At 44.5% G+C, this 72,089-nt stretch overlaps 2 protein-coding genes and 1 long non-coding RNA gene across 26 annotated transcripts; 1 reads left to right on the forward strand and 2 right to left on the reverse strand.

Annotated features, from left to right (window-relative positions):
- Positions 1-24,024: 24,024 nt before the first annotated feature.
- LOC125519377 lies at positions 24,025-30,160 on the reverse strand. 24 transcript variants are annotated; one of them, XR_007288249.1, is made up of 6 exons: positions 26,996-30,157; positions 26,282-26,626; positions 25,889-26,210; positions 25,735-25,794; positions 25,350-25,491; positions 24,025-25,266 (listed from the first exon to the last, which is right to left on the reverse strand). It is a non-coding gene; the product is annotated as an uncharacterized LOC125519377 (long non-coding RNA). The 24 variants fall into 24 exon arrangements; XR_007288250.1 differs by having other exon boundaries at positions 24,025-25,491; positions 25,889-25,938; positions 26,017-26,210; positions 26,996-30,155; XR_007288252.1 differs by having other exon boundaries at positions 24,025-26,210; positions 26,996-28,088; positions 28,224-28,300; positions 28,773-30,159.
- A 1,772-nt stretch (positions 30,161-31,932) lies between these two features.
- LOC125519461 lies at positions 31,933-34,140 on the forward strand. The gene is made up of 2 exons (XM_048684263.1): positions 31,933-32,207; positions 33,519-34,140. The coding sequence occupies exon 2, from the start codon at positions 33,548-33,550 to the stop codon at positions 33,839-33,841; it is 294 nt and encodes a 97-aa protein (XP_048540220.1). The 5' UTR covers positions 31,933-32,207; positions 33,519-33,547; the 3' UTR covers positions 33,842-34,140.
- Positions 34,141-34,372: 232 nt separating this feature from the next.
- Positions 34,373-38,508, reverse strand: LOC125519452 (bifunctional aspartate aminotransferase and glutamate/aspartate-prephenate aminotransferase). Its single transcript, XM_048684260.1, has 10 exons — positions 38,344-38,508; positions 38,036-38,243; positions 37,463-37,556; positions 37,265-37,368; positions 36,222-36,470; positions 36,004-36,117; positions 35,638-35,721; positions 35,016-35,186; positions 34,828-34,941; positions 34,373-34,736 (listed from the first exon to the last, which is right to left on the reverse strand). The coding sequence occupies exons 1-10, from the start codon at positions 38,445-38,447 to the stop codon at positions 34,593-34,595; spliced, it is 1,386 nt and encodes a 461-aa protein (XP_048540217.1). The 5' UTR covers positions 38,448-38,508; the 3' UTR covers positions 34,373-34,592.
- Between the last annotated feature and the right edge of the window lie 33,581 nt (positions 38,509-72,089).

The following is a 72,089-nucleotide window of genomic DNA, read 5'->3' on the forward strand; positions in this document are numbered from 1 at the left end:
GCAAGTTGCTGCTCAAGTGAAGAAGCCCAAGTCTGGTCCTAAGCCTGAGACTAAGTGCTTCTACTGCAAAGGGACTGGTCACTGGAAGCGGAACTACCCCAAGTGATTGGCGGATAAGAAGGATGGCAAAGTGAACATAAGTATATTTGATATACATGTTATTGATGTGTACTTTACTAGTGTTTATAGCAACTCCTCAGTATTTGATACTAGTTCAGTTGCTAAGATTAGTAACTTGAATCGATAGTTGCAGAATGAACAAAGACTAGTTAAGGGCGAGGTGACGATGTGTGTTGGAAGTAGTTCCAAGATTGATATGATCATCATCGCACACTCCCTATACTTTCGGGATTAGTGTTGAACCTAAATAAGTGTTATTTGGTGTTTGCGTTGAGCATGAATATGATATGATCATGTTTATTGCAATATGGTTATTCATTTAAGTTGGAGAACAATTGTTTTTCTGTTTACATGAATAAAACCTTATATGGTTACACACCCAATGAAAATGGTTCATTGGATCTCGATCGTAGTGATACACATATTCATAATATTGAAGCCAAAAGATGCAAAGTTAATAATAATAGTGCAACTTATTTGTGGCACTGCCGTTTAGGTCATATTGGTGTAAAGCGCATGAAGAAACTCCATGCTGATGGAATTTTGGAATCACTTGATTATGAATCACTTGATGCTTGCGAACCATGCCTCATGGGCAAGATGACTAAGACTCCGTTCTCCGGAACAATGGAGCGAGCAACTGACTTATTGGAAATAATACATACTAATGTATGCGATCCGATGAGTGTTGGAGCTTGCGGCGGGTATCATTATTTTCTGACCTTCACAGATGATTTGAGCAGATATGGGTATATCTACTTGATGAAACATAAGTCTGAAACATTTGAAAAGTTCATGTAATTTCAGAGTGAAGTGGAAAATCATCGTAACAAGAAAATAAAGTTTCTACGATCTGATCGTGGAGAAGAGTATTTGAGTTACGAGTTTGGTCCTCAGTTAAAACAATGTGAAATAGTTTCACTACTCACGCCACCTGGAACACCACAGCATAATGGTGTGTCCGAACATCGTAACCGTACTTTATTGGATATAGTGCAATCTATGATGTTTCTTACCGATTTACCACTATCGTTTTTGGGGTTATGCATTAGAGACAGCTGCATTCACGAAAAAAAGGGCACCATCTAAATCCGTTGAGACGACACTGTATGAACTGTGGTTTGGCAAGAAACCAAAGTTGTCGTTTCTTAAAGTTTGGGGTTGCGATGCTTATATGAAAAAGTTTCATCCTGATAAGCTCAAACCCAAATCGGAGAAGTGCGTCTTCATAGGATACCCAAAAATAAAATGTTGGTTACACCTTCTATCACAGATCCGAAGGCAAAATATTCGTTGCTGAGAATGGATCCTTTCCAGAGAAGGAGTTTCTCTCTAAAGAAGTGAGTGGGAGGAAAGTAGAACTTGATGAGGTAACTGTACCTGCTCCCTTATTGGAAAGTAGTTCATCACAGAAATCTGTTCCTGTGACTACTAGACCGATTAGTGAGGAAGCTAATGATGATGATCATGTAACTTCAGATCAAGTTACTACCGAACCTCGTAGGTAAACCAGAGTGAGATCCGCACCAGAGTGGTACGGTAATCCAGTTCTGGAGGTCATGTACCTTGACATGACGAGCCTACGAACTATGAGGAAGCGATGATGAGCCCAGATTCCGCGAAATGGCTTGAGGCCATGAAATCTGAGATGACATCCATGTATGAGAACAAAGTATGGGCTTTGATTGACTTGCCCAATGATCGGCGAGCCATTGAGATTAAATGGATCTTCAAGAGGAAGACGGACGCTGATAGTAGTGTTACTATCTACAAAGCTAGAATTGTCGCAAAAAGGTTTTTGACAAGTTCAAGGTGTTGACTACGATGAGAGTTTCTCACTCGTATCTATGCTTAAGTCTATCCGAATCATGTTAACAATTGCCACATTTTATGAAATCCAGTAAATGGATAAACAAAACTGCATTCATTAATGGATTTATTAAAGAAGAGTTGTATATGATACAACCAGAAGGTTTTGTCAATCCTAAAGGTACTAACAAAATGTGCAAGCTCCAGCGATCCATCTATGGACTGGTGCAAGCATCTCGGAGTTGGAATATGCGCTTTGATGAGATGATCAAAGCATATAGTTTTATACAGACTTGCGGTGAAGCCTGTATTTACAAGAAAGTGAGTGGGAGCACTACAGCATTTCTGATAAGTATATGTGAATGACATATTGTTGATCGAAAATAATGTAGACTTATTCTGCAAAGCATAAAGGAGTGTTTTGAAAGAAGTTTTTCAAAGAAAGACCTCGGTGAAGCTGCTTACATATTAAGCATCAAGATCTATAGAGATAGATCAAGACGCTTGATAAGTTATTTCAATGAGTACATACCTTGACAATATTTTGAAGTAGTTCAAAATGGAACAGTCAAAGAAATAGTTCTTGGCTGTGTTACAAGGTGTGAAATTGAGTAAGACTCAAAGCCCGACCACGGCAGAAGATAGAAAGAGAATGAAAGTCATTCCCTATGGCTTAGCCATAGGTTCTATAAAGTATGCCATGCTGTGTACCAGATCTATTGTATACCCTACACTGTGTTAAGCAAGGGAGTACAATAGTGATCTAAGAGTAGATCACTGGACAGCGGTCAAAATTATCCTTAGTGGAATAAGGATATGTTTCTCGATTATGGGGGTGACAAAAGGTTCATCGTAAAGGGTTACGTCGATGCAAACTTTGACATTGATCCAGATGATTCTAAGTCTCAATCTGGATGCATATTGAAAGTGGGAGCAATTAGCTAGAGTAGCTTCGTGCAGAGCATTTTGACATAGAAATTTGCAAAATACATACGGATCTGAATATGGCAGACCCGCTGACTAAACTTCTCTCACAGGCAAAACATGATCACACCTTAGTACTCTTTGGGTGTTAATCACATAGCAATGTGAACTGATTATTGACTCTAGTAAACCCTTTGAGTGTTGGTCACATAATGATGTGAACTATTGGTGTTAAATCACATGGCGATGTGAACTAGATTATTAACTCTAGTGCAAGTGGGAGACTAAAGGAAATATGAACTAGAGGCAATAATAAAGTTATTATTTTATTTCCTTATATCATGATAAATGTTTATTATTCATTCTAGAATTGTATTATCCGGAAACATAATACTTGTGTGAATACATAGACAAACTAAAACTTCACTAGTGTGCCTCTACTTGACTAGCTCGTTAATCAAAGATGGTTATGTTTCCTAACCATAGACATGTGTTGTCATTTGATTAACGGGATCACATCATTAGGAGAATGATGTGATTGACATGACCCATTCCATTAGCTTAGCACCCGGTCGTTTAGTATGTTGCTATTGCTTTCTTCATGACTTATACATGTTCCTATGACTATGAGATTATGCAACTCCCGTTTGCCGGAGGAACACTTTGTGTGCTACCAAACGTCACAACGTAACTGGGTGATTATAAAGGAGCTCTACAGGTGTCTCCAAAGTTACATGTTGGGTTGGCGTATTTCGAGATTAGGATTTGTCACTCCGATTGTCGGAGAGGTATCTCTGGGCCCTCTCGGTAATGCACATCACATAAGCCTTGCAAGCATTGCAACTAATGAGTTAGTTGCGAGATGATGTATTACGAAACGAGTAAAGAGACTTGCCGGTAACGAGATTGAACTAGGTATTGAGATACCAACGATCGAATCTTGGGCAAGTAACATACCGATGACAAAGGGAACAACGTATGTTGTTATGCGGTCTGACCGATAAAGATCTTCGAAGAATATGTGGGAGCCAATATGAGCATCCAGGTTCCGCTATTGGTTATTGACCGGAGACGTGTCTCGGTCATGTCTACATTGTTATCGAACCCATAGGGTCCGCACGCTTAAGGTTTCGATGACAGTTATATTATGAGTTTATGAGTTTTGATGTACCGAAGTTAGTTCGGAGTCCCGAATGTGATCACGGACATGACGAGGAGTCTCGAAATGGTCAAGACATAAAGATTGATATATTGGACGGCTATATTCGGACACCGGAAGTGTTCCGGATGATTTCGGAGAAAACCGGAGTGCCGGAGGGTTACCGGAACCCCCCCGGGAGAAGTAATGGGCCTTATGGGCCCTGGTGGAGAGAGAGAGGGGCAGCCGGGGTGGGCCGCGCGCCCCCTCCCCCTCTGGTCCGAATTGGACTAGGAGAGGGGGGCGGCGCCCCCCTTTCCTTCTCCCTCTCCCCCTCCCTTTCCCCTCCTAGTAGGAGTAGGAAAGAGGGGAGTCCTACTCCTACTAGGAGGAGTACCCCTCCTCCTTGGCGCGCCCTAGGGCCGGCCGGCCTCCTCCCCTTGCTCCTTTATATACGGAGGCAGGGGGCACCCCTAGACACACAAGTTGATCTTCGTGATCGTTCTCTTAGCCGTGTGCGGTGCCCCCCTCCACCATAATCCTCGATAATATTGTAGCGGTGCTTAGGCGAAGCCCTACGACGGTAGAACATCAAGATCGTCACCACGCCGTCATGCTGACGGAACTCTTCCCCGACACTTTGCTGGATCCGAGTCCGGGGATCGTCATCGAGATGAACGTGTGCTAGAACTCGGAGGTGCCGTAGTTTCGGTGCTTGATCGGTCGGGCCGTGAAGACGTACGACTACATCAACCGCGTTGTCATAACGCTTCCGCTGTCGGTCTACGAGGGTACGTAGACAACACTCTCCCCTCTCGTTGCTATGCATCACCATGATCTTGTGTGTGCGTAGGAATTTTTTTGAAATTACTACGTTCCCCAACACTGGCGTCGTTTTGACGTCCCCCACAGGAGACACAGTTCAATATGTACTCCAGATAATGTACACAGACTCCAACAACGCAGCCGAATATTAGGCCCTTTTACATGGTCTCCGGATGGCAGTATCCATGGGCAGTCAATGCCTAGAGGTGCGCGGGGACTCGAACCTCGCAATACCCCAAATAAATGGAGACTTTGATGCCAAGGATCCAAAAATGGCAGCTTATCGCAACGCCGTCCTAAAAATGTCAGCTCGGTTCGAAGGGCTCGAATTTCACCATATAGCCCGGGAAAATAATCAGGTGACAGATGTCCTGGCACGCATCGGCGCAAAACGCGATGTAGTCCCCCCCAACATCTTCTTGGAAAGGTTGTTCAAGCCGTCCGTAGTATGGGAAGGGGAACCTGGCAATAGCAGCCCGGACCCAACCGCACTGCCCGACACCGAACACTCTGACTCAATTGGAGGCTCTGCCAATGAAATAACACCTTCAGCCCACGCAATAATGGCCGTCATCGCCCCGTGGACAGAACCATTCCTCGCCTACCTTACCAGGCAGGAACTCCCTGAGGACCAAAATGAGGCACGCTGCATAGTGCGGCGATCTAAAGCCTATAAAGTCCATGAGGGAGAGATTTATAAGAAAAGCACTACCGGAGTCCTTCAAAGGTGCATCTCCGAAGAGGAAGGGCGGAACCTCCTGGCTGAAATTCATGCCGGACTCGGCGGACATCACGCTACAGCTCGGTCCCTTGTAAGCAAGGCCTTCCGTACAGGCTTTTATTGGCTGACGGCCCGGGCAGACGCCCAGGACTTAGTCCAACGATGCGTCGGTTGCCAGCTTTTTGCAAACTAAAGCCATATGCCACCCACCGCCCTCCAAACTATCCCCATCACTTGGCCCTTCGCAGTCTGGGGGCTTGACATGGTTGGACCCCTTAAAGGCGGAACCCACAAGAAAAAATACTTACTAGTCATGGTGGATAAGTTCACCAAATGGATAGAAGCCAAGCCTGTTAAGACGGCCGAATCCGGACCGGTGATAGACTTTATATCCGGGGTTGTACACCGTTACGGTGTCCCCCATAGCATCATCACTGATAACGGCACGAACTTTACGGCCGATGAGGTAAAACTCTGGTGCAAAAACATGGGCATAAAGCTCGATTACGCTTCCGTCTATCACCCACAAACCAACGGCCAGGTCGAACGTGCAAATGGTCTTATCATGAGCAGCATCAAACCCGGATTAGTGCAGTCCCTTAAGGAATCTAATACGCACTGGGTAGAGTAGCTCGACTCCGTACTCTGGGGGCTGCAGACCACACCGAATCGCACCACCGGATACACACCATTCTTCATGGTGTACGGCACAGAGGCAGTTTTGCCCTGCAACATAATTCATGACTCACCTCGAGTGCGCATGTACGAAGAAAAAGAAGCCGAGCTCGATCGGCAGGACAGTTTGGACGCCTTGGAGGAAGAGCGTGACGTGGCAAAAGCCCGTTCCGCATTTTATCAACAGCAGGCTCGAAGATACCAAAGCAGAGAAGTACGGGCCAAAAATTACAACGTTGGCGAATTAGTTCTACGCCTGCCGGAGAAGAAAAAGGACAAACTCAAGCCCAAGTGGGAAGGTCCCTTCATAATCTACCAAGTACTAACTGGTGGAGCGTACCGCCTGCGAGATGCATCGGATAACCGACTCGAGCCGAACCCATGGAACGCATCCCGTCTACGAAGATTCTATGCCTAGCGCCGGACTCTGTGTTCGTCTCCTTCCTCTGTCCATTTTTTATATACTTTCTGTCTTACATCTCTCTCCTTCTCCTCTCTCTCTCTCTCTCTTACAGCCTTTAAAGGCTCATAAAGTGACGCGCTATCCGCGCTCATTAAACCTGGGGGCTTCTTTAAACAGAAGCTTATTTATACGGGCTTCATGCCCAACACATGTGTCACACTTCCGCATGTACCTTTTATTCGCCATTATATGCATCGATATGATTTAAGTTTTGGCCCAGCTGGGTTGCCTGGCTCCTGTGCTTACCCCTACGTTCCCGATTGTTCGGCTAGGTGGTAAAGGGAGCACCTCTGCGATTGTTACTGCCGGGTCAGCCGGATGTGTACCTCAGACTGGGTGAAGCCGAAAGCTAGCGTTCTTAAGGGAATATTCGGTCGGCGAACTAAAGATGATCTTTTCTTTCACTTATCTATATATACGCCCCCAGATGTTTTTCCTGCGTCTCTTTTCGCAGAATGGACATGCACTTTAGGGCATGCCTCCCAGGGAAAGGAACCCCTAACAGAACTATTCTCCCTGGAAGATGTTTCTTACTAACCATGTAATATAACATAACTAGTTGGGCACTTGTCTGTTCAAGCACTAATGACCCCTACGCCTGGTCTCCATGCATACCCCGGTTCTTATATAACCGCGAGGGTATTCAGACACACTCCGGACCGTCAGGTCCCGAGGTTGAAGCGAAAAGGTCGGCCATGACAAACGATCTACAATCCGTCTAGAAGGCATTACACATGTCAATTAAAATTACATAGTCAATCTGACTGATTGTATTCCTCTTCGATTCCATCTAACAGGCTGTCTAGTTTACAGTCCTGTTGGGAATACTTTGCGGCCAACTCTACTTGGCCGTATACTAAGCTCACAGGGATCTCCTTCCCATCGGGCCCTATGGGTCCGACCTCGGCCATGTGGTTTGGGTTAGCCTTCGTGTACCGCGTCTTCACCATGGCCCAGGCCTCCCTGGCGCCTTGACGGCAGGCCGATATCTTCCACAATCGGAAGCACCGCCGCGCTCCCTTCAGCTTCTCTACAAGCTCTCCAAGGCCTTCGGGCATGGAGACGGACGGCCACAAGGCCTGGGCGATGCCTTGCATCACCTATCGAACTCGCTCGTGCAGTTGTGAGAGCTTGGGAAGAAGGTCACCCGTAGAACCGGGCATTTCCTCTGCAGGACGACATGTCAGCATACCTACAGACATTACTCTGTTAGTCGACTTCCTCGCCGAACTCTTTTTTCAAAGTTCGTTTAAGCACTTACTATATATGCCGCGTCGAAGCCGCTGATTCTCCTTCACGGAGTCCAACAGCTGGGCACGAACGTCCTTCAGTTCAACGCCTAGCTTGGTGTTGGCATCTTGGAGATCGTGTTTCTCCCGCCTCACCTTTATCAGCACGCTCTCACCAGCCTTTAGCTGGCGTCGGAGTTGTTGCACTTCCGGATTTAATCCGGCGCCATCTGCAATTTCATTTGTCAGATTTGCACCCACGCCGCACTTCGCAAAATACTTATCTTTCGAAGCGTATATTACCAGAGGGGGTCTCCTTGGGCTCCCCTGCCGCGGCTAGTGCGGCCTCAAGTTGGGCTTTGCACTCTTCCAGCTCCTGGGACAGTAGGGTATTCTTTTCTGTAAGAACCTGCATAACAGATGATCCTTAAATCAGTTATTCTAACTGTTTCAAGTCTCGGGGGCTACTGGTATACATATATAATTACCAAAATTTTCTTACCCGTATGTCTTTCACATACTGCTCCGTGGCTCTGGCTAGACCATTTTGAGCGGCACGGAGGTACGCGTCTCCTGAATTGAAGGCATCCAATGCCTCTTGGGAGAAACAAGCGTCGCGAAGAACTGTCCGGCGACGCCTGTGGTTCGTGGCACTCTCCACCTCGGAATTGGTGGCAGACAGCCTGTCTGCATCCTCCGTCGAAGGAGCATCCGGTGCGTGCCTCGTGTTCGCCTCCGCTTCAAGACCAGGCTTTGGAGCCTGGCTGGTGGAGGCGCGATTGGCAGCCTCTCCGGATATAGTCCGGTGAGGTCTCTTCGTTCTGAAGAGAGCACGTGTGTTAATATGCCTCGAAGGAGTAACACCTGGGAATAAGGTGGCGCGCTATACCTTTGCGCCGGTGCCTCAGTCCGGACCGCACTTCTTTTCAGCTCGCGGGGCCTTGCCGCCCCTCGTTGGCTAGTCGCCGCAGGCTCGGCCTCCCATCTCAAGGACCTCCCCTGCAAAACACGGTTGTCATACGGTAATCGAAAACACGCGAGGACAGATCCCTTTTCAAAGTGCTGAGACTCCGGTCTCAGTTACATGTGAGGCTAGGAGTAGCCCTGGATAATCGGCCGTAATGGCCACCAAGGCGTTGTCCCTGCTCAATTGATGAAACACTCCATCAATCAGCTCCACAGATAAGTCCGGATCCTCTTGAGAGGCCGGGTCGAGGGACCGTCCCGGATCCTCGGGTTGTGGAGGAGGGCTGTTTATTTCTTTAACAGCCTGGCGCAGTTCCTGCGTTGAAGTCGTTAGACTAAAAATTTAACAATGGGAATATAAAACGGATGGACAAGTAAAAGTGTCCACTTACCCAACTTGGGGGATTGTACATAGAAAATCCACCCTGTGGGTTGACGCGGAGAAATTCCTCCTCTTCTCCCTTGTACAAAGCGGACAATGTCTTTATTAGAGCGGCAGCCGAATCCGGCCCCTTACGGCCGTAGCGGGTGGCGTCGTCCTCCCCGTTGAAGTCCCACATGGGGCGGCCTCTATACTGAAGCGGTTGCACCCCTCGCATGATGCATGTGGCCATGACCCCGATCATGGTCAGTCCGGAATGAGCTAACAATCTTATCCGGCCCATCAGGTAAATGACGTCCCTGTCACTTTCCCTCTAAGGGCTCCGTGGACGCCAGCTTAGGCGCTTCTTTAGGGGAGCACTGTCGAACTCAGGGAGGCCGATCCGGACAGGATCCGGCAGCGGGACGTCCTCTATATAAAACCATTCCGAAGGCCAGTATTCGGACGCCTTCTTTGGGGTTCCGGATAGATATCCGGTCCCGGCGATGCGCCACACTTCGGCTCCGCCAACTTGATATATTGACCCCTCCTTAGAGCGGGGCACAAGGCAGAATAGCCTTTTCCACAGCGCGAAATGAGCCTCGCAGCCCAAAAACAGCTCGCAAAGGGCTATGAAGCCCGCGATATGCAATATGGAGGCAGGCATGAGGTTGTGCAGCTGGAGGCCATAGAACTCCAGAAGCCCCCGGAGAAATGGGTGAATTGGAAATCCGAGCCCTCTTATTAAGTAAGGGCAAGGCATACCCACTCTCCTTTAGAGGGATTTGGGGCACTCTCCGCTTGCTCTCCGCCATTATAAGTGGCAAGTCCGGCTCGAACCAGGACCATATAGGCCGGGGGGAGGAATCCCTTGGTCTGGAGCTTCACTGGCTCGCTGTGCGGGATGGAGCACCTCTTCCAATCTCCAGGCTGAGGGCTGGAAGGGCGAGAGGAGGAGCTGCGGTGGCCGGCCATGATAGAATGGACCTCTGTCGGATACGCTCTGATGAATACTCACGGAAGGGAGAAGGTGTGGTTTGGATCTAAATCCTTGTCCCCTTAAATAGGCGGCTCATTCACGCAACTAGGGGTGTACATATAAAAAACACCCTGACTTTTCGTATTCGTTTGACATGTGGAAAACGGCCATTATTGGGCGTAGAAGCCAAGGAGCACTACATTTACAAGAAACCGAACACTATTTAACAGGTACACAGAATTTGGAGAAGAACCCGCCTTGCAATGCCGAAGACAATTTGCGACCGGACTCGTCGTCGTTGAAGCCTGGTTTGGGGGCTACTGAGGGAGTCCTGGATTAGGGGGTGTCCGGATAGCCGGACTATACCTTCGGCCGGACTCCTGGACTATGAAGATACAAGATTGAAGACTTCGTCCCGTGTCCGGAAGGGACTTTCCTTGGCGTGGAAGGCAAGCTTGGCGATACGGATATGTAGATCTCCTACCATTGTAACCGACTCTGTGTAACCCTATCCCTCTCCGGTGTCTATATAAACCAGAGAGTTTTAGTCCGTAGAACAAACAACAATCATACCATAGGCTAGCTTCTAGGATTTAGCCTCTCTGATCTCGTGGTAGATCTACTCTTGTACTACCCATATCATCAATATTAATCAAGCAGGACGTAGGGTTTTACCTCCATCAAGAGGGCCCGAACCTGGGTAAAACATCGTGTCCCCTGCCTCCTGTTACCATCCGACCTAGACGCACAGTTCGGGACCCCCTACCCGAGATCCGCCGGTTTTGACACGGACAGGGGGCACCACACACGGCTAAAGATCAATGATCAACTTGTGTGTCTATGGGGTGCCCCCTCCCCCGTATATAAAGGAGTGGAGGAGAGGGAGGGGGCCAGCCTCTCTAGGCGCGCCCCAAGGGAGCCCTACTCCCACCGGGAGTATGATTCCCCCCTTTCCCTTTGTTGGTTCTAGGAGAGAAGGAAGGAGGAGGAAGAAGGAAGGAAGGGGGGCCTTCCCAATTCGGATTGGGCTTGGGGGGTGCGCCCCCTCCTTTGCTTCTTTTCCCTCTCTTTCACTAAGGCCCAATAAGGCCCATATACCTCCCGGGGGGTTCCGGTAACCTCCTGGTGCTCCGGTATACTCCCGATTTCATCCGGAACCATTCCGATGTCCAAACATAGGCTTCCAATATATCGATCTTTATGTCTCGACCATTTCGAGACTCCTCATCATGTCCGTGATCAAATCTGGGATTCCAAACTACCTTCGGTACATAAAAACACATAAACTCATAATATCGGTCGTCATCGAACGTTAAGCGTGCGGACCCTACGGGTTCGAGAACTATGTAGACATGACCGAGACTCACTTCCGGTCAATAACCAATAGCGGAACCTGGATGCTCAAATTGGTTCCTACATATTCAACGAAGATCTTTATCGGTCAAACCGCATAACAACATACGTTGTTTCCTTTGTCATCGGTATGGTACTTGCCCGAGATTCGATCGTCGGTATCTCAATACCTAGTTCAATCTCATTACCGGCAAGTCTCTTTACTCGTTCCGTAATGCAACATACCGCAACTAACTCATTAGTCACATTGCTTGCAAGGCTTATAGTGATGTGCATTACCGAGAGGGCCCAGAGATACCTCTCCGACAATCGGAGTGACAAATCCTAATCTCGATTTATGCCAACTCAACAGACGCCATCGGAGACACCTGTAGAGCACCTTTATAATCACTCAGTTACGTTGTGACGTTTGGTAGCACACAAAGTGTTCCTCCGGTATTCGGGAGTTGCATGATCTCATAGTCATAGGAACATGTATAAGTTATGGAGAAAGCAATAGCAGCAAACTAAACGACCGGCAGGGGCGAGCCGCTGCGCCAGCGCCGAGCCCGGTCGATAGTCTGGCATGTATTTGCCGGCGAACATCCAAGGGAGAGATTTGAGTGGCTAGAGGAGGAGGCGGTACCTGCATGCAGCGTGGATGGGTTGTCGGGGATGTGCAGTCCGCTTTCCGGCCAATCCCGGAAACGCCAAATCATTCGGTGGCGGGAGCAGCCGTAGATCCACTGCTTTTTCGCCGGCTACGAGATGAGGAGGCTCAAATTGAAGTGGTAGAGGACAGCGGCGGAGCCTACCGAGCTTCCGCGGCGGCAGGCGGGTGTCGGCGGGGGGTGGGAGGGGTGACGCTGGCGCAGATGTGGCACGGGAGGGAGGGGAAAGGCAGTGGAGGAGAGGCACGGCTTTTACTCAGTCGCCGCACGGTAAAGTAAATATAAGGAGATTTTTGGTAAGTACTCTCTTATGACGGATAAAGGATCGGCTAGTTACGGGTTAGAGGAGTAAAACCGCATTTTTATTCCCCTAACCGATTATAAGGGATCGGTAGCACAACTAAATCCTTTTTTTAGAACAAGCACAACTGAACTACCTGCAGCAGAGCCAGAGGCCCATCCACAGAAGCAGGCGATCAACTCATTAGACAGCTCTGCTAAGAAGGCCGATAAGTAGAAGAGAACAAGAGAGAAAAAATGCCCGTACCGTTCATCCCTCTGAATCGAAAGAATTGATCAACAGCTCAACATGTTGATTACGAAATTATTGGCGCCAACGACTGACCAGCTGAGGCGGCTGCCGAACACACGATGATGTTCAGCTGTCTTGGTGCTGGCCAAAACAGGGGCAAGTGCTCTGCTGGCCAACACCAGTACATGCCACACCACTTGTAGTGTGCATGATCAGGCAAAGTTGGCAGCCACGCATGCCTGCATTTGACACCGTATGTCCAGCTAACTGGCCACTTGGCCAGCGTTGCTTGCTGCCGAGTCGTTGCCTTGATATGAGTTAGTCCAGCACAACTTGACATTGGGCAGTGACGGCAGGAGAGGAGATACAGGAAATATGTGGCATATGTGAGCTGTGCATGATCCCGGCAACCTCCGCAGACATCTTCTTCTGGACGGTAAGCATGGAGTTTGTGTTAGTAGTTAATTTAAACTTGAAAAATGTCTTATATTATGGAACGGAGGGAGTAGACCGGATAGTGGTTCACGACAGTAGTTATGTGGCGTGTTGTAACGATTTACGTTTCATTTTCGCCATTGAACTGGACTATGGTCTCTATTCAAAAAAAGAGAGAAAAATCTTGGCGTCTCTGCATGATGTCCTATGTACTTAAAAGAGTTGAACTATAATTTTCTATGCAGCTATATCAACTCATCATGTCACCGTGCATGAAAAATACCTATAATTACATGCATTTCTTTCAACATACAACTATGCCAACCGCACCAATGCCACCATGTATGAAAAAGACACACTTTAACATGCACTGCGCATGTTACTCATAATCAATAAGTATTCTACAACAATTAAATTGTAAAATAAAATAAATTATATGTGTTTTAGTTTCAGTTCTCATTGTTAATCCAAACACCAATGTTTCATACAACTAATCTCATTGAAATAAATGCAACCAATTTTCATAGCAATGCGCAAGGTATCATCGCTGGTTATATATAATATGTGAATACGAAAAAAACAGTTTATAGTGTCATGTCATCTAGGGGTTCAATTGATGACCTTAAGGTTACCCTTCAAACATTTTCATTTTTAACAGATAAGCTCATTTTTTTAAAAATTAGTTCATTTGATTGAAGTAAAGATGGTTAGAGGGTGCCTAAAGATCACCAATTTGCAGGCCAATTAGAATACCACATGATGTGACAATGCTTGATTATGCACACGAAAATCATAGTGTTATTTTCAAGATATTAGAGTACAGTAATGGGTCTATAAATTTTTGCTAAGATGGGAAAACAAGGTCGTGCGATATATATGATAGGTAGTTTTTATTTGTTTTCTCCTTTTTATCACTGATATACAAAGGATGGGCTGAAATATTAGGATGACCCGGCACCTTGCCAGATCTGCCCTTTTTGGAGTAAATGTATTTTTTGACAAATGGAACATGGTCCTATAAATCAAACAACCCATATAGATTTTTTTCCTATGGAATAGAATTATCTAAAAGTCTGGTTTCCCGTGGAACCGTCTGGATTTGGTCGGCTTTCGTGGTATTCAGAGTTCCTACAGGCCCTTATCGGCGTTTTCTTCTCCAGGGTGGTGATTTGCTTCGCATATTGGTCGCTGGCGTCTCCTCGTCTGCATCGATGACTTTTTTGCTGCTTCTACAAGCTCTTGGGTTCTAAAAAGTTTGCTCGGCCAAAGTGGCACCCAGAGGCTGTTGGGGAACGTAGCAGAATTTTTAAAATTTTCTACGCATCACCAAGATCAATCTATAGAGTCATCTAGCAACGAGGGAAAGGGGAGTGCATCTACATACCCTTGTAGATCGCGAGCGGAAGCGTTCAAGAGAACGGGGTTGATAGAGTCGTACTCGTCGTGATCCAAATCACCGATGACCAAGTGCCGAACGAACGGCACCTCCGCGTTCAACACATGTACGGTTGGGAAGACGTCTCCTCCTTCTTGATCCAGCAAGGGAAGGAGAGGTTGATGGAGATCCAGCAGCACGACGGCGTGGTGATGGAAGCAGTGGTGATCTTGCCAGGGCTTCGCCAAGCTCCAACGAGAGAGAGAGAGGTGTTACGAGGGGAGAGAGAGGCGCCAAGGACTTGGGGTGCGGCTGCCCTCCCTCCCCCCCCACTATATATAGGGCCCCTAGGGGGGCGCCGGCCCTAGGAGATGGGACTCCAAGGGGGGGCGGCGGCCAAGGGGGACTTGCCCCCCAAGCCAAGTGGGGCGCCCCCACCCCTAGGGTTTCCAACCCTAGGCGCAGGGGGAGGCCCATGGGGGGCGCACCAGCCCACCAGGGGCTGGTTCCCCTCCCACTTCAGCCCATGGGGCCCTCCGGGATAGGTGGCCCCACCCGGTGGACCCCCGGGACCCTTCCGGTGGTCCCGGTACAATACCGATTACCCCCGAAACTTTCCCGATGGCCGAAACTGGACTTCCTATATATAAATCTTCACCTCCGGACCATTCCGGAACTCCTAATGACGTCCGGGGTCTCACCCGGGACTCCGAACAACTTTCGGGTTACCGCATACTAATATCTCTACAACCCTAGCGTCACCGAACCTTAAGTGTGTAGACCCTACGGGTTCGGGAGACACGCACACATGACCGAGACGATTCTCCGATCAATAACCAACAGCGGGATCTGGATACCCATGTTGGCTCCCACATGTTCCACGATGATCTCATCGGATGAACCACGATGTCGAGGATTCAATCAATCTCGTATTCAATTCCCTTTGTCAATCGGTACGTTACTTGCCCGAGATTCGATCGTCGGTATCCCAATACCTCGTTCAATCTCGTTACCGGCAAGTCACTTTACTCGTACCGTAATGCATGATCTCGTGACCAAACACTTGGTCACATTGAGCTCATTGTGATGATGCATTACCGAGTGGGCCCAGAGATACCTCTCCGTCATACGGAGTGACAAATCCCAGTCTCGATCCGTGTCAACCCAACAGATACTTTCGGGGATACCTATAGTATACCTTTATAGTCACCCAGTTATGTTGTGACGTTTGGTACACCCAAATCACTCCTACGGCATCCGGGAGTTACACGATCTCATGGTCTAAGGAAATGATACTTGACATTGGAAAAGCTCTAGCAAACGAACTACACGATCTTGTGCTATGCTTAGGATTGAGTCTTGTCCATCACATCATTCTCCTAATGATGTGATCCCGTTATCAATGACATCCAATGTCCATAGTCAGGAAACCATGACTATCTGTTGATCAACGAGCTAGTTAACTAGAGGCTCACTAGGGACATGTTATGGTCTATATATTCACACATGTATTATGATTTCTGGATAACACAATTATAGCATGAATAACAGACAATTATCATGAACAAGGAAATATAATAATAATAATTTTATTATTGCCTCTAGGGCATATTTCCAACAGTCTCCCACTTGCACTAGAGTCAATAATCTAGTTACATTGTGATGAATCGAACACCCATAGAGTTCTGGTGTTGATCATGTTTTGCTCGCGGAAGAGGTTTAGTCAACGGATCTGCGACATTCAGATCCATATGTACTTTGCAAATATCTATGTGTCCATCTTGAACATTTTCATGAATGGAGTTGAAGCGACGCTTGATGTGCCTGGTCTTCTTATGAAACCTGGGCTCCTTGGCAAGGGCAATATTTCCAGTGTTGTCACAGAAGAGAGTGATCGGCCCCGACGCATTGGGTATGACTCCTAGGTCGGTGATGAACTCCTTCATCCAGATTGCTTCATGCGCTGCCTCCGAGGCTGCCATGTACTCCGCTTCACATGTAGATCCCGCCACGACGCTTTGCTTGCAAATGCACCAGCTTACTGCCCCACCATTCAAAATATACACGTATCTGGTTTGTGACTTAGAGTCATCCAGATCTGTGTCGAAGCTAGCGTCGACGTAACCCTTTACGACGAGCTCCTCGTCACCTCCATATACGAGAAACATATCCTTAGTCCTTTTCAGGTACTTCAGGATGTTCTTGACCGTTGTCCAGTGTTCCATGCCGGGATTACTTTGGTACCTTCCTACCAAACTTACGGCAAGGTTTACATCAGGTCTGGTACATAGCATGGCATACATGATAGACCCTATGGCTGAGGCATAGGGGACGACACTCATCTTTTCTCTATCTTCTGTCGTGGTCGGACATTGAGCTGAGCTCAATTTCACACCTTGCAACACAGGCAAGAACCCCTTCTTGGACTGATCCATATTGAACTTCTTCAATATCTTATCAAGGTATGTGCTTTGTGAAAGACCTATGAGGCGTCTCGATCTATCTCTATAGATCTTGATGCCTAATATGTAAGCAGCTTCTCCAAGGTCCTTCATTGAAAAACACTTATTCAAGTAGGCCTTAATACTGTCCAAAAGTTCTATATCATTTCCCATCAAAAGTATGTCATCCACATATAATATGAGAAATGCTACAGAGCTCCCACTCACTTTCTTGTAAACGCGGGCTTCTCCATAAGTCTGCATAAACCCAAACGCTTTGATCATTTCATCAAAGCGAATGTTCCAACTCCTAGATGCTTGCACCAGCCCATAGATGGAGCGCTGGAGCTTGCATACCTTGTTAGCATTCTTAGGATCGACAAAACCTTCCGGCTGCATCATATACAATTCTTCCTTAAGAAAGCCGTTAAGGAATGTCGTTTTGACGTCCATTTTCCATATCTCATAATCATAGTATGCGGCAATTGCTAACATGATTCGGACGGACTTCAGCTTCTCTACGGGTGAGAAGGTCTCATCGTAGTCAACCCCTTGAACTTGTCGATAACCCTTAGCGACAAGTCGAGCCTTATAGATGGTAACATTACCATCCGCGTCCGTCTTCTTCTTAAAGATCCATTTATTCTCTATCGCTCGCCGATTATCGGGCAAGTCTGTCAAAGTCCATACTTTGTTTTCATATATGGATCCTATCTTGGATTGCATGGCTTCAAGCCATCTGTTGGAATCTGGGCCCGCCATTGCTTCTTCATAGTTCGAAGGTTCACCGTTGTCTAACAACATGATTTCCAGGACAGGGTTGCCGTACCATTCTGGTGTGGAACGTGTCCTTGTGGACCTTCGAAGTTCAGTAGCAACTTGATCCGAAGTACCTTGATCATCATCATTAACTTCCTCTCTAGTCGGTGCAGGCACCACAGGAACATCTTCCTGAGCTGCGCTACTTTCCGGTTCAATAGGCAGTACTTCATCGAGTTCTACTTTCCTCCCACTTACTTCTCTTGAGAGAAACTCTTTCTCCAGAAAGGACCCATTCTTGGCAAGAAAGATCTTGCCTTCGGATCTGAGGTAGAAGGTATACCCAATGGTTTCCTTAGTGTATCCTATAAAGACGCATTTTTCCGACTTGGGTTCGAGCTTTTTAGGTTGAAGTTTCTTGACATAAGCATCGCATCCCCAAACTTTTAGAAACGACAGCTTAGGTTTCTTCCCAAACCATAATTCATACGGTGTCGTCTCAACGGATTTAGACGATGCCCTATTTAAAGTGAATGTAGCTGTCTCTAGAGCGTATCCCCAAGATGATAGCGGTAAATCAGTGAGTGACATCATAGATCGCACCATATCCAATAGAGTGCGATTACGACGTTCGGACACACCGTTACGCTGAGGCGTTCCAAGCGGCGTGAGTTGTGAAACGATTCCACATTTCCTTACGTGCGTACCAAATTCGTGACTTAAATATTCTCCCCCACGATCTGATCGTAAGAATTTTATCTTTCGGTCACGTTGATTCTCTACCTCATTCTGAAATTCCTTGAACTTTTCAAAGGTCTCAGACTTGTGTTTCATCAAATAGACATACCCATATCTACTTAAGTCATCAGTGAGAGTGAGAACATAACGATAGCCACCGCGAGCCTCAACGCTCATTGGACCGCACACATCAGTATGTATAATTTCCAATAAGTTGGTTGCTCACTCCATTGTTTCGGAGAACGGAGTCTTGGTCATTTTACCCATGAGGCATGGTTCACATGTGTCAAATGATTCGAAATCAATAGACTCCAAAAGTCCATCTGTATGGAGCTTCTTCATGTGTTTGACACCGATGTGACCAAGGCGGCAGTGCCACAGATATGTGGGACTATCATTATCAATCTTACATCTTTTGGTATTCACACTATGAATATGTGTAACATCACGTTCGAGATTCATTAAGAATAAACCATTGACCAGCGGGGCATGACCATAAAACATATCTCTCATATAAATAGAACAACCATTATTCTCGGATTTAAATGAGTAGCCATCTCGTATTAAACGGGATTCATATATAATGTTCATGCTCAAAGCTGGCACTAAATAACAATTATTGAGGTTTAAAACTAATCCCATAGGTAAATGTAGAGGTAGCGTGCCGACGGCGATCACATCGACCTTGGAACCATTCCCAACGCGCATCGTCACCTCGTCCTTCGCCAGTCTCCGCTTATTCCGCAGCTCCTGTTTTGAGTTACAAATGTGAGCAACCGCACCGGTATCAAATACCCAGGAGCTACTACGAGTACTGGTAAGGTACACATCAATTACATGTATATCACATATACCTTTAGTGTTGCCGGCCTTCTTGTCCGCTAAGTATTTGGGGTAGTTCCGCTTCCAGTGTCCCTTTCCCTTGCAATAAAAGCACTCAGTCTCAAGTTTGGGTCCATTCTTTGGCTTCTTGCCGGCAACTGATTTACCGGGCGCGGCAACTCCCCTGCCGTCCTTCTTGAAGTTCTTCTTACCCTTGCCTTTCTTGAAACTAGTGGTTTTATTGACCATCAACACTTGATGTTCCTTTTTGATTTCCGCCTCCGCTGATTTCAGCATTGAAAATACTTCAGGAATAGTTTTCACCATCCCCTGCATATTGTAGTTCATCACAAAGCTCTTGTAGCTAGGTGGGAGCGACTGAAGGATTCTGTCAATGACTGCCTCGTCCGGGAGGTTAATGTCCAGCTGGGACAAGCGGTTGTGCAACCCAGACATTTTGAGTATGTGCTCACTGACAGAACTATTTTCCTCCATCTTACAACTGTAGAACTTCTCGGAGACTTCATATCTCTCGACCCGGGCATGAGCTTGGAAAACCATTTTCAGCTCTTCGAACATCTCATATGCTCCGTGTTGCTCAAAACGCTTTTGGAGCTCCGGTTCTAAGTTGTAAAGCATGCCGCACTGAACGAGGGAGTAATCATCAGCACGTGACTGCCAAGCGTTCATAACGTCTTGGTTCTCTGGGATGGGTGCTTGACCTAGCGGTGCTTCTAGGACATATGCTTTCTTGGCAGCTATGAAGATGATCCTCAGGTTCCAGACCCAGTCCGTATAGTTGCTGCCATCATCTTTCAGCTTGGTTTTCTCTAGGAACGCGTTGAAGTTGAGGTTGACAAGAGCGTTGGCCATTTGATCTACAAGACATTTTGCAAAGGTTTTTAGACTAAGTTTATGATAATTAAGTTCATCTAATCAAATTATTTAATGAACTCCCACTCAGACAGACATCCCTCTAGTCATCTAAGTGATACATGATCCGAGTCAACTAGGCCGTGTCCGATCATCACGTGAGACGGACTAGTCATCATCGGTGAATATCTTCATGTTGATCGTATCTTCTATACGACTCATGTTCGACTTTTAGGTCTTCCGTGTTCCGAGGCCATGTCTGTACATGCTAGGCTCGTCAAGTCAACCTAAGTGTATTGCGTGTGTAAATCTGGCTTACACCCGTTGTATTCGAACGTTAGAATCTATCACACCCGATCATCACGTGGTGCTTCGAAACAACGAACCTTCGCAATGGTGCACAGTTAGGGGGAACACTTTCTTGAAATTATGTGAGGGGTCATCTTATTTAAGCTACCGTCGTTCTAAGCAAATAAGATGTAAATCATGATAAACAATACATGCAATCAAATAGTGACATGATATGGCCAATATCATTTGCTCCTTTTGATCTCCATCTTCGGGGCGCCATGATCATCATCGTCACCGGCATGACACCATGATCTCCATCATCATGATCTTCATCATCGTGTCTTCATGAAGTTGTCTCGTCATCTATTACTTCTACTACTATGGCTAACGGTTTAGCAATAAAGTAAAATAATTACATGACGTTTATGTTGACACGTAGGTCATAAATAAATTAAGACAACTCCTATGGCTCCTGCCGGTTGTCATACTCATCGACATGCAAGTCGTGATTCCTATTACAAGAACATGATCAATCTCATACATCACATATATCATTCATCACATCCTTTTGGTCATATCACATCACATGGCACATGCTGCAAAAACAAGTTAGACGTCCTCTAATTGTTGTTGCAAGTTTTTTACGTGGCTGCTATAGGTTTCTAGCAAGAACGTTTCTTACCTACGCCAAAACCACAACGTGATATGCCAATTTCTATATACCCTTCATAAGGACCCTTTTCATCGAATCCGATCCGACTAAAGTGGGAGAGACAGACACCTGCTAGCCACCTTATGCAACTAGTGCATGTCAGTCGGTGGAACCAGTCTCACGTAAACGTATGTGTAAGGTCGGTCCGGGCCGCTTCATCCCACGATGCCGCCGAATCAAGATAAGACTAGTAACGGCAAGTAAATTGACAAAATCAACGCCCACAACAACTTGTGTTCTACTCGTGCATAGAAACTACGCATAGACCTAGCTCATGATGCCACTGTTGGGGAACGTAGCAGAATTTTTAAAATTTTCTACGCATCACCAAGATCAATCTATGGAGTCATCTAGCAACGAGGGAAAGGGGAGTGCATCTACATACCCTTGTAGATCGCGAGCGGAAGCGTTCAACAGAACGGGGTTGATGGAGTCATACTCATCGTGATCCAAATCACCGATGACCAAGTGCCGAACGGACGGCACCTCCGCGTTCAATACACGTACGGTTGGGAAGACGTCTCCTCCTTCTTGATCCAGCAAGGGAAGGAGAGGTTGATGGAGATCCAGCAGCACGACGGCGTGGTGGTGAAAGCAGCGGTGATCTCGGCAGGGCTTCGCCAAGCTCCAACGAGAGAGAGAGAGAGAGAGAGAGAGAGAGAGAGAGAGGTGTTACGAGGGGAGAGGGAGGCTCCAAGGACATGGGGTGCGGCTGCCCTCCCTCCCTCCCACTATATATAGGGCCCCTGGGGGGGCGCCGGCCCTAGGAGATGGGATCTCCAAGGGGGGGCGGCGGCCAAGGGGGACTTGCCCCCCAAGCCAAGTGGGGCGCCCCCCACCCCTAGGGTTTCCAACCCTAGGCGCAGGAGGAGGCCCATGGGGGGCGCACCAGCCCACCAGGGGCTGGTTTCCCTCCCACTTCAGCCCATGGGGCCCTCCGGGATAGGTGGCCCCACCCGGTGGACCCCCGGGACCCTTTCGGTGGTCCCGGTACAATATCGATTACCCCCAAAACTTTCCCGATGGCCGAAACTGGACTTCCTATATATAAATCTTCACCTCCGGACCATTCCGGAACTCCTCGTGACGTCCGGGATCTCATCCGAGACTCCGAACAACTTTCGGGTTACCGCATACTAATATCTCTACAACCCTAGCGTCACCGAACCTTAAGTGTGTAGATTCTACGGGTTCGGGAGACACGCAGACATGACCGAGACGATTCTCCGGTCAATAACCAATAGCGGGATCTAGATACCCATGTTGGCTCCCACATGTTCCACGATAATCTCATCGGATGAACCACGATGTCGAGGATTCAATCAATCCCGTATTCAATTCCCTTTGTCAATCGGTACGTTACTTGCCCGAGATTCGATCGTCGGTATCCCAATACCTCGTTCAATCTCGTTACCAGCAAGTCACTTTACTCGTACCGTAATGCATGATCCCGTGACCAAACACTTGGTCACATTGAGCTCATTGTGATGATGCATTACCGAGTGGGCCCAGAGATACCTCTCCGTCATACGGAGTGACAAATCCCAGTCTCGATCCGTGTCAACCCAACAGATACTTTCGGGGATACCTGTAGTATACCTTTATAGTCACCCAGTTACGTTGTGATGTTTGGTACACCCAAAGCACTCCTACGGCATCCGGAAGTTACACGATCTCATGGTCTAAGGAAATGATACTTGACATTGGAAAAGCTCTAGCAAACGAACTACACGATCTTGTGCTATGCTTAGGATTGGGTCTTGTCCATCACATCATTCTCCTAATGATGTGATCCCGTTATCAATGTCATCCAATGTCCATAGTCAGGAAACCATGATTATCTGTTGATCAACGAGCTAGTTAACTAGAGGCTCACTAGAGACATGTTATGGTCTATGTATTCACACATGTATTATGATTTCCGGATAACACAATTATAGCATGAATAACAGACAATTATCATGAATAAGGAAATATAATAATAATCATTTTATTATTGCCTCTAGGGCATATTTCCAACAGAGGCGGCATCAAGATATGCTCAGAGCGCGCCGTCGATGGATGTAGGAGCAAGATGACTTCGGCACCTCCAAAATTTTGAGTGTTATTTTATCTTTCTATTTTAATGTGTTTGTAAGTGCATGTAATACTTAATATATGACCTTCGCAACAACAAAATATTTAAGAGTATTTCAAAAATCTTTTGAGTTAAAGAGGCTCTTATAGCCTTACTAGGAACCCGGCATTGTTCTGGGAATAGGTAATCCTGCCCGAATCCCATCGTCTACTTCAAATTGGCACAGTAATGTCAGTACACTACAAAAACTCCATGATCAACAAGTTAGCGGAGATGACAAGCTAGAAGGAAAAGTCAAGAGTCCGCCATTGACCATTAAAAGTCTGTCTCTTCGACAACTAAAATTGCCATAAAAACGTTTAATTTGCTACGGTCCAAATCAAAACATTCAGGATTTACCATTTTCGTAAACTCATGAAGGAAATATAATCTAAGAGATCATAAATTTCCACCAAAACCTGTTATGACTGTTTTGGGCCTACACTAACTCTTTCTTTTCTGCTAAAAGTTTATTTTATTTTTATTGAAATATTTATTTTTTGTAGTTTATATATAACTAGTACAATGCCCGTGCGTCGCCACGGGCCTTTTAATTCTTTATTCTGATTGCACATATATATATGTATTATTGTATATAACTCAACGAATTTTAGGCCCCTTCAAACAACACCACGTCGGCAATTTTGTCAAAGGATTCCTTTTGAATGTTGACATAATACATCTCCATCTCTCTCATACTCTGCAAAAATAAGCATATATGAAAATTCATCTTATATATTATCATATCCAACAAGTATTACAGAAGAACCATTATTTGTACAAATCTCTTCCAATTGTGTAAGACTTCAATGAGTTTTCAGGCCGCTCATCATAAAGCTTTGTGAGTTGACACTTTCAAAGCATCATCTGAAGTCATAGTTCTTATCTCCAATCTACAAAAGGGAATATATAAACACATATTTAAAAAAATCAGATAAGCCCATATACAATATATATTCATTTGTCAGCTGCTCGCTTTGAGCAAGTGATATTTCTCTCACAGCAAACAAATATTTTCCCCTAAAAACACAAACGACAACATATTTTCTTCTCATCTTATAATAAACAAAACAGTTCACTCTCTCACTCTCACCGCACGACACATGCACATCTCATTCCCCCGGACTGCTCTCCACGTCACGGCGTCGACGCCGCCATCTCTCCCCACCATGGCTTTTTGCTGCCGCCTTCCCTCGACGCCATGTCATTCATCCCACACCTTCCTCTCACCGCCATCTCTCCTTCCCTCCACTGTGTCGCCCGCCCCCTCCTCCTCTCCACGACGTCCCAGCCCAATTCCCGGTGCCAAGGAATGCACATCGCTGTAGCTGAGGGCGACAACCACAGTGTGTTTTTGCTGCCAAGTTATATGAAATGATATATATCATGCGATCCTTTTGCCTCTTTTAAAATAAAAAAAACTCTTGTCAAGGTATGTGCCCGCGAGTTGCCATAACACCAAACTTTATTGAGGCAATAAGAGAAGCATAAGGGGGCAAATCCCAGAGAAAATGAAATAACCAAAAGAAGATTATGTTTTGGTTATGAAGCATAGACAAGGTCATCCACGAGGTGCCCCACACCGCCTCGCTCTCCATGGCAACTGTCTATCAGCTCAAACCAGACAACCGCCATTCAGCAGATCATGGATCTAGTGTGGGTTAACTCCCTCATTGTGATAAAAAAAAGGTATGGACCACTCCTTTGCCGTGCACTCTTCCTTATTCACATAATCCTTTCATTCACCCCTCTGCATCAAGTGCCGACAACAATAGTGGCAACGGAGCGGCTGCGGATTCTTTCCATATCTGAGCACAATAAGATGGCCCTGAACCAGATTTGATTGGACTTGACACCCATGATTAGAAGGCTATCATCAACTTACTCACCGAGGTACCATCTGATGACAACAACATAATAAAATTCATTTCTTGCCGAGCTATGTCCCGTAGCAATTTCCTGACAAGCACTCAATCATAAGGACAAGTCAAGACATAACAACATATTGGCCATGCATTTCTAAAAATCTACAATACACATACCATGGTCATAATATGTGATGTCGTCTCTTTTTTCCCTTTCATATTTTTAACACCGAGTTAAAATATTCCCTTGCCTCCAATGTCATTGTGACAGTTGCAATGCTCCATGTTGTGTCTCAATGTTGTCACACAATAGGGTCCTCTATTAGATGAATTTTGATAAAGAAAGTTGGTTTGGTTATATCTTTGTAGTTTCTTATATACAAAAACTACCGTAACAAGATAAATAAGTAGAAAATTATTCTATTATTCTACACTATCGACCCTAGGCAATTAGCATCATTTAAACGGTAAAATAATGCATTTCGTTAACTTGTGATGGTCAGTAAAATAATGCATTTTGATAACTTGTGAAAATAATCAGAAAAATATCATTTTTTCTTACTCGATAAATGGCGATGCATGTGGAGTGCACACAATCACTGAACAACCTTGGTCAAGCAACCTAAATAAAAAGTAAAAGCACCATAGTTTCTAGGAAATGACTTCAGCTCATTCATATGAAAGCATGTTTAGAAGATAGAAGTATATGAGCGCACCTGGCCATAAATTCCCTCGAAGAGAAAGGAATTATGACTGAAACATGAAGCTAGCATATGGACATCGATGATTAAATAGTGAGGAATGCACTCAAGAGAAAGGAATAAAATGTTGAGTTTTTGCTTACAAGGGCAATAATTCAGATCATGTGACTTCCACTTATAATTAGCAAGAAACTTTGCATCAAACATGGCCATCAGATATGAAGTGATTATTATCGGAAAACCAGGACCAACAGTTTTGGGCATGTAGTTTCTCGTTAGCTCTGTCCGAGCCACTTTATCTCCATGATAAATCAGACCATTTAGAGAAGGAGCAAACCTGAAATTAAGTATTCCACATAAGATAGCAAACAAACTAAGCACAGTGAAGGACAACTCTGGATGCTTTACCTCATTGAGTCGTTCAACCAGTTTGACAGGGTGGAAGGAAGAGCAATAACCATGTATGGACGATACAGACCATTCCCTTTAAGATGAGCAAGAAATGCAATTGTCTAAATTGTTTTTCCAAGGCCCATTTGATCACCCAGTATCCCATTAAGCCCATTTTGCCACTGTGATATTAGCCACTTAACGCCCTTTATCTGGTAAGATTTCAACTTCCCCCTCTCAATAACGAACAAGGCTGGCTTGCTCTCTTTCCCACTGTTCTTATTCTGTTAGAGTACCATCATCAGCAGAACGATCTTCACGAGATTTTGTAAGCATGTCTGCCACTGCGGTTTTAGCCTTCGTCTGAACAACATTTTATTTCCAGTAATTAGATATAACATAAGGTCTAATTGAGGAAATGAGTTGCTTTCCCTATATATTCTTCTAACTAATAACAGAACAAGATAACACTCAGAATGATGGGCCATCTCATGGAAAATATTAAAATAAATGTTATTCAACTGACATTAACAAGTCCAAGTCAAAGTAGTTTAAACCTTAGAACATCTTGAATAGTCCATTTAACCAAGATTTGTAACCTTTCGTTAAGAAAGATGCTACTAATAAAAAAGAAGTCGGGAATTTCTGATGAGTAGACATTATGAGATCAAGCTCCCCCATCTAAAGTTAATTCACGAGGAAACAACGACCAGATGAGGTAAATACACTCACTTTCAAAGTAGGTCAATGACAAACATCCCGTCTCTTCCTTGCCGAGCTACCCTCAGTAAAAACTACCCTGTTCATCATGTTGACAGGCTTCCTCTCGCTGCAAATCCAACACGATTCAACCTCTTCCTAACTAAGCAACAAATTTATACATTACCTTAGAGAACAGGCAATAGCATGTCATATCATGTTTGTGTAGGTAGGTAAAATTCACTAAATGATGATATTATAGAACCAAATTCTGTAAAGAACAAAAAAACAGACATGGGAGCAATCACCATCGACCAGCCAAGAAAATGTCGATCGCCTTGGTCCCGGAGTGTACAATACAGACTGTTAGCAGTGGCAAAGGTCCATTGAAGGTGTCTGTGAGCCAGAAGAGATAAGTGCCATGTAAACTGACACAAACTTACAGTGAGTGGAGCACGGCAAGCTAGATGATGTTCCGACGAGATTGGCTGGGTCGGCAATTTTGATTTGCTGAGTCAGAGATTCGATCGAGGGGCTTTATGGCACGCCAGAAGAGGGATGGCACCCTGGCAGCGAGCTGTATCAGTTCTCCGGCGCGGACATAGCACCCCATGGCCGCGAGCTGGATCAGTCTACCGACATGGCAAATCACAGCTTTTGCTCCATTCTGGCGTTTGTGCTGGAGGACGAAGTGGTGAAGACACGAACGTGGTGGGTATGAACTGCAACACAAATTCGACAGCCAACAACGAAGGGAGCACATCTCTGAAGTAAAACAAATACACGATGCAAACAAATACATGGGAGCAAATAAAACATGTACGCATTAAGATTTAATTTGTATTTTGTCTTCTATCACTTTGGCGATCGCTTCAAAAGTATTTATCTTCGATCATAGTAGTACTTTGACTTCAAGGAACTGACACTAATACAATCAGACCTATGTAGCCTGGATGAACCCCAACTCTGTTTGATTCATCGTTTGACATCCAATTAAGATAAAAATTAATCTAGACCTACAGCTCGAATAAGCTAAATTAGAGCACTGAGTGAGCACTGCACCAGCAATCATCCTCCAAGACCATGACCAAAATGTTCAGAATTTTCTTGCTTTTTCCTCCTCACTCTGGCAATTATTCAGATTTCTTTCAGAATTAATGATCACAGCAGATTTCTTTAGAAGAAAAACATGTGTGCATCCTTTCGGTAATATACATGAAAGGCAAAAGTTCAGAATGATAAAAATTTATATTTTATTTACCTAGTAAGAAAATAGAGTTCCCATATTTTGCTGGATGAAATCTGAAGTAGTCCCTCCATATCAGCTCAAATAATACCCTGAAACCATTGCCATGTCAGGAATAGCAGTCCAGTATGAATTAGAGCATTATGTATACAAGACTTCAAACATGGAATTGAGCTTAGTCTTTCCGTTTTAGTATAAGATGATTGTCTTCCTAAAAAACACAATTTAGCACACTTCCCAATAACACCTCCTATGTCCTCTCAAGTTTCTCTAGCTCCACATCAACCCAATTAACATACTTGCCTACATAGAAGCATGGCGATATTTCATATTAAAGCTAATTAAAATAAGAGAGCAAAATTCACGACAATATCACACTACCACCTGCCATTTTTCGGTAAGATGCCATCAGTCAAAGCATGCAGATCAGAGTCCTTCTCTCTATCATAACTAATTCTAAAAATTAGCATAAGTCTAAAAGCTTTCGAGGTGGTATGTTAAAAAGAGGGAGAGAGAGAACAAGGTAATAGACAAAGAACAGTTGCACCCATTGACTGGTTTTACCTGTAGTCAAAATTAGGGAAAATATAATGAAGAGAATTCACTACTAAATCCACAGTGGTGATATCTATTACAGAAGTATCCACCAAGTGGTCGTGTTGAACCTGTAAGCCAAAACAGGGGTCAAAAAAGTGAAAGACAGACAACATGCTGGTGAACTCTGCTGTCATAATTGAAGAGTTCAAACTTAACATAAGTGAACGAATGAACTGCAGTCTTTTCTTATATAATAACAACAATCTTGACATCAACTTTTTTTTCCATCATGTGTTGTGGACGCATGGACTTGCACAAGAAAAGCACTTGCAAGCAGGACAATGAAGAATTATGCAAAAACCTACACCAACGGGAATAGGGGAAAGCCAAATTTTATGTCAGAGTTTCTTCTAAGCTAAAAACAAGCTGAGCATAAATCCAGGTTCTGATTCAAGGTGAATACTCTGTTGGCCAACAACTGAACTAAGCACACTCAGTCTGATTGTTTGGTTTTGCTAATCAATACAACAACGAAGTTAGTTCAGAAGGGTGTAAGACAATGCCGTGATGCAATGAAGGAACTAAGAGTTTGTGGCAATTCTCCATTCTCTTTCTTGATGACTCCGCGGACGACCTCTTGAGCATCGGCGCCCTCATCGTCTGCACATACACCTGTGGTAGTACAAGCAAACAAGCAGCTGTTCCACAGCCACAAAATTATGCAATCTTACCACAGATGAATCCAAAGTGAATTCAGGCGTATCCTCACAGAGTTAGGAATTCCTTTCCGTACCAGTTGTGCGATGTGCTGGCCGAGCTTGATGTAGATGTTGCCGTTGCGAAAGCAGAGCTCCTGGAGTCGGTTGGCGGAGTGGCCGCCCTGCGTGCACCCACTTTGTAGGAAGGGAGGAGACATGCAATCGGAGAGGAGAGGGATGCGGGCGCCGCCAGGCCGCTGGATCGCGCGTGGCCGCGTTCGCCGGATCCCACCCCGCGTGCGCCCACTTCGTGGTTAGGGAGGCGACGTGTGACCAGAGAGGCGAGGGATGTGGGCGCCGCCGGGCCTCTGGATCGCGTGCGGCCGCGTTCGCCGGAGCCCGCACCGCGTGCGCCCACTTTGTGGTTAGGGGGGAGACCGGTCTGGCCGGAGAGGAGGGGGAGCGGGCATCCTTCGCCGGTGGCCGCCCACGCTCGAGGGAGGGGTAGCGTCGGCGGGGAACCCTAGGCAGAAGATCGAGAGGCGGCGGCGAAGGGATGGAGCGGCGCCGGCTTTGATGTGGGAGGGCGGCGGCGAAGGGATGGAGCGGCGGCGGCGAATGGATGGAGCGGTGGCGGTGAAGGGACGAAGGGCGGCGGCGGGCGAATGAGGGCAGAGAGTCGTGCGTGTGACTATTTCTGGCTCGAGGGCAGGAGACCTCGCTCGTACGTGCGGGCGATTGGTTTAGGATTTTTTTTCGCTGCTTAATTTTCGCCGGTTTTTTTTTCGCTGGTTAATTTTCGTTCGTGTCAGTTCGATGCGACGGGAGGTTGGGCGCGTGGGGGCGGGTGCCGGACTCGATGGTGGGGTTTTTTTTTTTTTTACTCCTGAGAGGGAGGTGGAGGAAGTATAAAAAAGTATTAAAAAAATCGAATGAGGTGAGACGAAAATAAAACCCGAAACGCGACCTACCAATTGAGATATTAGGATAAAAACTAGAAGAACGTCCGTGCGTTGCAACGGGGCCACATTAACTTTAAAAATTCAATATTAATCATGTTAATAATACATTTAATATTCTCATACATATCAAGTGACACTGACGACCTTTTTTGTCAATTTAGCAATGGGCTCAGTTGCAACGGGCTCTTTATACATATCAAACAATTCGCTACTACTTAAACTACAACTATGGCTACCAATATTTTTTTGTCAATTTAGCTCAGCAATAGTGCCTGGCTTAATAGACTGCTTTGCATTCACCCCCTTAGAAGACAGAGAGAACCAACTCAACATGTCAGAAGATTAACAGAAATTTCATTTGTATTGTATGAACATATAGCAGGAGCACCAACACATAGATCAGCAGAGAGCAGAGCACAGCATGCACACACTCAGGCCATCTATATCATACACACACAGCAACGCACACACGCATCACGCTGGCATACACATACAGAAAAGCAGGCACACACGCATCATGCGCATTGGCTGGTGCGACGCACGCAGAGCAAGTACGTACGCACGGAGAGCAAGCTAGCAAGCACGCACGCGTCCAACCCCACCGTTGCATGCGCTAACAGAAGGTGAGGCAGCAAGGGAGACTGCACATTGAAGCTGTCCATGCAAGGCTGGAGGTGCTGGGCCGGCGACGGTGGTGTCGGGACGGCGCTTGATTCGTTTCCGGTGGCGTGGAGCTTGGGGCGGCAACGCGGCGATAGCTAGTGCTCGGGGATGGGGGTTTGGGGCGGGGGCAGTCGACCCGATGGCTGGCGAAGTTAACGGGCTCGGGCAGTTGGAAATTCAGCGGGTGGCGACGACACAACGCGAGGATGGGACAGGGGGAAAACCTAGCGGGCGTTCAACTACCAAACGCCTTTTTTTAGGGGAATTGCTTGTGAAAATAACGTGCGACGACGACTTAGCGAGCGGATCCCCTTAAAAAAGACATAGCGAGCAGATTTTCTTAAAACTGGTAAGAATGGATATGATTGATGACGTTGATAAATAGTGGTGAATGTTGGCCTAATTTACTATCATCATGTATGGAAACGAATCATCAAGAAAAAGAATACTTCCTATTATTACATTTATAGGAAGCTTCCTAATCTCTGCTACCAAACAGTTTTTGCCCGAACAAGGAAGGAAAGTTATGGACGTCATTTGAAAGGAAACAAACGTTATGAAGATTAATTAATTTATATTTGATCTAGAAATTGATTGTGATTGATTCTTTTACATAAAGACAATACTAAATAATTTGCATCAGTATGAAAAGTTCTGATCTGTTTAATTTTTTTTGTTGTGTGAGAGGGTGAAATGAAAATAAACCGATGAAGTAGAGGAGGTGACGAAGAAAATCTACAATGGTTAACCTACGAAAAAAAATTAGACAAAAGTGATGGGACGAAAAAAAATCTGGAAGCGAGACTATCAACTACTCCATTAAAAATAGAGAAAAATATCTTCTCACGGTCGCACCGAAACTCTTATCTCCTTTTGCCCGTACCTTTCTTGCATCTTCCTCCTCGAGTCCCTCCTGACCTCTGCCAATCCAACCCAGCACGGCCTCCGCATCGCCTGCCCTACAGCCGCCGCCGCGCCATCGCAGCCTACCGTCCCGGCCGACGCTTTCAACCCCCCCACCCCCACCCCAAGGCCTCTCACGCGCGTCGCCGTCATCACCGCTCCCGATCTCCGCATCGCGAGATCGCGTTCCTGCTGTCTCCACCTCGTCCGCAGTCTCCGGTCATTGAACCTTTGAGGTATGAGCTTGGTTTCATCCAGTGATTAGTTAAACCCCGCCGGCCTCCAGAATTTCTGGGTGCAGCGGTGCGCACCCGGCAGATCTGCCCCTGCTCTTACGATTGGTTTGGGAGACCTGTCCATGTCTTGCTGCTATGATTCTGCCCGTAGAAAAGGGGTCCTGTTTAGACTAATCAAAGTCGCCCTTTTGCCGTGTCTTTATAGCTATATAATTGAAGCAAATGAGTACGGTGCCTTTTGTTTCTTTAGGTTGTGGATTACTTTTTGATTTGGACCTTTGGTTCCGTATATCATCCTCGTATCCGTGCAAAAGTATGTCACTTCATAGTGTTCGTAGCTTCAGCTTAATGAGAATTAGGGAGATGGTTATAGAGGTGCTTCCCATATCAATGCAGTTTATGCTTTATAAATCATCTGTTTGTTGTAGACTTGTAGATCATCTGTTTGAGTAGTATCATAGCGTCATGTTTATGTTTCAAAGCCTGCCCGTCTGCTCAAAGAATGAAGAAATCGATTTGCATTTACCTGTTCTGTGTTTCATCTTGGAATATACAGCTCAATAGTTGCTTATGACGTTTCCTTTGCAATAATACTGAAGTCTTTGGTGTTTTTTTTCTCTCTGAGAAAGTCCTGATTGTTTGTGTTCATGGACATATCCATTGGCATTCTGGTAGCTGGTTTGAATTATTCTGCACCCTAACATTGTATGTTGGATCAGTAACATATCTAGATGATAGTACTGCAGTCCTGCCAGGGCATACATGCACATCAGATGTGTTAGTTCCTTTTTTATTTTTTGCCTCCCATGTTTTTTGTGCTAGATGTGCTCTCAGAAATATGAGCCCTGAATATGGTTCTTTTTGGTTTTCTGTTATGGGCCAACTATCTTCCCATGAATGATTAGATGCAACAGGGACTTATACTACTCGCCATAATCCATGGTGTAGCATGATACCTGTTATGTGATAACGTGTTAGCCTTTTTCTTTTAGTACAGTATAAATTAAGCTTCTAACTAACGCTGTATGTTTGATTCCTCATTAGTTAGTACTGAAGCAATATATAGTGTTGTTATAAGTCGTCCTTTTCTATGTAGCGAGATTATGACTGTTTAAAATGCCTGGAAATTTTGTTGGGGTTGATTGTTTCTTACTTTCTTGGTGCCGCGTTGATAAGATATTTCTACTTTCTAATGAAACTCTGGGTGTTGCTTTGTAGTACTAGTCACTCAAGGTTTTGACCATGATGTAAGTTGAAACAGATTATGATTTTTCATTTCACATTTTCTAACTATTGTTCATTCCATTGCAGTTACTGGCAGTTTCAGCTAGACAATAATCATGAGTCTTGCTTGTCTCGTATGCCATGGCATGAACAGCCCCTCACACTCTCTTAGAAGCTACTCGGTGTCGAGTTCAGAGGAGGACAACCGATGTGGAGCTGTTGTTTCCTGCTTAACTCGGAGAGTAACGCCGGCTGGATCTGCTAGTGTTGGGACATCAAAGGTGACCCCCTTTCCATCCATAGCGGCTGGTCAAGGCACCGAGGGCACTCCTCGCCTTCAACGAAGCCGTGCTGTGTCCAGGGACCTTGTCAGAGACTGGAACTTTGATGAAGCCGTCGTTGCAAACTAGATTAGGCGTCAGCTGTTCCCAGTTGGATTCCGCACTCTTACTTATTCAGGAGGAGACTCCATCAATTTGGTGTACATTTTTTTGCTAGTATACTCTATGTCTATCAGTACTTTTCAGTTGAGACTCTATCGGTCTATGCTCACTTCTCATGAGCAATTTGTGGCTTGGTAACATATGAAGGCCAACCTGTGTAGATAGAATAAATTTTAGGGTATTTTTCCTATTTCTAAAAGTGGATATGCTATCCTGTACTTCCTGTATATTATGAAATATCTAATTTCCTATAATTGCTGGGAAAATGGCCACTGGGATTTTCATGCGTTGCGGTTGGCATTTCTTTGCCACATGATAACACTGCAGTGGTCAATTGTATCAGCTATTTCTCTTGTGCACAAAACTTGCATAAACATTCATCAGCATGCTATATTTTCATTGATAAAATGCTGAAAAGCAAGGATGTTAAGTACTTCTCCATAAATGATTTACAAGGTCTTTTCCACCCAAATCAGTGAACATCAATTATTTCCCATCTTAGGTTGTCGAAGCAACATATTATTTTCATTTCTGACCTGCAGGTAAAGACAATTACATTACACCAAATGAAAAGTTTGAAACAAAGCAAATCGCTCGCAAGTTTGCAACCAAGAAAATGGTGAACTATCTGTTGTACAACAATGACATGTTTTCCTATTTTCCCAATGGGCATGCTTTTAATATAATGCTGGCGAAGATGCCTTCAGCACGCTATTTTTTATTGAACCGCGGCAGGGGCCTTGAGCAGAGCCATTGCGTCTTTTATCTTCTCCATCGCAGATTGTAGCGTTGACAGTGCAGCAGCGTAGGAGATACGAATGCCCTTGTCATCTCCAAATGCATCTCCAGGGACAAGCGCGACCTGTGATGCAAGAGAAAACACCTTAGATACCCACCTACCCATTGATCTTGTTTATGTCGACTGACGCACTCGAAATGGGTGTAACCGTCACCTGTGCTTTCTCTAGCAGGAACATGCAGAGGGTCTCAGAGTCCTTGATAGTGCCAAAACCCTCTACCTCAGATCCGTAGTAGGAGCTGAAGTCGAGGAACAAATAGAAAGCACCCTGAAAATTGCGAAGCTTAGCTACCTTCCTGATATAGATATGTCACATAGTCGCGTCGCAGTCGAGAGGCTTACCTGAGGTTCTGATATTTTTACCCCTGGCAGTTCCCTGAAACTTCTTACAAGGTAATCCCGGCGCTCCTGGAATGCTTTGACCATGGCTGAAACTGCTTCACCGCCGGCATAACCAAGGTTCAAGGCTGCAAGCCCTGCCTTCTGCGATATACTACTGGCACCAGATGTGTACTGTGTAGTAAACAACTCACTATTATCAGGACAATTAAAAAAAAAATTCAAGACTGGATATATGTGAGCCAATTTCTACAACATCATCAGGAACTGTCATCATTGGGGATCAAAATAAGTTCTGCAAGACTATGATTGCTATCTTTATATTAATTACAGTAAGTAAAGATGGTGGTACTGGACCTAATGGTGGCTGATGTTTAAATAATTTAGAGACTCAGGGCTGCACTCTACTACCAGTGAATTGGGCACTTTCGGGTACAGTGTTGCTGAATTAAGGATGTAAAGACAAACTTAGGATCTCTGGTGAGCTGGGCCTACCTTTCTAACCATCAGCAAAGAAAAAAAGGGGGTGATAACTAAAATAGGGAATTAGGAAGTTGCAACATTCTATAGCAGATATAGTAGCACAAAATGATTCAGATGAAAGAAAAGAGAGACAAATACTCACCTGGCTTTGGATCTTTCCACAAGCTGAGACAAAATGTTTAGGGGCAGCTAAGTATCCAAGTCGCCAGCCAGTCATAGCAAAAGCCTATAAAAATTTTGTTCAGTAAATATCAAGATATTCCAACTTGAGCTAGATCATGCATATCTAGAGAACATGGACATCTGTTTCTTCAGTTATCAAGTCTTAATTGAAAGAACACCTAAATTTATACTCCCTCCTCTTCTTTATGCAAGGCATATTTTGATTACTCAAATCCAAGCATTGACGAATACTTGATCTAATAATATGTGGGTTATGTTCCACAAAATTGTTATTTATTGCATTCATCATCACAAAGAGAGAATAAAATAAAAACAACCGTGTTACCTTAGAAAATCCATTTACAGTTAATGTTCGGTCATACATTCCAGGTAATGCAGCAAAGCTTGTGTGTTTAGCAGGATGATAGATAATATGCTCATAGATCTCATCAGATAGAACCTGCAAAAATGGTTAAAAGCACGACACATCAAAAATAGTGATGAACTGCTGACACAAAAGATCTTGAATAATCTGAATAACATACAAAAGGTCAAAGTGCAGACCAGGAGCCTAGGATACTTCTTGACTATAGCAGCAATCTCCTCAAGCAGCTCCCTAGGATACACAGAGCCTGTTGGATTAGATGGAGAGCATAGAATCAAGAGCCTTGATTTTTCAGTGATCACTGAGGCAAATGACTCTGGCTTTAGCAGGAAATTGTCTGATATGCTTGTCGGGAGGATCACTGGTGTTGCACCAGCCAACCTAGCCATTTCAGGATAGCTGACCCAAAATGGTGCTGGTATCAAAACCTAAAATAAGATAAAACTCAACATTTTCAAAGAATGGGGTGCAAATCAATGCAGTGCTAAGAATAGTAAGATGATATAATTATATGGCTTGTTTACTCCAGATTAAGCTATAAATATCTGCAGTTCAAATAAGAAAAATCAAGCAATCAGTTAGGCTTGTAACCTGCAGGGATATTTTCTAAAATAAAAGATTAGTTTTTCAGATAATGGAAGAGAAGCCTCCCCTGGCCCCTGCATCCGAAGATACACACAGCCCCAAATTTTATTTTATTTTTGAAGAGAGGCAAAAGATTTGACTCATTCATTAAATAAGAGGAATAGAGTTTATGTTCGTGTTACAACTTACAACACAGACAGTGCCGCAACAACCCAAATAAAAGTGACCAACTACTCTCGCGTCATCAGGTATCCCAAAATTATTACAAAGCTCTTTACAATATCAAGGAGCCAAAAGGAAGTGACAAACTACAAAGAATGTGACAAAACAGAAATTTATAAGATAGGATCATACATAAAATATTACTATTACATTGGTAAGGGCATTTTATCTAAATGGCTCAGTAGAGATAGGATCACACAAACAATAAGGAGACACAATAATGACAAGGCATGGAAGACCCAAACAATATTTGCGGTTTAACAAAAAAAGAATGAAGCAATCCGCTAACTTTTATGGGCTGGGAACGACAAAATGACTGCAGGATAAGCACTTGGTGCTGCTATTTTCATGGTATGGCACTTTATGAAATATATTTCTCCTAACAAATTGCGGTGTGCAGAGATGATAACTTTACCTCATCACCAGGTGAGCAGACAGCAAGAACAGCTTGTGTAATGCACTGCTTAGCTCCATTGCTCACTAGCACCTGATCTGGGCTGTAGGTTAGACCATTCTCCTCTGCATATCGATAACCAAACAACAAGGAAGTCAATTAGACTACTTATCCAATCTGAATATTCTGCAAACAAGAAACTGATCCGGGCGCACGCACCCTGAAGCTTGTTGCAGATGGCTTTCCTCAGCTCCATAGTCCCTGCATTAGGTGTGTACCTTGTAGACCCATCCCTGATTGCATTTATCCCAGCCTGGGCGAAAAACAAAATTTAAATGCTGAATCCAATTTTACTACTCTGAAGTCTGCTACTGTATTATATAAGAGGAAAATTGGATTCAGAATGCATTAAATTTTGCTACTCCGGCTGGCAAAATTTGAATGCTGAATGAATCCAATTTTGCTACTCTGAAGCCTACTAGTATTATATGTAAGAGGGAAATGATAGTACAAGAACAGCAGGCGTGCCTGTAGAATGCATTACTCTGAAGTCTACTGTATTAAGTTTCAATGAGACAAAGGGGAATTTGAAGCGAGCTAACAATCTCTTTTGTCGCTCAATACAGTTAATCTGACTGGTAATTTGACTGCTATCGTTCGCGATCCAAGTCATGTAGCTAAGATCCAAATCATTCCGCGATCCAGGCACCAGGAACGGAGCGGAGGACAGTTACTTGATTTCCTCCCCGTTTCCCATTGCAAAAATAAATAAATAACAAGAACGGCGGTCACCTCCGCGATCACCGCCGGCGTGTCGAAGTCGGGCTCCCCAGCGGCGAGTCCGATGACGGGCACCCCGGCCTGCCGCAGCGCGCTGGCCATGTCGGTGATGGCCATGGTCTTGGACGGCCGCAGCGCGCTCACTCGCGGGCTGATGGACGTGTCCACCGCCTCCGCCTGCGCCCTCACCGCCGCCATCCTGAACCTCCCCGCGGACGCCCTGCAACCAGAGAAGCAAGCAAAATCAAATCTTTACCCCCAACGGCAGCGGACAGATGAATCGGGATGGGCAGAGCTGCGGAGGGGCCGCCGCGACTCACCTGGCGAAGGAGAGGGAGCCTGCGCCCGGGGAGGGCTTGGTGGGGAGGGTGAAGGACGAGGAGGGGGACGAGGAGGACGGGGTGGAGAGGGAGGAGAACGCCATTGGAGCTGTCTGTTTACCTTGCTGGTGCGTGAAGTTGCAGGTTCTTCAGGTTATATTTTGGGGGGGCGGCGAGGGGAAGGTGGGGGTGGGGGTAGGTGGGCGGCGACCGGAGTTTTGCGGGCTTGCTGCTTGGGGTTGGCTGCTGTCAAAAAGAAAAGAAAAGATGGTTGTTGGCTGTCAACGTGATCAATGACGAAAGTTATATCGGATGAATTCACTTTCGGAATGTAGTGAAAAATCGTATTTCTAAGTTTCAAAACTTAGGAAAGAAAATCATGCTTAGTTTCAAAAACTTAGGAAGATTCCATGTATAAAGGTATTGGGTGGAAATTTACCTACGTTAAATTTCATTAAAAAAAGACTGATCATTTCTGACATGTGTAAAGATGAGAAAATGCGGAAGCTACAGTAGTTGTGACTACACGCAATACATGAACTATTCGCAAAAAATATACTTATAAAAATTATTTTTCACTAAGTTCTAAAAGTGGGTCATATGTTACCCCAGTTTTTTAAAATGCATATACTAGATTAATGACAGACATGTAAGCTCTACGGCCCACGGTGTAGTCGTAATATATCATTCATAATCTTTGCAAGTGTGTTTAGCATCGAGCTTTTTTGTATAATTGTGGTATGCTAAATTGTTCTGAGAAGTCGAGTAATTAGTTGTTCAATTATCTCGTAATCAATTTAATGTATATATTCTTTGTTGACGAACACATGTGACGAAACGTGAGAGAACGAACTATTATTGGTTCAATTTGTTTATATCTACCTTGTTTATGAAGAGATCAACACAGTTGTCTAAATTATTAGTGCAAAGCTAAAAAAGTAAAGTACACTAAACAACACTCTTAAAAAATTCTGTCTGAACCTCGGTGTAACTTTGTGTTGCAAAGCTAGGTTCGAGCAACAGGTGTGTAGATGTAACGTGGGTCCGGAAACTCAACAAGGGACTTATCGAGACCCCTTCCTCGTTCCCTCCACCCCTTCTCTCACCATCCCCCGCCTTCATTGGCGGTGAGTGCTACTTCTTGAGTTTGCGTTGGTTTTTTTTCCTTAAAAAAGAAAGGGTGATGCAGTACAATAGAGATAAGTATTTCTCTCGGTTAAGAACCAAGGTATCAATCCAGTAGGAGAAGAACGCGCGAATCACCAATACCTGTACAAACAATCAAACACTTGCACCCAACGCGTTAAAGGGGCTGTCAATCCCTTCACGGTCACTTGCAAAGGTGAGATCTGATAGAGATAGATAAATAAAATATCAAATATTTTTGGGTTTTTTGGTTTATAGATCTGAAAGTAAAAGATTGTAAAATATTATATCGGAAACTAATATGATGGAAAATAGACCTGGGGGCCATAGGTTTCACAAGAGGCTTCTCTCATGAAGGCAAATAATATGATGTGTGAACAAATTATTGTCGAACAATTGATAGAAAAGCGCAAAGTTAGGACGATATCCAAGGCAATGATTATGCAATCACGTCCGTGTCAAGTAGACCGACTCCTGCTTGCATCTACTACTATTACTCCACACATCAACCGCTATCCAGTATGCATCTAGAGTATTAAGTTCATAAAGAACGGAGTAACGCCTTAAGTAAGATGACATGATGTAGAGGAATAAACTCATGCAATATGATATAAACCCCATCTTTTTATCCTCGATGGCAACAATTCAATACGTGTCTCGCTACCCCTACTTTGTCACTAGGTGAAATCACGCAAGATGGAACCCAAAGCTAAGCACATCTCCTTGCAAGAAAAACCAATCTAGTTGGCCAAACCAAACCGATAATTCGAAGAGAAATACAAAGATATCAAATCATGCATAAAGAATTCAGAGAAGATTCAAATAATATTCATAGATAAGCTGATCATAAATCCACAATTCATCGAATCTTGACAAACACACTGCAAAAGAATATTACATCAGATAGATCTCCAAGAACATCGAGGAGAACATGGTATTGAGAATCAAAAAGAGAGAAGAAGCCATCTAGCTACTAGCTATGGACCCGTAGGTCTGATGTAAACTACTCACGTTTCATCGGAAGGGCAGTAGGGTTGATGTAGATGCCCTCCGTGATCGAATCCCCCTCCGTTAGGATGCCGGAAAAGGCCCCAAGATGGGATCTCAGGGGAACAGAAGGTTGCGGCGGTGGAAAAGTGTTTTCGTGGATGCTCCTGGTGGTTCTGGAATATATGTGAATATATAGGGCAAATGGCTAGGTCAGAGGTGTCCCGAGGAGGTGACAAGGTAGGGGCGCCCCCCCTGTCGGGGAACGTAACATGCAATTTCAGAATTTTCCTACGATCACGCAAGATCTATCTAGGAGATGCATAGCAACGAGAGGGGGAGAGTGTGTCCACGTACCCTCGTAGACCGAAAGAGGAAGCGTTAGGTTAACGCGGTTGATGTAGTCGAACGTCTTCATGATCCAACCGATCTTAGTACCGAACATACGGCACCTCCGAGTTCAGCACACATTCAGCTCGATGACGTCCCTTGAACTCTTGATCCATCTGAGGGTCGAGGGAGAGTTCCGTCAGCATGACGGCGTGGTGACGGTGATGGTGATGTGATCCGTGCAGGGCTTCGCCTAAGCACTACGACGCTATGACCGGAGGAATAACCGGTGGAGGGGGTACCGCACACGGCTAAGAGAACTATTGGTCTCCCTTTGGGGTGCCCCCGCCCCCGTATATAAAGGAGGGGAGGAGGAGGCGGCCGGCCGGCCGGGAGGGGGTGCGCCAAGGGGGAGTCCTACTAGGATTCGCCCCCCCTTTCCTTTCTTCACCGGAGGGAAAAGGAAGGAGAGGGAGAGGGAAAGGGGGGTCGCGCCCCTCCTCCTTGTCCTATTCGGACTCCCTAGGAGGGGGCGCATGCCACCCCCCCCCCCGTGCAGGCTTCCTTGTTGGGGAACGTAGTAATTTCAAAAAAATTCCTACGCACACGCAAGATCATGGTGATGCATAGCAACGAGAGGGGAGAGTGTGTCCACGTACCCTCGTAGACCGAAAGCGGAAGCGTTAGCACAACGCGGTTGATGTAGTCGTACGTCTTCACGATCCGACCGATCAAGTACCGAACGCACGACACCTCCGAGTTCTGCACACGTTCAACTAGATGACGTCCCTCGAACTCCGATCCAGCCGAGCTTTGAGGGAGAGTTCCGTCAGCACGACGGTGTGGTGACGATGTTGATGTTCTACCCTCGCAGGGCTTTGCCTAAGCACCGTTACGATATTATCGAGGTGGACTATGGTGGAGAGGGGCACTGCACACGACTAAAAGATCCAAGAGATCAATTGTTGTGTCTATGGGGTGCCCCTCTCCTCCGTATATAAAGGGGGAGGAGAGGGCCGGCCAAGGGGAGGAGGCGCGCCCAAGGGGGGAGTCCTACTCCCACCGGGAGTAGGACTCCTCCTTTTCCTATTTGGAGAGGGAGAGGGAAGGAAGAGGAAGGAGGGGGGAAGGAAAGGGGGGCCGGCCCCCTCCCAATTCGGATTGGGCTTGGGGGGGCGCCCCCTCCCTTGATCATTTCCCCTCCTTTCCACTAAAGCCCATTAAGGCCCATATACCTCCTGGGGAGTTCCGATAACCTCCCGGTGCTCCGGTATTATCCCGATCTCACCCGGAACCATTCCGGTATCCAAATATAGTCGTCCAATATATCAATCTTTACGTCTCGACCATTTCGAGACTCCTCGTGATGTCCGTGATCACATCCGGGACTCCGAACTACCTTTGGTACATCAAAACACATAAACTCATAATATAACCGTTATTGAACTTTAAGCGTGCGGACCCTACGAGTTCGAGAACTATGTAGACATGACCAAGACACATCTCCGGTCAATAACCAATAGTGGAACCCGGATGCTCATATTGGCTCCTACATATTCTATGAAGATCTTTATCGGTCAAACCGCATAACAACATACGTTGTTCCCTTTGTCATCGGTATGTTACTTGCCCGAGATTCGATCATCGGTATCTCAATACCTAGTTCAATCTCTTGTAGGATCGAAAGTATGTCTAGAGGGGGGGTGATTAGACTACTTGACCAAATAAAAACTTAACCTTTTCCCAATTTTAGTTCTTGGCAGATTTTAGCTATTGTAGGACAAGTCAAGCAATCATCACACAATTCAAGCAAGCATGCAAAGAGTATATTGGCAGAGGAAAGTAAAGCATGCAACTTGCAAGAATGTAAAGGGAAGGGTTTGGAGAATTCAAACACAATTGGAGACACGGATGTTTTTCCCGTGGTTCGGATAGGTGGTGCTATCCTACATCCACGTTGATGGAGACTTCAACCCATGAAGGGTAACGGTTGCACGAGTCCACGGAGGGCTCCACCCATGAAGGGTAATGGTTGCGCGAGTCCACAGAGGGCTCCACCCACGAAGGGTCCACGAAGAAGCAACCACCCATGAAGGGTCCACGAAGAAGCAACCTTGTCTATCCCACCATGGCCATCGCCCACGAAGGACTTGCCTCACTAGCGGTAGATCTTCACGAAGTAGGCGATCTCCTTGCCCTTACAAACTCCTTGGCTCAACTCCACAATCTTGTCGGAGGCTCCCAAGTAACACCTAGCCAATCTAGGAGACACCACTCTCCAAGAAGTAACAAATGGTGTGTAGGTAATGAACTCCTTGCTCTTGTGCTTCAAATGATAGTCTCCCCAACACTCAACTCTCTCTCATAGGATTTGGATCTGGTGGAAAGAAGGTTTGAGTGGAAAGCAACTTGGGGAAAGCTAGAGATCAAGATTCACATGGTAGGAATGGAATATCTTGGTCTCAACACATGAGTAGGTGGTTCTCTCTCAGAACATATGAGTTGGAAATGTGTATGTGTTTTGATGGCTCTCTCCACTAATGAAGAGGAGGTGGAGGGGTATATATAGCCTCCACACAAAATCCAACCATTACACACAGTTTTCCAATCTCGGTGGGACCGAATCAACAAACTCGGTCGGACCGAAAAGGTAAACCTAGTGACCGTTAGAGATTTTCGGTGGGACTGACATGCAACTCGGTAGGACCGATATGGTTAGGGTTTGGGCATAACGTAATCTCGGTGAGACCGATTACACAAACTCGGTGAGACCGAGTTTGGTAATAAGCTAACCAGAGAGTTGGTCAGGTAAACTCGGTGGGACCAATTTGCTCTTTCGGTGAGACCGAAAAGTTACAAAAAGGAAACAAAGAGTTTACACTGCAATCTCGGTGGGACCGATTCGCTCTTTCGGTGAGACCGAAAAGTTATGAAAGGGAAACAGAGAGTTTGCAATCCCATCTCGGTGAGACCGAGATCCCTATCGGTAGAACCAAATTGCTAGGGTTTGGCAGTGGCTTATGACAAGTGAAACTCGATGGCGCCGGATAGAAAGAATCGGTAGGACCGAGTTTGGCTTAGGGTTTAGGTCATATGTGGATATGGGAAAGTAGTTGAGGGTTTTGGAGCATATCACTAAGCACATGAAGCAAGAGGCTCATTAAGCAACACCTCATCCCTCCTTGATAGTATTGGCTTTTCCTAAAGACTCAATGTGATCTTGGATCACTAAAATATAAAATGAAGAGTCTTGAGCTTTTGAGCTTGAGCCAATCCTTTGTCCTTAGCATTTTGAGGGTTCCACTTTCACATCCATGCCATGCCAATCATTGAGCTTTCCTGAAATAGTCATCTTGGAATAGCATTAGCTCAATGAGCTATATGTTGTTATGAATTACCAAAACCACCTAGGGATAGTTGCACTTTCAATCTCCCCCTTTTTGGTAATTGATGACAACATATAGATCAAAGCTTCGACAAATGATAATAAGCATGAAATATATCGTCGCTTTGAGAAGTATGTGACAAGTAAGAGCTCCCCCTAAATTTGTGCATATTTAAAATTTGCTTTGGACTGCAAATGCACAAAGAGTTAGAGTCATGGGTTACTCTTCCATGTCACATACATCTTGGTGGAGCGCTTAAAATGATAAGAATGAAATACATGCACTCATCACCAAGAATAGTGAATGATCACATAAGATAGATAAGATAATAGCATTAAGCAAACATTAAGTGTAGCTTATGATCAAACACATGATCATCAATGTCTCACGAGCAATGACATAGTATCTCACACAAAAGCAAACAAAGTTCGAAAAACCACCAAATAAAACAAGAGAGTATAAAAGCAACACTCTCTCTCGAAGCCTATGATCTATACATTTTTCTCCCCCTTTGGCAACAAGTTACCAAAAAGTTCCTAGAAAATGCATAGTGCTAGATCGACGCTCAGGCTTGATCTTCTGGTGGTGGTGGAGTCCGGAGCACTCCAAGGACGAAGCCTTCTGTAGACGTGGTTGGAGTTGAGGCTGAAGTAGATGCTGGAGCTGGTGGAACTGAGGCTGTAGCTGGTGCAGAAGTGGTGGCTCTGGTGTCAGCAACTGGCACTGCATGTGATCTCTGAGATCTTGGCACTCTGGCAAATGCATCAGTTGTAGTCTTGCCTCTCCTCTCCTGCATGTCATCCTGAAGTTGTTCCACTGCAGACTGAATCTCTGTTACTTTGACATCCAAGTCATAGAACTTTTGTTCCATGATCCTCTCTAAGCTCTGCTGATTCTGAGTGAGGGTGGCCAGTCCTTGCTCAATCCTCAGTGTGGATGCAATCAAGTAACCAAGCTGCTCTTGTTTGGTTTTCAAGAAATACTCAGATGCCTCCTCTTGAGTTGGCATCTTGGCAGCTTTCTCCTTCCTTGCCTTCTCCTTCTTTGCTTGTGCTTGTGCAGATGATGGTTCATTCTCATTCATGACAACTTGATTATCTTCAAAATCTGGACGGATGGGCAGGTGTTCCTTGTCCAACAAGTATGTGCCTGTGCCCATTTTTGAGTTGATTAACTCCTGAATCTGAGGGGCATAACCACAGCTCCTCTTTTGATCTGCTGCAGTCCTCTTGATAGTTTCTACTATGAGGCTCATGACCTTGAATTTCTGAGGCACATCAAATATATGTAGCAAGTTAATGGCGTGACCTCTGATCATTCTGTGATCTCCAGACTTGGGCAAGAGTGTGTGCCTAAGGATCCAGTTGATCGTAGGCAGTCCTGACAACAAGTGTTTTACGGACCCAAGCTGGTGAGTGTCAAGATCATCTACTGGAATCTCCTTGTACATATTTGCCATTGAGTTATGATCCATCTTTTTCTTGGCATAGACATCCAAGTCATCTTCCTGCTCTTTTGGGGCATTGATCAGCTGAGCCCATTCAGCAACTGTAGATTGGTACCTCGTACCTTCAGACATCCAAGTTATCCTACCATCTGGATAGAAGTGTGCCGTGGAGTAGAATTGCATAATAAGTTCCTCGTTCCACTTTGTGAGCTTCTGCCCAACAAAGTCTGCTACTCCACAAGCACTGAAGCTGTCTTGCACTCCAGGATAGTGCTCTTCATTGTCCTTGATGTACTCCCAATCAACCCATCTCATGTCACAAACTATGGGCTTCTTGTCCAACAAAACTGTCTCATAGAAGTCCTGCTGTTCCTTAGTGTGAAACCTGTAATCAATAGCAGTTCTTCTCCTTGAAGCATACGGATCTGCTTCTCTCCACTTCCTCAGCCCTGAGTCTCTTCTGAGCTTCATGTCCTCAGCCACAGGATGAGCATCATTGTGGTCTGGGATCTTGGGCTTGAGCTTTCTCAGAACATGCTCTTCATCATCTTCTTCAGCAGCTTCAGGCACTGGGGCCTTGTTCTTTTCAGTTGCAGGTATGCTCCTCGTATTTCTCTTTGGAGCTGTCTTGACCTTTGATGCAGCCTTGGGTGCTTCCTTGGGCTTAGATGCAGTAGCCCCTGATTTGATAGCATCACCCATTAGCTTGGGTGCCTTAGGTGCTGGTGCAGCAACCTCTTCTTCTTCCTCTTCTTCCATGATGGAAGCCTTTCCAAGCACTCTGACTACGGTCTTCTTGACCTTTTCCTTCCTTTTCTTTCCTTCAGCAGCAACTAGCTCTATGGTTGCAGGCTTTTCAGGAATCTGAGTTGAGGCTCTGGCCTTTGGCATAGGCTGCCTACCTACTGGCCTTTTGATTTTCAATCCTGGCTTTGTGCCTTGAGCTGAGCCATGTTCCTTCTCGAGCACTACTCTCTTTGAAGTTGCTTCCTCTTCTGCCACATAGTCTGTTGGGGAACGTAGCATAAATTCAAAATTTTCCTACGTGTCACCAAGATCAATCTATGGAGTCATCTAGCAACGAGGGAGGAGTGGATCTACATACCCTTGTAGATCGCACGCGGAAGCATTCAAGAGAACGGGGTTGATGGAGTCGTACTCATCGTGATCCAAATCACCGATGATCCTAGCGCCGAACGGACGGCACCTCCGCGTTCAACACACGTACGGAGCAGCGACGTCTCCTCCTTCTTGATCCAGCAAGGGGGAAGTAGAGGTTGATGGAGATCCAGCAACACGACGGCGTGGTGGTGGAAGTAGCGGGATTCCAACAGGGCTTCGCCAAGCGCCGCGGGAGGAGGGAGGTGTGTCATGGGAGGGAGAGGGAGGCGCCAGGGCTTAGGTTTGGTTGCCCTCCCTTTCCCCCATTATATATAGGGCCAAGGGATAGGGGGGGGCGCAGCCTTGGCCCTTCCTCCAAGGAAGGGTGCGGCCAGGGAGGAGTCCCTCCTCCCCAAGGCACCTCGGAGGTGCCTTCCCCCTTTAGGACTCTTCCTTTTCCTCTTCTCTTGGCGCATGGGCCTCTCGGGGCTGGTGCCCTTGGCCCATATAGGCCAAGGCGCACCCCCTACAGCCCATGTGGCCCCCCGGGGCAGGTGGCCCCACCCGGTGGACCCCCGAGACCCTTTCGGTGGTCCCGGTACAATACCGGTGACCCCGAAACTTGTCCCGATGGCCGAAATAGCACTTCCTATATATAATTCTTTACCTCCGGACCATTCCGGAACTCCTTGTGACGTCCGGAATCTCATCCGGGACTCCGAACAACTTTCGGGTTACCACATACTAATATCTCTATAACCCTAGCGTCACCGAACCTTAAGTGTGTAGACCCTACGGGTTCGGGAGACATGCAGACATGACCGAGATGACTCTCCGGTCAATAACCAATAGCGGGATCTGGATACCCATGTTGGCTCCCACATGCTCCACGATGATCTCATCGGATGAACCACGATGTCAAGGACTTAATCAATCCCGTATACAATTCCCTTTGTCTAGCGGTACGATACTTGCCCGAGATTCGATCGTCGGTATCCCGATACCTTGTTCAATCTCGTTACCGGCAAGTCTCTTTACTTGTTCCGTAACACATCATCCCGTGATCAACTCCTTGATCACATTGTGCACATTATGATGATGTCCTACCGAGTGGGCCCAGAGATACCTCTCCGTTTACACGGAGTGACAAATCCCAGTCTCGATTCATGCCAACCCAACAGACACTTTCGGAGATACCCGTAGTGCACCTTTATAGTCACCCAGTTACGTTGTGACGTTTGGTACACCCAAAGCACTCCTACGGTATCCGGGAGTTGCACAATCTCATGGTCTAAGGAAATGATACTTGACATTAGAAAAGCTTTAGCATACGAACTACATGATCTTTGTGCTAGGCTTAGGATTGGGTCTTGTCCATCACATCATTCTCCTAATGATGTGATCCCGTTATCAACGACATCCAATGTCCATGGTCAGGAAACCGTAACCATCTATTGATCAACGAGCTAGTCAACTAGAGGCTTACTAGGGACATGGTGTTGTCTATGTATCCACACATGTATCTGAGTTTCCTATCAATACAATTCTAGCATGGATAATAAACGATTATCATGAACAAGGAAATATAATAATAACTAATTTATTATTGCCTCTAGGGCATATTTCCAACAGTCTCCCACTTGCACTAGAGTCAATAATCTAGTTCACATTGCCATGTGATTAACACTCACAGGTCACATCGCCATGTGACCAACATCCAAAGAGTTTACTAGTGTCACTAAACTAGTTCACATCATCATGTGATTAAGACTCAATGAGTTCTGGGTTTGATCATGTTTTGCTTGTGAGAGAGGTTTTAGTCAACGGGTCTGCAACATTCAGATCCGTATGCACTTCGCAAATCTCTATGTCATCTTGTAGATGCAGCTACTACGCTATATTTGGAGCCATTTCAAATAACTGTTCTACATGGAGCTATTCTAAATTGTTGCTCCATTATACGTATCCGGTATCTCTACTCAAAGCTATCCGGATAGGTGTTAAGCTTGCATCGACGTAACTCTTTACGTCGAACTCTTTATCACCTCCATAATCGAGAAAATTCCTTAGTCCACTAGTTACTAAGGATAACTTTGACCGTTGTCCTGTGATCCATTCTTAGATCACTCTTGTACCCCTTGATTGACTCATGGCAAGGCACATTTCAGGTGCGGTACACAGCATAGCATACTGTAGAGCCTATGTCTTAAGCATAGGGGACGACCTTCGTCCTTTCTCTCTATTATGCCGTGGTCGAGCTTTAAGTCTTAACTTCATACCTTACAACTCAGGCAAGAACTCCTTCTTTGACCGATCCATCTTGAACACCTTCAAGATCATGTCAAGGAATGTGCTCATTTGAAAGTACCATTAAGTGTTTTGATCTATCCTTATAGATCTTGGTGCTCAATGTTCAAATAGCTTAATCCAGGCTTTCCATTGAAAAAACACTTTCCAAATAACCCTATATGCTTTCCAGAAATTCTACGTCATTTCTGATCAACAATATGTCAACATATATTTATCAGAAATTCTATAGTGCTCCCACTCACTTCTTTGGAAATACAAGTTTCTCATAAACTTTGTATAAACCCAAAATCTTTGATCATCATCAAAGCATACATTCCAACTCCGAGATGCTTACTCCAGTCCCTAGAAGGATTGCTGGAGCTTTGCATACTTATTAGCATCTTTCAGGATTGTCAAAACCTTCCGGTTGTATCACATACAACCTTTCCTCAAGAAAATCGTCGAGGAAACAATGTTTTGACATCCTATCTGCAAGATTTCATAAATAATGCAGTAATCGCTAATATAATTCCAACAGACTCTTAGCATCGCTATGAGTGAGAAAGTCTCATCGTAGTCAACTCCTTGAACTTGTCGGAAAACATCTTAACGACAAGTCGAGCTTTCTTAATGGTGAAATTTACCATCATTGTCCGTCTTCCTTATAAAATCCATCTGTACTCAATAGCATTACGACCATCGAGCCGTTCTGCCAAAGTCTACACTTTGTTTTCATACATGGATCCTCTCTCGGATTTTATGGCCTCGAGCCATTTATCGGAATCCGGGCCCACCATCGCTTCTCCATAGCTCATAGGTTCATTGTTGTCTAGCAACATGACTTCCAAGACAGGATCACGTACCACTCTGAAGTAGTACGCATCCTTGTCATCCCACGAGGTTTGGTAGTGACTTGATCTGAAGTTTCATGATCACTATCATAAGCTTCCACTTCAATTGGTGTAGGTGCCACAGGAACAACTTCCTGTGCCCTGCCACACACTAGTTGAAGAGACGGTTCAATAACCTCATCAAGTCTCCACCATCCTCCCACTCAATTCTTTCGAGAGAAACTTTTCCTCGAGAAAGGACCCGATTCTAGAAACAATCCCTTATTGCTTTCCGATCTGAGACAGGAGGTATACCCAACTGTTTTGGGTGTCCTATGAAGATGCATTTATCCGCTTTGGGTTCGAGCTTATCAGCCTGAAGCTTTTTTACATAAGTGTTGCAGCCCCAAACTTTAAGAAATGACATCTTAGGTTTCTCTAAACCATAGTTCATACGGTGTCATCTCATCGGAATTACGTGGTGCCCCTTTTAAAGTGAATGTGGTTGTCTCTAATGCCTAACCCATAAACTATTGTGGTAATTCGATAAGAGACATCATGGTATGCATCATATCCAATAGGGTGCAGTTATGATGTTCGGACACACCATCACACTATGGTGTTCCAGGCTGTATTAGTTGTGAAACAATTTCCACAATGTCTTAATTCTGTGCCAAACTCGTAATTCAGATATTCATCTCTATGATCATATCATAGATATTTTATCCTCTTGTCACGACGATCTTTTGACTTCACCCTGAAATTACTTGAACCTTTCAATAATTCAGACTCGTGATTCATCAAGTAAATATGCTCAACATCTACTTGAATCATCTGTGAAGTAAGAACATAACGATATCCACTACACGCCTCAACACTCATTGGACTGCACACATCAAAATGTATTACTTCCAACAAGTCGCTTTCTAGTTCCATTTTACTGAAAACGAGGCTTTCAGTCATCTTGCCCATGTGGTATGATTTGCATGTCTCAAGTGATTCAAAATCAAGTGAGTCCAAACGATCCATCTGTATAGAGTTTCTTCATGCATATCTACCAACAAACATGGTTCACATGTCTCAATCCTTTCAAAAATGAGTGAGTCCAAAGATCCATCAACATGGAGCTTCTTCATGCGTTTTATACCGATATGACTTAAGTGGCAGTGCCACAAGTAGGTGGTACTATCATTACTATCCTATATCTTTTGGCATGAACATGTGTATTACTACGATCGAGATTCAATAAACCATTCATTTTAGGCGTAAGACCATTGAAGGTATTATTCAAATAAACAGAGTAACCATTATTCTCTTTAAATGAATAACCGTATCGCGATAGACATAATCCAATCATGTCTATGCTCAACGCAAACACCAAATAACAATTATTTAGGTTTTAATACCAATCTCGATGGTAGAGGGAGCGTGCGATGCTTGATCATATCAACATTGGAAACACTTCCAACACATATCGTTAGCTCACCTTTAGCTAGTCTCCGTTTGTTTCGTAGCTTTTATTTCGAGTTACTAACACTTAGCAACCGAACCGGTATCTAATACCCTGGTGCTACTAGGAGTACTAGTAAAGTACACATTAACATAATGTATATCCAATATACTTCTATTGACCTTGCCAGCCTTCTTATCTACCAAGTATCTAGGGTAATTCTGCTCCAGTGGCTGTTCCCTTTATTACAGAAGCACTTAGTCTCGGGTTTGGGTTCAACCTTGGGTTTCTTCACTAGAGCAGTAGCTGAATTGCCGTTTCATGAAGTATCCCTTCTTGCCCTTGCCCTTCTTGAAACTAGTGGTTTCACCAACCATCAACAATTGATGCTCCTTCTTGATTTCTACTTTCGCGGTGTCAAACATCGCAAATATTTCAAGGATCATCATATATGTCCCAGATACATTATAGTTCATCACGAAGCCCTAGCAGCTTGGTGGTAATGACTTCGGAGAAACATCATTATCTCATCTGGAAGATCAACTCCCACTCGATTCAAATGATTGTTGTACTTAGACAATCTGAGCACTAGCTCAACAATTGAGCTTTTCTCCTTAGTTTGCAGGCTGAGAAAATCGTCGGAGGTCTTATACCTCTTGACGTGGGCACGAGCCTGAAATCCCAATTTCAGCCCTCAAAACATCTCATATGTTTTGCGACGTTTCAAAAACATCTTCGGTGCCTCAACTCTAAACCGTTTAACTGAACTATCACGTAGTTATCAAAATGTGTATGTCAGATGTTCGCAACATCCACAGACGATGTTCGAGGTTCAGCACACTGAGCGGTGCATTAAGGACATAAGCCTTCTATGAAGCAATGAGGACAATCCTCAGTTTACGGACCTAGTCCGCATAATTCTACTATCAACTTTCAACTAAATTTTCTCTAGGAACATATCTAAACAGTAGAACTAAAGCACGAGCTACGACATAATTTGCAAAATCCTTTTGACTATGTTCAGGATGAACAAGTTCATCTTATGAACTCCCACTCAGATAGACATCCCTCTAGTCATCTAAGTGATTACATGATCCAAGTCAACTAGGCCGTGTCCGATCATCACGTGAGACAGACTAGTCAATATCGGTGAACATCTTCATGTTGATCGTATCTACCATACGACTCATGCTCGACCTTTCGGTCTCTTGTGTTCCGAGGCCATGTCTGTACATGCTAGGCTCGTCAAGTCAACCTAAGTGTTTTGCGTGTGTAAATCTGTCTTACACCCGTTGTATGTGAACGTAAGAATCTATCACACCCGATCATCACGTGGTGCTTCGAAATGACGAACTTTCGCAATGGTGCACAGTTAGGGGGAACACCTTCTTGAAATTTTAGTGAGGGATCATCTTATTTACTACCGTCGTTCTAAGTAAACAAGATGTATAAACATGATAAACATCACATGCAATCAAATAATAGTGACATGATATGGCCAATATCATATAGCTCCTTTGATCTCCATCTTGGGGCTCCATGATCATCTTGTCACCGGCATGACACCATGATCTCCATCATCATGATCTCTATCATCGTGTCTTCATGAAGTTGTCTCTTCAACTATTACTTCTACTACTATAGCTAACGGTTAGCAATAAAGTAAAGTAATTACATGACGTTTATGTTGACACGCAGGTCATAAATAAATTAAGACAACTCCTATGGCTCCTGCCGGTTGTCATACTCATCGACATGCAAGTCGTGATTCCTATTACAAGAACATGATCAATCTCATACATCACATATATCATTCATCACATCCTTTTGGCCATATCACATCACATAGCATACCCTGCAAAAACAAGTTAGACGTCCTCTAATTGTTGTTTGCATGTTTTACGTGGCTGCTATGGTTTCTAGCAAGAACGTTTCTTACCTACGCAAAAACCACAACGTGATATGCCAATTGCTATTTACCCTTCATAAGGACCCTTTTCATCGAATCCGATCCGACTAAAGTGGGAGAGACAGACACCCGCTAGCCACCTTTATGCAACTAGTGCATGTCAGTCGGTGGAACCAGTCTCACGTAAGAGTACGTGTAAGGTCGGTCCGGGCTGCTTCATCCCACAATGCCACCGAATCAAGATTGGACTAGTAACGGTAAGCATATTGAACAAAATCAACTCCCACAACTACTTTGTGTTCTACTCGTGCATAGTAACTACGCATAGACCTAGCTCATGATGCCACTGTTGGGGAACATAGCATAAATTCAAAATTTTCCTACGTGTCACCAAGATCAATCTATGGAGTCATATAGCAACGAGGGAGGAGTGGATCGACATACCCTTGTAGAACGCGCGCGGAAGCATTCAAGAGAACGGGGTTGATGGAGTCGTACTCGTCGTGATCCAAATCACCGATGATCCTAGCGCCGAACGGATGGCACCTCTGCGTTCAACACACGTACGGAGCAGCGACGTCTCCTCCTTCTTGATCCAGCAAGGGGGAAGGAGAGGTTGATGGAGATCCAGCAACACGACGGCGTGGTGGTGGAAGTGGCGGGATTCCAACAGGCTTCGCCAAGCGCCGCGGGAGGAGGGAGGTGTGTCATGGGAGGGAGAGGGAGGCGCCAGGGCTTAGGTTTGGTTGCCCTCCCTTTCCCCCACTATATATAGGGCCAAGGGAGAGGGGGGGGGGCGCAGCCTTGGCCCTTCCTCCAAGGAAGGGTGCGGCCAGGGAGGAGTCCCTCCTCCCCAAGGCACCTCGGAGGTGCCTTCCCCCTTTAGGACTCTTCCTTTTCCTCTTCTCTTGGCGCATGGGCCTCTCGGGGCTGGTGCCCTTGGCCCATATAGGCCAAGGCGCACCCCCTACAGCCCATGTGGCCCCCCGGGGCAGGTGGCCCCACCCGGTGGACCCCCGGGACCCTTCCGGTGGTCCCGGTACAATACCGATGACCCCGAAACTTGTCCCGATGGCCGAAATAGCACTTCCTATATATAATTCTTTACCTCCGGACCATTCCGGAACTCCTCGTGACGTCCGGGATCTCATCCGGGACTCCGAACAACTTTCGGGTTACTGCATACTAATATCTCTATAACCCTAGCGTCACCGAACCTTAAGTGTGTAGACCCTACGGGTTCGGGAGACATGCAGACATGACCGAGATGACTCTCCGGTCAATAAACAATAGCGGGATCTGGATACCCATGTTGGCTCCCACATCCTCCATGATGATCTCATCGGATGAACCACGATGTCAAGGACTTAATCAATCCCGTATACAATTCCCTTTGTCTAGCGGTATGATACTTGCCCGAGATTCGATCGTCGGTATCCCGATACCTTGTTCAATCTCGTTACCTGCAAGTCTCTTTACTTGTTCCGTAACACATCATCCCGTGATCAACTCCTTGATCACATTGTGCACATTATGATGATGTCCTACCGAGTGGGCCCAGAGATACCTCTCCGTTTACACGGAGTGACAAATCCCAGTCTCGATTCGTGCCAACCCAACAGACACTTTCGGAGATACCCGTAGTGCACCTTTATAGTCACCCAGTTACGTTGTGAAGTTTGGTACACCCAAAGCACTCCTACGGTATCCGGGAGTTGCACAATCTCATGGTCTAAGGAAATGATACTTGACATTAGAAAAGCTTTCGCATACGAACTACATGATCTTTGTGCTAGGCTTAGGATTGGGTCTTGTCCATCACATCATTCTCCTAATGATGTGATCCCGTTATCAACGACATCCAATGTCCATGGTCAGGAAACCGTAACCATCTATTGATCAACGAGCTAGTCAACTAGAGGCTTACTAGGGACATGGTGTTGTCTATGTATCCACACATGTATCTGAGTTTCCTATCAATACAATTCTAGCATGGATAATAAACGATTATCATGAACAAGGAAATATAATAATAACTAATTTATTATTGCCTCTAGGGCATATTTCCAACATAGTCCTCATCTTCTGATTCTGAGGTTCTCTTCTTCCTTTGTCTTGTGGCAGCTTTTGGCAGATTGCTAGGGGTGCTCCTGCTGCCTTCATCTGAAGAACTTGAGGGACTAGTGCCCTCACTCATCTGCACTTGCTGCTCTGACAAGTTCTGGCTATCACTTTGGTCTGACATGATGCAAACTCTGACTGCTGACCCTGTGAATAGGTTATAGATGAGATAGAGTGGATAAGCATCACAAAATGCAGAGATTTTTGCAAAAGAATAATTCAAAAACTTAGTTTTAGTTTCCCACTGAAAGCATCTCGGATCTACCGATTTCTAAACTCGGTGATACCGAAGCAGTTTTGGCACCTAAACTAGTGAACTCGGTCAGACCGAGTCACAGTTCGGTGGCACCGAGACTGCTAGGGTTTCACAGAGTTCCAAAATCGGTCACACCGATAAGTAATTCTCGGTCAGACCGAGTCTCACTTGTGCAATGGCATAAGCCAAATCGGTGGGACCGAGTTTTTCAACTCGGTGGGTCCGAGATGGTTTCGGCGGAAACCTAACCCTAAAATTTTCGAATTAAACCTAATCTATGAGTTCATTAACTGGATAGAAGTTTAACAAACGTGGCAAGAATCATGATGATCACAATGTGCTAAGAATCGGATTGGGGAATAGCACAAAGATCGAGTCCATACCCTAGTTCGGCGGAGACTCGCTACGGCGGGGTTGAATTTCCGTTGACGGCGACGGAGACCAGCGACTGGAGGCGGCTGGCGGCGAGGAGACGATCCGGAGACCAAGTTGGCAGAGTAGGCTATCGCGCGAGCGAAGGGGTTCGGAGAAATTTCCAAAATTTTGCCCGTGACTATATATAGCCCGACCCTGTCGGTGTGACCGAGTGGAACAACTCGGTGGCACTGAGATGCAAAACTGTATACAGTTGTTGCAACTCGGTGTGACCGAATGGTTCAAATCGGTTGCACCGAGATCGAAAACCTAGATCAACTTAATGATCTCGGTAGGACCGAAAGTAGGGTATCGGTCAGACCGAGAATCATAAAGAGGTTTTGGAAGTTTAAGTCTATGACAAATCGGGGACTCCGAGCGCTCCTCACGCAGAGTGGTTCGAATCTGACTTGATCAAATTTTGTGATGTAGCATGAATAGAGTTTGAGACGAGAAAAGCATAGATAGCTAGAGGAGGTTCTTAGGCATTCTTGTCCATCCACTTGGCAAAAGGAAATAAAACCAAACAATCAAAACGACAAGTGGATGTCCTCGAATGAGTAAAATATGCAACCAGCATGCTCACACAATAAGATGGCAAATGAAATATGTGACAAGGCATGAACAACCAATTCTAGCATCTATCAAGCAATTTGCGATGACAAGGTCATCTATATATGAGTATATTGACTTAGGAGTCAAGTGAGAACACTTGATCATAGGTCATACTCATCGTTTAAGCTCAAGTGGGGTTACCACTTTTACATAAAGCATTGTTGTGTTCACATCTTTAGAGTTGCTTTAGCTCAAGTCTTAGAGTAAAGCTCCCCCTAGATGTGATATCCCCCCTTAGAGGGATGAACTAACCTCGGGTTTTGTCAATGATGACTTCATGTAGATGTTGAAGATGTGGATGCTCAATGTTGATGTAGATCACTTGGAGCTATCCATTTGAGTGAATTGCACTTTCAATACCTACATGGGTTAGTCCCACAAGGAACAAACAAGGATATCCATAGACATAGAGTGATGCACACACAGGATGATGTCCATGAAAACTTTTAGGTTACCTTGTCCCTTGTCTTACCAACAAGAGGGTTTGTGACTCCTTGAACTAGTGCAAGATGTGGAAGTTGATTGCACTTGTTCTTGCCAAAATGATAAGAGTGAAGTATGTTGGCGGAGTCACCCTCAAGAACTTTCTAGTTCTTCTTCTTTTGGATCCACACCATCTTGATGGGAATCCTTGGAGTTGTAGTCGTACTTGATGAAGTGGAACTTGAAGTAGTCTTGGGAATCCACTTGACTAAGGTCTTAGGAGCTTCTTCAAATGCATCAATTCCCTCTTGAAGCTTGTCCTTGCCTTTTTGCTTGTAGTCTTGTGGTGGAAGATCATCTTGAGCTTGTGTCCCCTTGAAAGAAGTATCATACTTATCTTGTTGAGGAACAAACTTTGTCTTGGGGTATTGATCTTCTTCCCACTCAACTCCATTGGCATTGAACTTTCGTTCAAAACCAACACCTTGATTCTTCCGGTGCATTCCTTGCTTGCGCACAATTTCCTCGAATTGCTTACTCCCGGCAAGGCTTTTGTACACTCCTTTCTCTATAATTCCCTTCAATAAGCTATTTTCTTGCTCAAGTGTAACTTGGCTAAGAGAATCATTAGTGGAATCAAGAGAACTACTAGAAGCAACAATATTGGATTTAGCATGATCATTGTTACTGCTAGAGGAAGAATCTTTCTTGTTCTTGTTACTAGACTTGACTTGAGGCATGTAAGTGGATAAGAGTAAACGCTTGGCAATGTAAGAAGAAATTTTCTTGCGGAGATCATCATTGATTGCTTTTAAGAACTCATGCTCTTGCTCAAGATTGAGCTTTTCAAAGCGTAATTTCTCATGAGCTCTTAAAAGTTCTCGATGATCTTCGAAGATAGTTTCATGAGCTAACTTAAGAGTGTTTAGTTATTTAGTTAGAGCCTCAATCTTCTCCTTATCATTGTCATTCGTTTTATCTTGATTAGCATGATTAATTGACGTTTCATCATAGTATTCATCACTAGAGTTGTCAACAAGCAAATCATCACCTAACAAGTCATCTTCATCACTATTGAAATCAACATACTCGGGGTGTGTTACCTTAGGACCTTTGGCCATGAAGCATCTTCCAATTCCTTCATTTGGTGAGTCAAATATGTCGTAGGAGTTGGTTGACCCAAGTGCTAGACCGGCAACACCTTCATCTTGAGTATCTTCGGAGTCGGAGTGATAACTTCTCTCGGAGTGGCTGTCGGAGTCGGAGCCGGATACCCATTCACCAACATGAGCTTGATGTCTTCATTTTGTGTATCTCCTTGATGATTTTTCCTTTCTTTCCGAATCCTTGCTTCTCCGTGAGTATCTTCGTTCATAACGATCATCTCTACTCCTTCTCTCTCTTGGTGGTGATTCTTTGCTACTTCTTTTTGGAGAATCTTCTCTTCTCTTGTAGGGAGCCGTACACTCATTGGAATAGTGTCCGGGTCTTCCACAACTGTAGCAGTTTCGCTCTCGACTAGAAGATTTTTTGTCATTGTAGGACCTTGACTTGAAGCTTCTATCTTTGCTTCTACTCTTGTAGAACTTGTTGAAGTTCTTAACCATTAAGCTCAATTCTTCATTGAAGTTTTGTTTCTCACTTGATGATGTAGGGGCTTCACATGAGGCTTTGTAGGCACCACTTGATTTGTTGTGAAGTTCCTCTTTATCCTTAAGTGACATCTCATGAGCAACAATTCTTCCAATCACCTCCGTTGGCTTGAGATCTTTGTAATTGGGCATCATTTGGATCAATGTGCACACGGTATCATATTTTCCATCCAAGGCTCTTAGAATCTTCTTGATGATGAATCTATCGGTCATCTCTTCACTTCCTAAGCCGGCAATCTCATTTGTGATGAGAGCAAGCCTAGAGTACATTTCAGCGACACCTTCACCATCCTTCATTTTGAACTTGTCAAGTTGACTTTGAAGCACATCCAACTTGGATTCCTTGACGGAGTCGGTACCTTCGTGCATATCAATCAAAGTGTCCCAAATTTCCTTTGCATTCTCAAGACGGCTGATTTTGTTGAATTCTTCGGGGCACAATCCATTGAAGAGAATATCACAAGCTTGAGCATTGTATTGCAACATCTTCAACTCATCCGCGGTAGCTTCACGGTTTGGTTCTTTCCCATCAAAGAAGTCACCTTGCAAACCAACACACACAATAGCCCAAACGGCGGGGTTATGTCCAAGAATATGCATTTTCATTTTATGCTTCCAACTAGCAAAATTAGTACCATCAAAGTAAGGACCTCTACGGTGATAATTTCCCTCGCTAGACGCCATACTCTCCTAGGTTGTGAAACCAAGGCTATGACCACCAAAAGCTATGGAGATCAAAGCAAATGGAGACCAAAGCTCTGATACCACTTGTAGGATCGAAAGTATGTCTAGAGGGGGGGTGATTAGACTACTTGACCAAATAAAAACTTAACCTTTTCCCAATTTTAGTTCTTGGCAGATTTTAGCTATTGTAGGACAAGTCAAGCAATCATCACACAATTCAAGCAAGCATGCAAAGAGTATATTGGCAGCGGAAAGTAAAGCATGCAACTTGCAAGAATGTAAAGGGAAGGGTTTGGAGAATTCAAACGCAGTTGGAGACACGGATGTTTTTCCCGTGGTTCGGATAGGTGGTGCTATCCTACATCCACGTTGATGGAGACTTCAACCCACGAAGGGTAACGGTTGCACGAGTCCACGGAGGGCTCCACCCATGAAGGGTAATGGTTGCGCGAGTCCACAGAGGGCTCCACCCACGAAGGGTCCACGAAGAAGCAACCACCCATGAAGGGTCCACGAAGAAGCAACCTTGTCTATCCCACCATGGCCATCGCCCACGAAGGACTTGCCTCACTAGCGGTAGATCTTCACGAAGTAGGCGATCTCCTTGCTCTTACAAACTCCTTGGCTCAACTCCACAATCTTGTCGGAGGCTCCCAAGTAACACCTAGCCAATCTAGGAGACACCACTCTCCAAGAAGTAACAAATGGTTGTGTAGGTAATGAACTCCTTGCTCTTGTGCTTCAAATGATAGTCTCCCCAACACTCAACTCTCTCTCATAGGATTTGGATTGGTGGAAAGAAGATTTGAGTGGAAAGCAACTTGGGGAAGGCTAGAGATCAAGATTCATATGGTAGGAATGGAATATCTTGGTCTCAACACATGAGTAGGTGGTTCTCTTCTCAGAACATATGAGTTGGAATGTGTATGTGTTCTGATGGCTCTCTCCACGAATGAAGAGGAGGTGGAGGGGTATATATAGCCTCCACACAAAATCCAACCGTTACACACAGTTTTCCCAATCTCGGTGGGACCGAATCAACAAACTCGGTCGGACCGAAAAGGTAAACCTAGTGACCGTTAGAGATTTTCGGTGGGACTGACATGCAACTCGGTAGGACCGATATGGTTAGGGTTTGGGCATAACGTAATCTCGGTGAGACCGATTACACAAACTCGGTGAGACCGAAGTTTGGTAATAAGCTAACCAGAGAGTTGGTCAGGCAAACTCGGTGGGACCGATTTGCTCTTTCGGTGAGACCGAAAAGTTACAAAAAGGACAAAGAGTTTACACTGCAATCTCGGTGGGACCGATTCGCTCTTTCGGTGAGACCGAAAAGTTACGAAAGGGAAACAGAGAGTTTGCAATCCCATCTCGGTGAGACCGAGATCCCTATCGGTAGAACCGAATTGCTAGGGTTTGGCAGTGGCTTATGACAAGTGAAACTCGGTGGCGCCGGATAGAAAATCGGTAGGACCGAGTTTGGCTTAGGGTTTAGGTCATATGTGGATATGGGAAAGTAGTTGAGGGTTTTGGAGCATATCACTAAGCACATGAAGCAAGAGGCTCATTAAGCAACACCTCATCCCTCCTTGATAGTATTGGCTTTTCCTAAAGACTCAATGTGATCTTGGATCACTAAAATATAAAATGAAGAGTCTTGAGCTTTTGAGCTTGAGCCAATCCTTTGTCCTTAGCATTTTGAGGGTTCCACTTTCACATCCATGCCATGCCAATCATTGAGCTTTCCTGAAATAGTCATCTTGGAATAGCATTAGCTCAATGAGCTATATGTTGTTATGAATTACCAAAACCACCTAGGGATAGTTGCACTTTCAATCTCGTTACCGGAAAGTCTCTTTACTCGTTCTGTAATACATCATACCGCAACTAACTCATTAGTTACAATGCTTGCAAGGCTTATAGTGATGTGTATTACCGAGTGGGCCCAGAGATACCTCTCCGACGATCGGAGTGACAAATCCTAATCTCGAAATATGCCAACTCAACAAGTACCTTCGGAGACACCTGTAGAGCACCTTTATAATCACCCAGTTATGTTGTGACGTTTGGTAGCACACAAAGTGTTCCTCCGATAAACGGGAGTTGCATAATCTCATAGTCATAGGAACATATATAAGTCATGAAGAAAGCAATAGCAGCATACTAAATGATCAAGTGCTAAGCTAACGGAATGGGTCAAGTCAAACACATCATTCTCCTAATGATGTGATCCCATTAATCAAATGACAACTCGTGTCTATGGTTAGGAAACTTAACCATCTTTGATTAACGAGCTAGTCAAGTAGAGGCATACTAGTGACACTATGTTTGTCCTAGTGACACTATGTTTGTCTATGTATTCACACATGTATTATGTTTTCGGTTAATACAATTCTAGCATGAATAATAAACATTTATCATGAAATAAGGAAATAAATAATAACTTTATTATTGCCTCTAGGGCATATTTCCGGCAGTCTCCCACTTGCACTAGAGTCAATAATCTAGTTCACATCGCCATGTGATTTAACACCAATAGTTCACATCACCATGTGATTAACACCCATAGTTTACATCTTCATGTGACCAACACCCAAAGGGTTTACTAGAGTTGATAATCTAGTTCACATCGCTATGTGATTAACACCCAAAGAATACTAAGGTGTGATCATGTTTTGCTTGTGAGAGAAGTTTAGTCTACGGGTCTGCCACATTCAGATCCGTATGTATTTTGCAAATTTCTATGTCAACAATGCTCTGCACGGAGCTACTCTAGCTAATTGCTCACACTTTCAAAATGTATCCAGATTGAGACTTAGGGTCATCTGGATCAGTGTCAAAATTTGTATCGACGTAACCCTTTACGATGGACCTTTTGTCACCTCCATAATCGAGAAACATATCCTTATTCCACTAAGGATAATTTTGACCTCTGTCCAGTGATCTACTCCTAGATCACTATTGTACTCCCTTGCTAAACTTAGTGTAGGGTATACAATAGATCTGGTACACAACATGGCATACTTTATAGAAACTATGGCTGAGGCATAGGGCATTCTCTTTCTATCTTCTGCCGTGGTCGGGCTTTGAGTCTTACTCAATTTCACACCTTGTAACACAGACAAGAACTCTTTCTTTGACTGTTCCATTTTGAACTACTTCAAAATCTTGTCAAGGTATGTACTCATTGAAAAAACTTATCGAGCATCTTGATCTATATCTATATATCTTGATGCTCAATATGTAAGTAGCTTCACCGAGGTTTTTATTTGAAAAACTCCTTTCAAATACTCCTTTATGCTTTCCAGAAAATTCTACATTATTTCCAATCAACAATATGTCATTCACATATATTTATCAGAAATGCTGTAGTGCTCCCACTCACTTTCTTGTAAATACAAGCTTCACCACAAGTCTGTATAAAACTATATGCTTTGATCAACTCATCAAAGCGTATATTCCAACTCTGAGATGCTTGCACCAGTCCATAGATGGATCGCTGGAGCTTGCATATTTTGTTAGCACCTTTAGGATCGACAAAACCTTCTGGTTGCATCATATACAACTCTTCTTTAAGAAATCCATTAAGGAATGTAGTTTTGACATCCATTTGCCAGATTTCATAAAATGTGGTAATTTGCTAACATGGTTCAGATAGACTTAAGCATCGCTACAAGTGAGAAAATCTCATCGTAGTCAACACCTTGAACTTTGTCAAAACCTTTTTCGACAAGTCTAGCTTTGTAGATAGTAACACTACTATCAACGTCAGTCTTCCTCTTGAAGATCCATTTATTTTCTATGGCTTGCCGATCATCGGGTAAGTCAACCAAAGTCCACACTTTGTTCTCATACATGGATCCCATCTCAGATTTCATGGCCTCAAGCCATTTCGCGGAATCTGGGCTCATCATCGCTTCCTCATAGTTCGTAGGTTCGTCATGGTCAATTAATATGACCTCCAGAACAGGATTACCGTACCACTCTGATGCGGACTTGATCTGAAGTTACATGATCATCATCATTAGCTTCCTCACTAATTGGTGTAGGAGTCACAGAAACAGATTCTGTGATGAACTACTTTCCAATAAGGGAGCAGGTACAATTACCTCATCAAGTTCTACTTTCCTCCCACTCACTTCTTTCGAGAGAAACCTTCTCTAGAAAGGATCCATTCTCAGCAAGAAATATATTGACTTCAGATTTGTGATAGAAGGTGTACCCAACAGTTACTTTTGGGTATCCTATGAAGACACACTTCTCCGACTTGGGTTTGAGCTTATCAAGATGAAACTTTTTCACATAAGCATCGCAACCCCAAACTTTAAGAAACGACAGCTTAGGTTTCTTGCTAAACCACAATTCATACAGTGTTGTCTCAACGGATTTAGATGGTGCCCTTTTTAATGTGAATGCAGCTGTCTCTAATGCATAACCCCAAGATGATAGTGGTAAATCGGTAAGAGACATCATAGATTGCACTATATCAAATAAAGTACGGTTATGACGTTCGGACACACCATTACGCTGTGGTGTTCTAGGTGGCATGAGTTTGTGAAACTATTCCACATTGTTTTAATTGAAGACCAAACTCGTAACTCAAATATTCGCCTCTGCGATCAGATCGTAGAAACTTTATTTTGTTGTTACGATGATTTTCCACTTCACTCTGAAATTCTTTGAACTTTTCAAATGTTTCAGACTTATGTTTCTTCAAGTAGATATACCCATATCTACTCAACTCATATGTGAAGGTCAGAAAATAATGATACCCGCCGCGAGCCTCAACACTCATCGGACCTCATACATTAGTATGTATTATATCCAATAAGTCAGTTGCTCGCTCCATTGTTCTGGGGAACGGAGTCTTAGTCATCTTTGCCCATGAGGCATGGTTCGCAAATATCAACTAATTCATAATCAAGTGATTCCAAAAGCCCATCAACATGGATTTTCTTCATGCACTTTACGCCAATATGACCTAAACGGCAGTGCCACAAATAAGTTGCACTATCATTATTAACTTTGCATCTTTTGGCTTCAATATTATGAATATGTGTATCACTACGATCGAGATTCAACAAACCATTTTCATTGGGTGTATAACCATAGAAGGTTTTATTCATGTAAACAGAATAACAATTATTCTATAACTTAAATGAATAACCGTATTGCAATAAACATGATCAAATCATATTCATGCTCAACGCAAACACCAAATAACACTTATTTAGGTTCAACACTAATCCCGAAAGTATAGGGAGTGTGCAATGATGATCATATCATTCTTGGAACTACTTCCAACACACATCGTTACTTCACACTTAACTAGTCTCTGTTCATTCTGGAACTCCCGTTTCAAGTTACTACACTTAGCAACTAAACTAGTATCAAACACCGAGGGGTTGCTATAAACACTAGTAAAGTACACACCAATAACATGTATATCCAATATACCTTTGTTCACTTTGCCATCCTTCTTATCCGCCAAATACTTGGGGCAGTTCCACTTCCAGTGACTAGTCCGTTTGCAGTAAAGGCACTTAGACTCAGGCTTAGGTCCAGACTTGGGCTTCTTCACTTGAGCAGCAACTTGCTTGCCGTTCTTCTTGAAGTTCCCCTTCTTCCCTTTGCCCTTTTCTTGAAACTAGTGGTCTTGTTAACCATCAACACTTGATGCTTTTCTTGATTTCTACCTTCATCGATTTCAGCATCACGAAGAGCTTGGGAATCGTTTCTGTTATCCCTTGCATATTATAGTTCATCACGAAGTTCTAGCAACTTGGTGATAGTGGCTAGAAAACTCTGTCAATCACTATCTTATCTGGAAGATTAACTCCCACTTGATTCAAGTGATTGTAGTACTCAGACAATTTGAGCACATGCTTACTGGTTGAGCTATTCTCCTCCATCTTGTAGGCAAAGTAATGTCAGAGGTCTCATACCTCTCGACACGGGCATGAGTATGAAATACCAATTTTAACTCTTGGAACATCTTATATGCTCCATGGCGTTCAAAATATTTTTGAAGTCCCGGTTCTAAGCCATAAAGCATGGTGCACTAAACTATCAAGTAGTTATCATACCGAGCTTTTGTCAAAACGTTCAAAACGTCTGCATCTGCTCCTGTAATAGTTCTGTCACCTAGCGGTGCATCAAGGACATAATACTTCTGTGCAGCAATGAGGATAATCCTCACATCACGGAGCTAGTCCGCATATTTGCTACTAACATCTTTCAACTTATTTTTCTCTAGGAACATATCAAAAATAAAACAGGGGAGCTAAACGCGAGCTATTGATCTACAACATAGATATGCCAATACTACCAGGACTAAGTTCATGATAAATTAAAGTTCAATTAATCATATTACTTAAGAACTCCCACTTAGATAGACATCCCTCTAATCAGCTAAGTGATCACATGATCCAAATCAACTAAACTATGTCCGATCATCACGTGAGATGGAGTAGTTTTCAATGGTGAACATCACCATGTTGATCATATCTACTATATGATTCACGCTCGACCTTTCGGTCTCCAGTGCTTCGAGGCCATATCTGCATATGCTAGGCTCGTCAAGTTTAACCTGAGTATTTCTGGTGTGTAAAACTCTCTTACACCCGTTGTAGATGAACGTTGAGCTTATCACACCCGATCATCACGTGGTGTCTCGGCACGACGAACTTTGGCAATGGTGCATACTCAGGGAGAACACTTGTACCTTGAAATTTAGTGAGAGATCATCTTATAAGATACCGTCGATCTAAGCAAAATAAGATGCATAAAAGATAAACATCACATGCAATCAAAATATGTGACATGATATGGCCATGATCATCTTGCGCCTTTGATCTCCATCTCCAAAGTACCGTCATGATCTCTATAGTCACCGGCATGACACCATGATCTCCATCATCTTGATCTCTATCAACGTGTCGTCGTATGGTCGCCTCGCCAACTATTGCTTTTTCAACTATTGCTATCGCATAGCGATAAACTAAAGCAATTGTATGACGTTTGCATCTTATGCAATAATGAGACAACCATAAGGCTTCAGCCAATTGCCGATAACTTTAACAAAACATGATCATCTCATACAACAATTTATATTTCATCACGTCTTGACCATATCACATCACAACATGCCCTGCAAAAACAAGTTAGACGTCCTCTACTTTGTTGTTGCAAGTTTTACGTGGCTGCTATGGGCTGAGCAAGAATCGTTCTTACCTACGCATCAAAACCACAATGATAGTTTGTCAAGTTGGTGCTGTTTTAACCTTCTCAAGGACCGGGCATAGCCACACTCGATTCAACTAAAGTTGGAGAAAAAGACACCCGCCAGCCACCTGTGTGCAAAGCACGTCGGTAGAACCAGTCTCGCGTAAGCGTACGCGTAATGTCGGTCTGGGCCGCTTCATCCAACAATACCGCCGAACCAAAGTGTGACATGCTGGTAAGTAGTATGACTTGTATCGTCCACAACTCACTTGTGTTCTACTTGTGCATATAACATCTACGCATAAACCTGGCTCGGATGCCACTGTTGGGGAATGTAGTAATTTCAAAAAAAATCCTACACACACGCAATATCATGGTGATGCACAGCAACGAGAGGGGAGAGTGTGTCCACGTACCCTCGTAGACCGAAAGCGGAAGCGTTGGCACAACGCGGTTGATGTAGTCGTACGTCTTCACGATCCGACCGATCAAGTACCGAACGCACGACACCTCCGAGTTTTGCACACGTTCAACTCGATGACGTCCCTCGAACTCCGATCCAGTAGAGCTTTGGGGGAGGGTTCCATCAGCACGTTGGTGTGGTGACGATGTTGATGTTCTACCGTCGCAGGGCTTCGCCGAAGCACCGCTACGATATTATCGAGGTGGACTATGGTGGAGAGGGGCACCGCACACGGCTAAAAGATCCAAGAGATCAATTGTTGTGTCTGTGGGGTGCCCCTATCCTCCGTATATAAAGGGGGAGGAGAGGTCCGGCCAAGGGGAGGAGGCGCGCCCAAGGGGGGAGTCCTACTCCCACCGGGAGTAGGACTCCTCCTTTTCCTATTTGTAGAGGGAGGGGGAAGGAAGAGGAAGGAGGGAGGAAGGAGGGGGGGGGGGCAACCCCCCTCCCAATTCAGATTGGGCTTGGGGGGCCCCCCTCCCTTGCTCCTTTCCCCTCCTTTCCACTAAAGCCCATTAAGGCCCATATACCTCTCGGGGGGTTCCGATAACCTCCCGGTGCTCCGGTATTATCCCGATCTCACCCGGAACCATTCCGGTATCCAAATATAGTCGTCCAATATATCGATCTTTACGTCTCGACCATTTCGAGACTCCTCGTCACATCCGTGATCACATCCGGGACTCCGAACTACCTTCGGTACATCAAAACACATAAACTCATAATATAATCGTTATCGAACTTTAAGCATGCGGACCCTACGGGTTCGAGAACTATGTAGACATGACCGAGACACATCTCCGGTCAATAGCCAATAGTGGAACCTGGATGCTCATATTGGCTCCTACATATTCTATGCAGATCTTTATCGGTCAAACCGCATAACAACATACGTTGTTCCCTTTGTCATCGGTATGTTACTTGCCCGAGATTCGATCGTCGGTATCTCAATACCTAGTTCAATCTCGTTAATGGCAAGTATCTTTACTAGTTCCGCAATACATCATCCCACAACTAACTCATTAGTTATAATGCTTGCAAGGCTTATAGTGATGTGTATTACCAAGTGGGCCTAAAGATACCTCTCTGACGATCGGAGTGACAAATCCTAATCTCGAAATATGCCAACTCAACAAGTACCTTCGGAGACACCTGTAGAGCACCTTTATAATCACCCAGTTACGTTGTGACGTTTGGTAGCACACAATGTGTTTCTCCGATAAACGGGAGTTGCATAATCTCATAGTCATAGGAGCATGTATAAGTCATGAAGAAAGCAATAGCAGCATACTAAACGATCAAGTGCTAAGCTAACGGAATGGGTCAAGTCAAACACATCATTCTCCTAATGATGTGATCCCATTAATCAAATGACAACTCATGTCTATGGTTAGGAAACTTAACCATCTTTGATTAACGAGCTAGTCAAGTAGAGGCATACTAGTGACACTATGTTTGTCTATGTATTCACACATGTATTATGTTTCCGGTTAATACAATTCTATCATGAATAATAAACATTTATCATGACATAAGGAAATATTAATAAGTTTATTATTGCCTCTAGGGCATATTTCCTTCATTCCCTCTCTCTCCCATAGGCCCATGTAGGCCCAATACTTCCCCGGGGGTTACGGTAACCCCTCGCTACTCCGGTAAAATACCCGAATCACTCGGAACCATTCCGATGTCCGAATACTACCTTCCAATATATGAAACTTTACCTCTCGACCATTTCGAGACTCCTCGTCATGTCTGTGATCTCATCTGGGACTCCGAACAAACTTCGGTCACCAAAACACATAACTCATAATACAAATCGTCATCGAACGTTAAGCATGCGGACCCTACGGGTTCAAGAACTATGCAGACATGACCGAGACACATATCCGGTCAATAACCAATAGTGGAACCTGGATGCTCATATTGGTTCCTACATATTCTATGAAGATCTTTATCGGTCAAACCACAATAATAATATGCGTTATTCCCTTTGTCATCGGTATGTTACTTGCCCGAGATTCGGTCGTTAGTATCATCATACCTAGTTCATTCTTGTTACCGGAAAGTCTCTTTACTCGTTCTGTAATGCATTATCTCATAACTAACTCATTAGTTACATTGCTTGAAAGGCTTATAGTGATGTGCATTACCGAGAGGGCCTAGAGATACCTCTCCGCTACTTGGAGTAACAAATCATAATCTTGATCTATGCCAACCCAACAAACACCTTCGGAGTCACCTGTAGAGCATCGTTATAATCACCCAGTTACGTTGTGACGTTTGATAGCACACAAGGTGTTCCTCCAGTATTCGGGAGTCGCATAATCTCATAGCCAGAGGAATATGTATAAGTCATGAAGAAAGCAATAGAAATAAAACTTAATGATCATTATGCTAAGCTAACAGATGGGTCTTGTCTATCACATCATTCTCTAATGATGTGATCCCGTTCATCAAATGACAACCACATGTCTTTGGTCAGGAAACTTAACCATCTTTGATTAACGAGCTAGTCAAGTAGAGGCATACTAGGGACACTTTGTTTTGTCTATGTATTCACACATGTACTAAGTTTCCGGTTAATACAATTCTAGCATGAATAATAAACATTTATCATGATATAAGGAAATATAAATAACAACTTTATTATTGCCTCTAGGGCATATTTCCTTCAGTCTCCCACTTGCACTAGAGTCAATAATCTAGATTACATAGTAATGATTCTAACACCCATGGAGTCTTGGTGCTGATCATGTTTTGCTCGTGGAAGAGGCTTAGTTAACCAGTCTGCAATAATCAGATATGTATGTATCTTGCAAATCTCTATGTCTCCCTCCTTGACTTAATCACGGATGTAATTGAAGCGTATCTTGATGTGTTTGGTTCTCTTGTGAAATCTGGATTCCTTCGCCAAGGCAATTGCTCAAGTATTGTCACAAAAGATTTTCATTGGACCCGATGCACTAGGTGTTACAACTAGATAAGATACGAACTCCTTCATCCAGACTCCTCCATTTGCTACTTCCAAAGCAGCTATGTACTCCGCTTCACACGTAGATCCCGCCACGACGCTCTGTTTGGAACTGCACCAACTTACAGCTCCACCATTCAATATAAATATGTATCCGGTTTGTGACTTAGAGTCATCCGGATCAGTGTCAAAGCTTGCATCGACGTATCCATTTACAACAAGCTCTTTGTCACCTCCATAAACGAGAAACATATCCTTAGTCCTTTTCAGGTATTTCAGGATGTTCTTGACCGCTGATGACCCACAAGTATAGGGGATCTATCGTAGTCCTTTTGATAAGTAAGAGTGTCGAACCCAACGAGGAGCAGAAGGAAATGATAAGCGGTTTCCAGCAAGGTATTCTCTGCAAGTACTAAAATAAGTGGTAACAGATAGTTTTGTGATAGGATAATTTGTAACGAGCAACAAGTAACAAAAGTAAATAAAGTGCAGCAAGGTGGCCCAATCCTTTTTGTAGCAAAGGATAAGCCTGGACAAACTCTTATATAGAGAAAAGCGCTCCCGAGGACACATGGGGATATCGTCAAGCTAGTTTTCATCACGTTCATATGATTCGCGTTCGGTACTTTGATAATTTGGTATGTGGGTGGACCGGTGCTTGGGTACTGTCCTTACTTGAACAAGCATCCCACTTATGATTAATCTCTATTGCAAGCATCCACAACTACAACAAAAGTATTAAGGTAAACCTAACCATAGCATGAAACATATGGATCCAAATCAGCCCCTTATGAAGCAATGCATAAACTAGGGTTTAAGATTCTGTCACTCTAGCAACCCATCATCTACTTATTACTTCCCAATGCCTTCCTCTAGGCCCAAATAATGGTGAAGTGTCATGTAGTCGACGTTCACATAACACCACTAGAGGAGAGACAACATGCATCTCATCAAAATATCGAACGAATACCAAATTCACATGACTACTAACAGCAAGACTTCTCCCATGTCCTCAGGAACAAACGTAATTACTCACAAAGCATATTCATGTTCATAATCAGAGGGGTATTAATATGCATATAGGATCTGAACATATGATCTTCCACCAAATAAACCAACTAGCATCAACTGCAAGGAGTAATTAACACTACTAGCAACCCACAGGTACCAATCCCAAACTTGGAGACAAGAATTGGATACAAGAGATGAACTAGAGTTTGAGAGAAGATGGTGCTAGTGAAGATGTTGATGGAGATTTGTTGGAAATATGCCCTAGAGGCAATAATAAATTAGTTATTATTATTATATTTCATTGTTCATGATAATCGTTTATTATCCATGCTAGAATTGTATTGATAGGAAACTCAGATACATGTGTGGATACATAGACAACACCATGTCCCTAGTAAGCCTCTAGTTGACTAGCTCGTTGATCAATAGATGGTTACGGTTTCCTGACCATGGACATTGGATGTCGTTGATAATGGGATCACATCATTAGGAGAATGATGTGATGGACAAGACCCAATCCTAAGCCTAGCACAAAGATCGTGTAGTTCGTTTGCTAAAGCTTTTCTAATGTCAAGTATCATTTCCTTAGACCATGAGATTGTGCAACTCCCGGATACCGTAGGAGTGCTTTGGGTGTGCCAAACGTCACAACGTAACTGGGTGGCTATAAAGGTACACTACAGGTATCTCCGAAAGTGTCTATTGGGTTGGCATGAATCGAGACTGGGATTTGTCACTCCGTGTAAACGGAGAGGTATCTCTGGGCCCACTTGGTAGGACATCATCATAATGTGCACAATGTGATCAAGGAGTTGATCACGGGATGATGTGTTACGGAACGAGTAAAGAGACTTGCCGGTAACGAGATTGAACAAGGTATCGGGATACCGATGATCGAATCTTGGGCAAGTATCGTACCGCTAGACAAAGGGAATTGAATACGGGATTGATTGAATCCTCGACATCGTGGTTCATCCGATGAGATCATCATGGAACATGTGGGAGCTAACATGGGTATCCAGATCCCGCTG

Source organism: Triticum urartu, chromosome 1 (genome assembly GCF_003073215.2).
Source record: "Triticum urartu cultivar G1812 chromosome 1, Tu2.1, whole genome shotgun sequence".
Classification (NCBI taxonomy): Eukaryota; Viridiplantae; Streptophyta; class Magnoliopsida; order Poales; family Poaceae; genus Triticum; species Triticum urartu.

What these genes read in the sequence shown, in the direction of transcription:
- LOC125519461 (XM_048684263.1), top strand. Translation starts at nt 33,548, where the DNA reads ATGAGTCTTGCTTGTCTCGTATGCCATGGCATGAACAGCCCCTCACAC.
- LOC125519452 (XM_048684260.1), bottom strand. Translation starts at nt 38,447, where the DNA reads ATGGCGTTCTCCTCCCTCTCCACCCCGTCCTCCTCGTCCCCCTCCTCG. An exon ending in GGCTCCCTCTCCTTCGCCAG is followed by an intron (nt 38,244 to 38,343) that starts GTGAGTCGCGGC and finishes CTCTGGTTGCAG; the next exon opens with GGCGTCCGCGGGGAGGTTCA. An exon ending in AGAAGTATCCTAGGCTCCTG is followed by an intron (nt 36,118 to 36,221) that starts GTCTGCACTTTG and finishes CCATTTTTGCAG; the next exon opens with GTTCTATCTGATGAGATCTA.